At 46.5% G+C, this 72089-nt stretch overlaps 1 protein-coding gene across 1 annotated transcript; it reads left to right on the top strand.

Moving 5' to 3' along the window:
- Positions 1-32413: 32413 nt before the first annotated feature.
- Positions 32414-50291, top strand: LOC134935701 (zona pellucida sperm-binding protein 4-like). The gene is made up of 12 exons (XM_063930581.1): positions 32414-32703; positions 44644-44765; positions 45072-45165; positions 46044-46193; positions 46331-46521; positions 47134-47231; positions 47300-47427; positions 48232-48421; positions 48508-48658; positions 49022-49100; positions 49178-49279; positions 50127-50291. The coding sequence occupies exons 1-12, from the start codon at positions 32421-32423 to the stop codon at positions 50270-50272; spliced, it is 1734 nt and encodes a 577-aa protein (XP_063786651.1). The 5' UTR covers positions 32414-32420; the 3' UTR covers positions 50273-50291.
- Positions 50292-72089: the final 21798 nt, after the last annotated feature.

The following is a 72089-nucleotide window of genomic DNA, read 5'->3' as shown; positions in this document are numbered from 1 at the left end:
AACGTGATTTGTGTAATTTTTTTTATTTTAAGGGAAGTTCGCTGCTCACTCAGGAACTATCCAGCAACCAATAGTTACTGGAAAGAGTAAGTGTTCTTCGGAGCACCCTCACAGGTTCCAGTAAATAGAGGTTCAGGTCGCAGGGGCCCTAGGTCGAGTACGCCAGCACCATATCGGTGTGATCAGGTCGTATTGGTCGGCGTGGGCGAGTGAGTGGGGTACTCGGTAAACCGCCACCGTCAGCCTATTTTGGACATTTGGTTTGCGTAAGGGTTGGCTGGATAAAGCAACACTTTCGAACTATGGGGGCCACTTGTTCAGGTAGGGGGCGATCAACCTCGGTTCGGGTTGATTCAGTGAACCGACCAATTGGGTCGGCAAGGTATGTAATGTGTGAGAAATACGGAAGTCACACAGAAAGTTTATGTGATGAATGGGAGAGAATGACTAGACATGACGGGGAGAAATTCCCAAGAGTAGGTAGCTTCAGCCTAGAAGTGTTAACGAATTTAAGGAGAAGGATAGGTCTCATTAAATCAGCAAAGAGACGAATCAAGCATTATGATCATTTGCAGTTATGGCAACAGGAAGGTGAATTGCAAAGAGATTTAATTGACTTATCTGACTCTTATCTTGAGAGGAGAGACATGGCAATGGAGAGGATTATGGTTGCGGAGAAAAGCACAGGGGTGAATAAAAAAAAAAACGCTCTTAGCAACTGTAGTATAGATGATAAGAATAAGTGTAATAAATGTAACAATGATCATTGTAATACTGTTAAATGTACAACTATTAACCTATGCAAGTTGCACCCCGTGTCAAACTTCCCTCAGGAATACAAACAAGAAAGTGAGCCCAGAACAATGTCGGCACCTCTTCCAGAAGCCATCCTACAAGACATCCAGGTGGACACGACCAAATCGGTAAAGGCAATAATCAAACCCCCTAACGGAGGGTCAGGTGAGGTCGTGTCCACAGGTACGTACAATGTTTTATATCACGCACAAACAAATGTACCCCATATTGTAAGACCAAAACAAGATGATGTAGTTGAGTTTGATCCGGTCAGGGTGATCACAGTCCCCAATGGGAAGACTGACGATCAGGGAATCATTCCCGTCAAGGACAGGGCAATGCGCTGTCTCTGGTCCCGGACAGAATTGAGATCAATCATGTCTGATTACCCAGATCCTAGGAAAGATCTAAGTGTATGATCAAAGATTCACAGAAGGTATATGAACCCCCTAGACAACGACATAATCATGGTATCCAAAGAATCAGGTAGGTACAGGGAAAGCGGTTAATGGCACTGAACATCCAAGCACTAGAGGAGGCATCAAGTCGACCGGAACCCCAGGCCCCTAGCACATGGAGAAAGCCAAGGATTTGTTATCTTTGTAAAGGAGAAGGGCATTATGCCAGCAGCTGTAATAACCCACATAAAGTCAGACCCCCTAGACCCAGAAATGAGCAAAATTAAAACACACACAATTATAAACAGGGACCATATAGGAAGAATTTTGGGCCACACCCATGATATGTGGTCAGGAAAGGTGATTATTAGAACTGATGGTAAGCCTGAGGTAACGGTTAACAAATAGAGAGGTCATTCACTGAAGACACAGGAATGACCAGGTGAAACGTTGTAAATGTATTTGTGAAAATGTTTTTTTGCTTTCTCTCTCTCTCTCCCCATCTCTGACGATTATTGGTAAGAACTCAAACATTGCATATCCGCTTGGTCTTTGCAGAAGTCTACCAAACCCCAGCATGACCTATCCGCATCAATGTATCCTGGCCAGATACAGAAAGTGGAGTATGGTGCTGGGGGGAGGGACGGCGCAAAGAAACCATTGGACATGTAGATATGACAGCCTGACGATCTGACAATGTTTAAAAAAAAATTTTTTGAAAAATGTTTTTTTTTCTCTTTTCCTATTGTATTGTTGGTTATTGGAGATTTATGTAATATATATATGCATATGAAGTGTTCTCTCTCTCTTTTTTTTTTTTTTTTTTTCTCTCTCTTCTCACTCATGTTTTCATGTTTTAAAGATGGTATGTCACACATCAGTTAGACAAATGGTAATGCAAGATTTTTGCTCCTTACAGAGAGATCGCTGATTTGAAAGAATATTGCATCACCGGAATGTTCGTTTAGAAGACTGAGAGACAGCACCTTTTGAGATGACGACAGAACAAGAAGAACAACAAGACTAGAGAACTAATCATCGTAACAAGTTTCTCTCCCCCTCAAACTGATTTTCTGTACCCCATTACAAATTTCTTCTTTTCTCCTCCTGTAAGACGGACTTGCCCCAAGAGACTGTGATATGGATTTTCCTGTTGACCATGATGTTGACCAGAGCAGTCTGTTTCGGTGAGAGTATCAGTGAGGTCGTGAAAGGATCCAGAAAGGTCCTGATGATAAAGATGGAGGTGTAAATTTCCAATAGCAACCCAATCACCAAGCAAAGGCGAGTACCGGAAACGATCTAGCAGCCATGTTATTTGTAAACATTTTTCTTTTAAGGATTATTAGCTGAAGAAAACTGTATCTGTAGGCTCTGTAACAACGTAGTTGAGGATGGGTGCATTAAGAAATGCCAATCCAGTTTTAATATCCATACGGACCGGCATCCATTGAGTGACTATCACTCCTTAGTGGGTAATGTGTTAAATAAAACAGATTGTTGGGTATGCTCTCAAGCACCTCAAGGTCATAGCAAATCAGGGCTAGTACCATTTCCTTTAACGGTAGGGGAGGTACTTGAGCTAAAGGGTGGGAGGCCGGTGGACAGGAGGTTTAATATCTCTAGTCCTCCTAGTTTGAAGCTCCACCAATATCATGTGGATAGGTCCCTATTATGTTTTAACATCTCCAATCCCCGAAAGCCGGGAAATTGGGAAGTGTCATGGAGTAACCAAACCATGACCTTTTCATATAGAGCAGATAGAATGCCGACAGATACAGAGCTTATACGCCACATAGCCAGTAGAGGAAAATCTTTCCGATATAGGTATACCTTAGGAAATAGGATTACGAGAGTTGGAGAGGTATCACTAGGATACTGTGCACATATCGTACAAACTGATACGTGTACTAAGCAGATGGGAGAATTAGGATTAGGAGATTTCACATGGAAGATGTGTAACATGGTTATGTCCTACTCCGTCCCATATGTTCTCCCCGATGATGCATATTTCATATGCGGGAGGAAGGCGTATAAGTGGCTTGCCCCAAACTCTGAAGGATTGTGTTATATTGGAAAAGTACTACCTGAGGTAATGAGTCTAAGGAGTGAGGAAACTGTAATCCCAATGGACTTGATTTATGACCCAACGGTAGAAACAATGATGTAATGAAAATGCGATTATACGGTCCGTTTCTTTCACCTGTTTTTCCGTTTTCTCCAAGGTAAAAAGACCCACTTGGACGAGGAGTTTGATGAGCCGATATACAGACAACAGATGGATTAAAGAAGAAGTTTTGACAACCTTATACACAGATTTTTGGTGAACTATGCCATGGATCCCCAGTTTCCCTAGAAATTTTAAAATTACGCTAGCCCAACACTTTTGTAAATCTATGGACATTGACAGCTTTTGCTCGCACCTTATGGGCAAAAGCACAAAGAAGACTGCAACCAACAGACACCGAACAAGACTTCAACCGACAAATGTACATTAACCTGACATAGAATACCACTGCATTTACCATAAGTGTTCTTTATCTTCATTTCTACAACCCTCAGGTAGTGACACACATAGTCGATAGGGAATACAGGCACAGATATCAGCAATCACATATTCCCCCATTCATGTATCATCAACTAAAATGTGCTCCCCCATTTTGTTGCAACCAAAAGCCGAAACGAGCTCGGTAGAGTTTGACAGCCCATCCACAGACCCGTACCACGGGATAAGAAGGAATTCAAATGTATACTTCGCAATACCTCGAAGCTTGATTTAAAACACGTACGGCACGATGATACATGACCCCCCAAACATGGATTCATACATACATACTTCTGCTATCTCACTAGGTCATACCTTTTTCCCACCTTCTTCTCTCCTCCCTTACCCAATCATAGAAATGTATTTACATATGACATATATTTTTCTCTTTTTGAAATGTTTTAGGAAGTGGCAGTTATTGGTGACTGCCAAAGGGTGGACTGTCAAAGTCAAAAATATTACATAGAGAGAACATACAAACCACACACACATTTAAGTCGCTATACTTGCAAATATGCGCAGCGAGCACAGCAATATATGGAAACACACGCATTTGCTCGGACATGGCACGGAGATGGATTCGGCGCTTGTTTCATACAGTACATGGTTATAATAATGTCAAGCACCAGACATCATGGAGATTTAGAATTGGCTGATGAATTGATGTCATGAATATGTATTATCTGAACAGAACCAGATGCGCCCATCATGTTTGGTATTGAAGCAAGCAGAATGATGTGTGGGTTAGTTTGATGCTGGTTGTGAAGTTGTGGGACATTGCAGCGGATAGATATGATTATATGTATAAAAGCTGAGATCACTTTTTTGAGAACAATGGATGATCAAGCCAACCTTTTACTAAGATTTTCAGGGCTGAACCTGATTAACATATACAAAGGAGAGAGAGAGACCCCTCCCCTAGGAACAGACACAGGAGAATAGTTCCTGTCTGGGGGGGTTGGGGTCAGTGTTGTTGGTTGCCTCAGAGAGCAGATGTGATGTGGCTGCACTCAGAACAGAGGTCTCAGAAGCATGGCTGGATCATCGCCAGGCATCAAAGGCTAAGTACCATAATCTCAATATCTCATGGCTGATTGGCATAGAGTAGTTTTAAATGTGTGTTTTGTGGTGGGGTAGTTGTGGAATGATGGGTAAGCATAGAGTGGTTGGTTTGGAGAAACAAATGGCTTGGGGATGGTGAGGCTTGCGCAGCTGTGTGATTGTAACTTGTTTGTGCTGAATACTCTGTGAAGTCTGTGATGAAGTGGAACATTAGACAACCTGTAGCATAGCATTTGTGGTATTTGTTTGCCTATGGAGATTTAATAAGATGGTTCTAGGAAGTTGGATTGAAATTGTGAAAGGTGATTTAGATTGTTTGGAATTGTAAAATCAGAACATATGCATTGTTTTGAGGCTTGGACATTTTGGAATAAAATGGAGTCTTGTGTTTTCTGCTATGTGATTGTGGTGTAGTAGAGAGTGCCATGTGTTTGGACCTGCAAATCTAAAATGGCTGCTGCCGGGTATTTTCCCCTCCCCCTTTCAGCCATGTGGTGTAGTCTTTGGAATCAAGTGGAGTTTTCCCAAAATGGAGTCTAGCTTCTGCCCCATGCGGCATTGTAGGGACAATTGTGTTGCTGGGTGTTGTGTGTATATAGGGACAGGCAGCATGGGTAAGCTCAAGTACTTTCTAAACAAAGATTCTCAGCATTGACTGACTGCGCAGCGATTGTTCCTCACATGTGTAAGCTTTCTCTGCAATCATATTTGTCTTCTTGTTATTGTGAGCCATTTCTTTCTCTCTCTCTCTTCTCCTCTTCCCCTCTTATTTTCCCTTAAACGTAATTGTATTGTATTGTATTTCCCGTGTAGTTATCTGGTTAGGTAGTCTATGTTATATTGTAGTGTATGACTTGTATTGTGTTAAATTCTTTTGCAAGTATATCATTCATAATATATATTTAGGCGTTGGACCCTGAGCACGGTATCTGTGTATTTCTTATAGTATTAAGTAATCTCAGAGCGTCAGTGACGCTCGAACAGCTTTAAAGGTAATAAGGTTATACTGTGTTGCATCTACACTCTCCCACTACACAGAGGTTTACAGTATAAGTACATTCCTTAAGGTATAGTTAAGGGAGTACCCTTGCGGTACTTTTTACGCCAATTGCGTACTGTGTTCTTTAACCTTTAACGTGTTTTTAATAGGACAAATATTATAGACATTGTCAGCATCCACCTCTAAGATGAAAGGAGAGTCGATGTCAGGCTGTTTCAGAACAGGCGCAGAGATGAACCTTTGTTTTAACAGATGAAATGCTTGCATGGCTTCTTCAGACCACTTGGACGGGTTAGCACCCTTCTTAGTGAAAGCAGTAATAGGCGCCACAATGGTGGAAAAGTCTCGTATAAACTTTCGGTAATAGTTGGCGAACCCTAAGAACCTCTGGACCCCTTTGAGGGTTAAGGGTACCGGCCAATTTTGGATTGCTTGTAGTTTCTCAGGATCCATCTCTAGTCCGGAACCGGACACAATGTACCCTAGAAACGGAATGGACTTGACTTCAAAGACGCATTTCTCTAATTTGCAATAGAGATGATTGACACGGAGACGGGACAGAACCTCTTTAACCCAAAAACGATGTTCCTCTAAATCGTTGGCAAAAATGAGGATATCGTCTAGATAGACCACGACATGACGGTATAGAATGTCTCTGAAGATCTCATTGACAAAATGCTGGAAGACAGCTGGAGCATTGCTCAATCCGAAGGGCATGACGAGGTACTCATAATGTCCGTCACGGGTGTTAAAGGCGGTCTTCCACTCGTCACCCTCACGGATCCGGATGAGATTGTATGCACCTCTCAAGTCCAGCTTTGTAAAGATGGTAGCTCCGCTAACTCTGTCAAAGAGCTCAGTAATCAGGGGTAAAGGATAACGGTTCTTGATGGTAATGTCCTTCAAACCTCTGTAGTCGATGCACGGCCGCAGACCACCATCTTTCTTTTTTACAAAAAAGAAGCCTGCGCCGGCTGGAGAAGAAGAAGGTCGAATGAACCCCTTTGCTAGGTTCTCTTTAATGTATTCCTCCATAGAATGCGTCTCAGGCAGAGACAACGGATAAGTTCGGCCTCGAGGTGGAACCTTCCCTGGAACGAGATCAATCGGGCAGTCCCATTCTCTATGAGGAGGAAGGATATCAGCAGAAGCTTTACTGAACACATCCGTGAAATCTTGATATGGAGGAGGTGGAACATCAGACGACCTGGGGGAGGAAGAACAGACAGGCAATACTTTAAACAAACATGTCTCAGCACAGGAGGAACCCCATGCCAGGATTTGCGTAGTCGTCCAATCAATTGTAGGATTGTGAAGACGAAGCCATGGAAGGCCCAGGACCACAGGATGTGTGGCTCTTGGAATCACTAAAAAAGAAATAAGTTCGGAATGAAGAACTCCCACTCTCAGACGAACTGGTAGAGTCCTTAAAGAAATAACTGCATCAAAAATTTTGCTGCCATCCACGGCAGTTAAAGAAATGGACGAAGGAAGTCTCTCGGTGGGTAGGGACCACCGTTTAACATAGGCTTCGGTAATAAAGTTCCCAGCTGCTCCGGAATCAAGGAGGGCAATGACGTTCCGATAACGTTGAGCAACTTGAAGCGAGACTGGGAGATTACAATCTTGAGGAGATGGAGAGGAGATCATTACTCCTAGCCGGCACTCCCCTTGGCGAGCTAGGATTTGGAGTTTCCCGGACGTTTGGGACAGGCATTAATGGTGTGAGACGGAGCTGCACAATAAAGACAGAGAGACTCGGAGAGACGTCTTCGGCGCTCAGCAGGAGATAAACGGGAACGGCCAATTTGCATGGGCTCATCTTTAGTTGGTGACAGTTGGCGAGGAGGAGGAGCAGAAGATTTTGGAGCAGATGATCTTCCACGCTCAGTTGCTCTCTCTCTGAAACGTAAATCAACTTTCGTGCAGAGTGAGATTAGCTCATCTAACTTAGAGGGTAAGTCTCTGGTAGCTAACTCATCTTTAATACGCTCAGATAAGCCATGCCAGAATGCAGCATACAGGGCCTCGTCGTTCCATGCCAGTTCGGATGCCAGGATCTGGAACTGTATCAGATATTGACCTACAGTACATGACCCCTGGCGTAAACGGAGAATCTCGGATGAAGCTGAGGTTACCCGGCCTGGCTCGTCGAAGATGCGCCTGAATGTTGAGACGAATGCAGTGTAAGAAGATAGCAGGGTGTCGGACCTCTCCCATAACGGTGATGCCCAATCAAGGGCTGAGCCACTGAGAAGAGAAATAATGTAGGCAATTTTTGTACGATCACTAGGAAAATTGCCAGGTTGTAGCTCAAACTGAATCTCACACTGGTTGAGAAATCCCCTGCAGAATCTTGGAGATCCGTCAAATTTTGCTGGCGTTGGAAGATGAAGACGTGGAGCAGAAATGGGTAAGGTGGGTGGGGTTATAACTGGAGTCACTTTGGTTGACGCACCAGAAGCGCCTGATCCACAGAGAGTTGTCTGAATCCCATCCAGCCGAGTAGAGAGATCCTGGAGACAGCGGATGATGTGGCCGTGTGCAGCCTCCTGATGTTCTAGTTGGGCTCCAGTTCTTGCATCGGCCTGGCCGCTTGATCCTGGTCTCCGGCTGGATTCATTAGGTCAGTGCTTACTGTCACAACTGAGGGCCTGAGCTGACGGGAGGCAGCCTCAGTTGTAGGGGCTGAGATGTACCGGAACCTGGGAGGTTGTATCAGACCCCTGGACATGTAAGTAACATGAAGAAGAACCGCCCAAAGGCGTGACCACGACAACTTGAATAAAAGTCAATGATGTTTATTTATGACAAACTCCATGCATCACAGTAGCAGTAAAAGAAACATAAAAGTCAGCAAAGAATAAATACAGTTCCTGGGAACTACAGGGTGGCAGGAGCCACAGGGCACTGGTAGTGTGAGATAGTTCTTATAATCTTCTAGATGGAAAGTCCTTACCAGGCCCGACTGTAGCAATGGAGATAACCCAGGATTGTACCAGCTGGTGTTCCAGGAAAAGCTGGGCTGCTGAAGATAAAACGGCTGCTGTGGATACTGGCTGGAACCAGACTGTTGTTGGCACGGAGTGGATACTGGCTGGAACCAGTTAAATAATAAATGAACTTGGGAGCGATGAAATATGAGCTGAAGTTAGGAGTTTGAGAGCGGTGAAATTATAATACCGGTGGAGAGTGGTAAACTGTAGAAAGGACACCGGCCCTTTAAGAGAAGCTGTACTCTGCTGGAAGCTGGGCTGGAAGCAGGTAAAGTTGTAGCTGGAAACAGATTAATCCAAAATGGATCGGAGAGTCAGGCTACACCGCAGGTGGAATGCTGGTGCGGGTCTCTATGGTGGAAGTCTTGAGACAGGAGCTGGAACCTGGAAGACAATCACAGGAGAGAGACAAACAGGAACTAGGTTTGACAACCAAAGCACTGACGCCTTCCTTGCTCAGGCACAGTGCATTTATACCTGCAGCAAGGAAGGGATTGGCTAGGCAATTATGCAGATTAACAATACTGACAACAGATTGGAGTAAATGATCAGCTGACAGAATCCAAGATGGCTGCGCCCATGCAGACACTTGGAGGGAAGTTTGGTTTGTAATCCATGTGGTAATGAAAACAGTAATGGCGGCGCCGGCCACTGCAGACAGGAGGCGCCAGGCTGACAGATGCACATCCAACCACGCTGACACAGCGGAGGCCGCGGCTGACGCAATCGCCACTCAGACACTCTGCATGCAGAAGTTCAGGGACGGCGGCGGAGGCCGCGGGAGACGCCATGCCAGGTGTAATATGGCGTTTACTGTGACAGCGTCCCAGAGTGACAGGAGAGGATACAGGAATGTACACATCAGGATAACAGATGGGATCCGGTCCTGGAGCGCTGAGCCAGCCTTAGGAGGCATCTGATGGGTAAGAAATGGCGTCCAGATACCCGGATCGTGACACTAAGACAGATACAGGTGTATTGCTTAGCTAAGGTGCATTGCTTGTTGCAGCTACAGTATAAAGCTAAGGCATAAGGCGTAAGGCATATTGCAGTTGTTGTTATATGTTTGTATGTTCTATGTGTATGAAAGCTTGGGTCAGCAATTTACGGGACCTGATTGCTAGCTGGAATTTGTGGTATGCCGATCCACGGTTGACGCCACAATGCACAGCTTACTGTCTTGTCTGTGTCATGTAAACTGTCTGATTTAAGATAACAAGAAACGGTGTAAAGTGTATAAAGGTGGTTAGTCCATAAGGTCATCAAAGACGACCCTTGGCACGTGCTATTATAGGCTTGTCCTGTCACCTGTCAATGGAAGCCCCTGGGAGACCATATGAGACACAAAACTAACCTCGCCTACACCATTGATAACAATCATTGTTACATGTTGTACAAGTCTAAAGTGGTTGAATGACTGAATCTTTGTCTATGTCTTATTAGCGCATGCGCCCACAGAAGAATTGGAATTGAGTACAAAGGCGTACCTAGTTTAAAATTGTGTAGGGTACAAAGGCGTACCAAGGTTAATTATTATGCAAGTTTTACCCAGTGTTTTTTGCAACATAGTTAACCATCTCAGAATAGGAAAGGCGTTTTAACAGAATTTGCTAGTATTGTGGGATATCATTTAAATGCTCAATTGTTGTCAGTGCATAGAAATGAATCTTATTCTTTATAGTTGAATGATTGACCTATTGATCATTGTAGCATACTGGCAGTGTGCACAGCAAGTTCTCAGACATTAGTAAAGGTTCAATATGGTGTTTTAGATTACATGCATTGTAGATGTGGTAAGTTAAAGCCAGACAAATTAAGTTCATTTTCAGTAGAAACAAAAATAGGCTGAGAAAGGTTTGTGTCCAAACAAAACTTATAGCCAGTGATATACAGATACTTCTCGTTCAAAGACATATCCCTCTTCACCGCAGGTGGATTCGGCCACACCCAGAGGGCTTAATTACCCCAATGGGAGGGAAAGGGACTAAGATGAAAAAGTGCTTACCTATAGACATTGTAGCAGAACATGAAGGAAGGAGAGGAATTAAGCGTATTAATGCTATTCTTAAAAGAGCTAATTTTCCTAAGGAAGGAATCTTAGATACTCAGGCTTGGAAAAGGTTCCAGGCCACAGATGGTCACTGGTTACAAAAGAAAGGTTATTTGGACACTGTAAATATATGGCTTATTGTTTCACAAGAACTGGAAGATGAGAAAAGGATTAGACAGGAAGATTGTAGATCTAATATAACACCACCACCCTATGTTCCTATAACACGTAATGCTATTTATAACGATGGGAATGTGGAAGGGGGGTCAGCCCCCTCAGCAGTATCAATGCACGAAGAACTAAAATCACCAGCTGTTACAGGGAGCTTATATCCCTCACTGATATCAATGCATGCAGAATCAAGGACACATGATAAAGCAGGAGTTTTAACTCCTTCAGCAACATATGCAGAACAAATGACACCTGAAAAACGTTATGTAAATACTTTAAGTTATGAAAAAAATCCAGAAGGTACACTGGTTCTTAGGGATGTTATCCACTACCCTGAAATAAAGTGTCTTTATTGTGGGAGATGTGTCCCGGAGGGCAGTGAAAAATGTTTCTTTTGTGGTAACTGGGTAGAGCCAAATTCAGGACCATGTGAATCACAATATGTTAATGAAGGGGGAAATGTTAAACCAAAAACTCCAGGGATATTTAGGAGGTTGTGGAACTTTGCTAGTAGTCCTAACAGAGATCCAAGAGGAATATCTCGTAAAAATTACAATGTAATGCCTGTTAGAGTTAGTAGTCATGCTAATCCCAGACATACAACTAATTTGTTACCTGGTGCTGATGGTTACATTGCAGAATATGTGGAACAGGAACAGTACATACCGTGGTTCCCCTCAGACATTATGCAAATTGTAAATGAGTTACCAAATATCAGAAAAAGCCCAGCAGAATTTGAAAAAAAGATTAAACAAGTGTATCTTGTGTATAGACCATGTTGGGTTGATTTAGAACAGATTCTTAGAGCTTCCATAGGAATAGGTGAATATAATATGCTTCTTGCCATAGCTTCCCAGAAGGCAGATGGTGACAGGGGGAAAATTGAGGATGCTCCCCTTGAAGCCAACCGCTATACTATGGCTTCAGGCTCACAACTGTTGTATAGAGTACAAGTCAGATGTAAGCAAATCAGAGACACTGCACCAGCTGAGCCTGATCTGATACAGAAAAACCTCAGCATAAGGGAATATTATGACAAACTGTCTGTCAAGCAAGAAAATTAACGTTTTCCCATTGCAGAGCCTAATAATGCCAGACTGTTCAAGACTAGATTCCTTAATGGACTTAGACCTGAATACAGGCAGCAGTTGTATGCTGTCAGACCAGAAGCAAATTTGATGAACATTACCTCACTAGTAGAAGTCCTAGAAGGAATTGAGGATCATGAACAGGGAAAACAGAATAAAAAAAACATCCAAAACACCAGCTGTTACTATACATGTGGTACAGGCTGCCCAGTCTAACACCAAGACACATAAGGTCCAAAACCAAGGTAGAGGTGTTAATAACTCCAGGCCCTACACTATAAGGGATGCACAAGGTGAAGACATGACTGGTAAATGTTTTTGGTGCAAGGTTTCAGGTCATCAGAAGAAGGAATGCAGAAAATACCTGGCGTGGCTGAAATCTAAGGATGCTGTTCCAGCTTTCACGGTACAACGGGAATGACAGATTCCTGCTCCGGGGTCCACCTGCTCAAGCAACACCTACACTGACCCCATTAAAGGTACTGTTATGCTTACTCTACCTACAGGAAACACCCTGGAATGCCTTTTGGACACTGGAGCAGCAGTCACTGTACTTAAGAAAACTGATGTCCCAAAAGAACTTTTAACCAATCACTATGTTGATGGGACAGGACTGGGAGGACAGCCCCTCCCTCTTCAAAGAAGTAAGCCAACTTCTCTCCTTATAAATGATGAACTTACACCTGTACCCATTGAATTTCTGACTTCACCTACATGCCCAGTGAATTTGTTGGGAGCTGATATCCTTAACATCATGCAAGCTACTATTCAGTATACCCCACAAGGAATCAAGTATACCAGCAATATTCCAGCTATCATGAAGCCTAACATTGAAGCAGCAATTGAAGTTTACCTACTGCAAGAAACTGCCAAGTCCAGCTCAGAACCAACCCTCCCAGAATGGGTTACTTCTCAAGTTCCAGACAGACTATGGTCAAAAGGAAAGATGGATACTGGACTACTACGAGTTCAACCTGTCCACCTACAGCTCAAGCCTGGAACCATACCTGTCTCAATCAGGCAGTATCCTCTCACCCCAGCATTAACTGAAGCTATTACAAAGCAAATCCAAGCCTTTCAAGAAATTGGGATCATTGTCCAGTGTAGATCCCCATGGAACACTCCATTGTTTCCTGTGAAAAAGAGAGGTGGTCAAGGTCAAGGTCAAGATGGAGTACAAGAAGTACAATATAGACTTGTTCATGATCTAAGAGAAGTCAACAAGAGACTGGTGATCAATTCTCCTATTGTGCCAAATCCTCATACCTTGCTGAACCAGATCCCACCTTCAGGGGCCTGGTTAACAGTAATCGATCTGGCCAATGCATATTTTTCCGTTCCGATCACTAAAGAATCACAGGCAATGCTAGCCTTCACCCATGATGGAAGACAGTACTGTTGGACCAGACTTCCACAAGGAGGAGCAACTAGTCCGTCAGACTACACTGAAGCAATGTCACTCATCTTACAAGCTTGGAGACCAGTGTTTCCAGAAAACACCCAGCTCATACAGTATGTAGATGATCTACTGCTATCCACAAGCACAGAAGACCAATGTAAACAAGAGACTGTATCACTGTTAAAATTTTTGGAAGAACAAAACTGCAGAGCTTCCAAAGCAAAGCTTCAACTATGCCAGAAGAAGGTCATCTTCCTTGGTTACTGTATCTCACAAGGAGCCAGACACCTTACTGAAGAAAGGAAACGGCTTATTCTACAAACCAAAGTACCAAAGACTATTAAACAGACCAGATCATTCCTAGGTCTTGTTGGGTACTGCAGAGAATGGATACCACATGCTTCTATCTACATGCAAGTTTTGTATGACAGCACAAAGAAAGATGCTCCAATCTACACCACAGAACAAGTTGAAGAAGCAGTTCAGAACCTCAAGGCTGCCATAGCATCTCCACCAGCATTGGGTCTGCCAGACTACACCAAGCCATTTACTCTTTATTGCCATGAGGAAAGAGGCCATGCACTTGGAGTCATTACACAGACGCATGGAAGCAAGCAACGCCCAGTGGCTTATCTTTCAAGCAAACTGGACAACATTATCCAAGGAGCACCCACCTGTATCAGAGCAGTTGCAGCAACAGCAGTCCTCAAACAGAAATGCATAGACATTGTGCTTAATCATGAACTGATCATTCAGGTACCACATGCGGTGACTGAAATACTACAGCAAGCCAGAACCAAGCACTTATCAGCTGCAAGACTCACCAAGTATGAAGTAGCTCTACTAAGTGCCACAAATGTCACCATCAAAAGATGCACCACCCTCAACCCAGCAACTCTACTACCAGCCCTATTGCAGGAAGAAGGAGCAGAGTATGAATCTCTAGATTCAAAAGGAGGGAGAAGAGAGACATATAATATCTCTAGCAATGGTACCCAGAATAACCAGGATGATGAGGACCACGTGAACTATGGGAATGCAGAAAGTGATGAAAATATTCACAATAAAATTTTTTCCCATGACTGCATGGCTCTGATGGAACAAGAGACTCAATCACTACCTCATGTCACAGACACAGCCCTTCCTGATGCCCAGCACAACCTCTATGTGGATGGATCAAGGTACTATGATAATGGAACCCCATATACAGGGTATGCTGTTACAACAGAGACTGATATAATTGAATCAGGAAGCTTACCAGCACAGCTATCAGCACAAGCTGCAGAGCTTATAGCTCTCACTAAAGCTCTGGAGTATGCAGAAAACACAACAGCTAATATATACACAGACTCCAGATATGCTTGGGGAATTACGCAAGATTATGGCCAGATTTGGAAAAGCAGAGACTTCAAGACAGTTACAGGAAAACAGATACAACATGCACATCTGATAAAGAAACTATTTGAAGCTCTGGACAAGCCAACCAAAGTAGCCATCATAAAAATCCAAGCACACACCAAGAACCAAACTAAAGAAACAAGAGGAAATAACTTGGGGGATGCCGAAGCAAAGAGAGCAGCCAAAAGCTCTGACAAATCAGAAGTACAAATAATGCTAGCTGAAAATGAAACTCAGAACCCAGCACACATGGCTGATCTACAACAACTCATCATTTTCCAGAATCAAGCAGGTCCCTTAGAAAAAGCCACATGGCAAAAGAAGGGAGCCATACAAGACCAAGATATAGGACTCTGGAAAACAGAAGATAAGACATGTTTGCCAAGAGTACTATATTCAGCTATGTGCCAAGTAAGCCATGGAATTACCCATGGAGGAAAAGATCAAATGACAAGACAAGTCAATCAAAAATGGATAGCCCCAGGATTCCAAGGGGCAGCAGAGAAGCATACACAAGCATGTTGGATATGTGGAATTTCAAATCCAGGAAGTAGAACCAAGACTCCAGCAGGAGCCATTCCAAAAGCCAATATGCCATTTCAGAGACTACAGATAGACTATATTCAGATGCCAACTCAAGGCCTGTTCCAGTTTGTACTGGTTTGTGTCGATACCTTCTCCAAATGGGTAGAGGCCTTCCCAGTAGCCAGAGCCACAGCAAAGAATACAGCTAAGAAAATATTGACTGAAATAGTATGCAGGTACGGAGTACCAGAAGTGATTGAATCAGATAGAGGAAGTCACTTCACAGGAGCAGTCATGACTCATATCATGGAGGACATGGGCATACAACAGGCCTTCCACATGGCCTACCGTCCACAGGCAAGTGGACTAGTGGAGAAAACGAACTATAGCATCAAAGCAAAGATCATGAAGGCAATGCAAGACACAGGGAAGGGATGGGTTGACTGTTTGCCTTTGGCACTATTTAGTCTTAGAACTGCACCAAACAAAAAGTCAGGTTATTGACCATATGAAATCTTGTTTGGTAGTATACCTAAGATAGGATGTTATTATCCACTAGAATTGCAGCATAAACATGGCGATTTAACTGCTTATGTGAAAAGTCTAACTGAGAAACTAACCCATCTTCATGTTGTAGCACATGATTCCCTTCCAGATTCTACAGCAGATCAGAATCCACATCATCTCCAGCCAGGAGATTGGGTGTACCTGAAGAGACACGTGAGGAAATCTCTGGAGCCCAGATATGATGGCCCATTCCAGGTGTTACTAACTACCCCGACATCTGTGAAGCTGAAAGACAGAGAGGCTTGGGTGCATGTATCACATTGCAAACTTTTGAAAGTTAAGTTTGGATAAGAAACAAAAATGTACAAATTACTACTTAACAGCTCAGACAGGAGGTTATTGCATGACATTGTACACACAGACAGGAAAGTTGTGTTGTACATTTATTACCAATGAAACAGATAATGCTCAAGAAGTAGTGGAAAAACATATACAAGAGATAGAAGATGCAAAACTGACTTATGCCAACAAACATAACATCCCTGATACACTAGAGGGTGAATGGGGTTGGCTGTCATAGCTGAATCCAGTTTCATGGTTCAGTGGAATTAAAGGATGGATTGTAGGAATCCTAATGTTTTTGTTGAAAGCAGTAGGAATTGCAATTATATTATATTTGTGTTTTAAGATACTGCTTTGTTGTTTTTCAGTTTGCCAGAAACAAGTAAAGGATGCTTTGGACACCTCCAAATATAAGTCAATACAGAAGCGTCTAGCGAAGCAGGTCCAACAACAGTCTGCCCTAATGGATATGAATCAAAGGTCTACCAACCAAAGCCAAGACAAAGACACCAATTCTGTGACAAATAGGGTGTAGCTTCCTACCTGTAGGGAGATAGGTAGCCATCAGTATCATTAGAGTAGACTGTTGTTGCATAGACTTGTTAGGAATGTGCTAGATAAACCTGTAATCTTTGATTTATTATAAAAAGGAGGGAAATGTTAGATTAATGTTTTATTGCTATATTGTGTTATAATAATCAAATGAATGAATACACATATAGGAGATTTTGTGTTGAATAAAGAAGTGAGTTCCAAGTAAGGGCTGAATATGTTACAAGCCTCACTATATGAAACAGATTAAGGAACTGTATTGAGCTTCAGAGACAGACAGCAAACTTGTCTGTACTATATTTGTCTATATGAACTAAGGGACAGCTGCATGCAGTTTATAGTAATAGTTAAGAATATAGACTGTTGATAGGGAGAAACAGCTAAAGAAAGTGTATGCTGTAACCATGCTGTAAAAATTAACTGTACACTGCACATTTGCTGATTACCAAAGATGGAAAGAACATATGTTATTTTGAGTGTGCCCCCACCTTTGGGGACAGTAATGTGAGCTGACCACCATGACCAATATGTACAATGTGCCTTATATATGCTCTAAAGAAAATACAGTAAACAGATTACTTATGAGACATGCGGCTGTGTGTGTCTTATTGAGTTCTCTCAGCAATACATTACGACCTGGTATCCAGAGGTGACATGATAATTGAAGGGACCGAACCAGGGCTACCTAGACAGCAGCGATATCAATACTCGACTCCGGAGCCGCCGAAAGCTTCATTACATCAGCTCTGGTCAAACTATCTGGAAAACAAACGGTTCCTTTGGATCGTACCATTTCTGTTACTGCGGTGGATGGAAATTATATCCCTGAAGGTATTATATCCTTTCATACTATCCCTCTCAAGATGAAGGTCGGAGTTCTTCATTCAGAAAAAATCTCTTTCATTGTAATTCCTAAAGCCTCTCATGAACTGATCGTAAGGTTTCCATGGTTAATCAGGCACAATCCCCACATAGACTGGCAAACTATGGATGTTCTCTCTTGGGGATAAGACTGGTTTCAGAACTGTTTACCTTCAGTAAGACCTCTCTGTTCTTCCAGTCCTTCCAGCCTTCCTGTGGAATACCAAGCCTTTCAAGATGTTTTCAGTAAGCATGGGGCAGACACCTTGCCCTCGCATCGTACTTGGGATTGTCCCATTAAGCTAGTACCTGGTAAGACTCCTCCCCGAGGTCGAATCTACCCTCTCTCACTTCCCGAGACACAGGCCATGTCGGAGTATATCCGGGAGAACTTGGATAAAGGGTTCATCAGGTCTTCCACATCTCCGGCCGTGGCGGGGTTTTTCTTCGTCAAAAAGAAGGATGGGGGTTTGCGGCCCTGTATTGACTATAGAGGTCTCAATGACATAACAATTAAGAACAGATATCCGTTACCTCTGATTCCAGAACTGTTCGACCGTGTTAAAGGAGCTACTGTATTTACTAAGCTAGACTTACGGGGGGGGGGGCCTAAAATCTTATACGTATTCGCCCAGGTGACAAATGGAAGTCGGCATTTAATACCTGCGACGGCCATTACGAATACCTGGTAATGCCTTTTGGCCTATGTAAGGCCCCAGCCGTCTTTCAAGAGTTCGTTAACGAAATCTTCAGAGACCTCCTCTATGACTGCTTGGTAGTGTATCTGGATGGCACCCTCATTTTTTCTAGGGATCTGAAGACCCATTGGGAACAAGTCAGAGAAGTGCTAACTCATTTACGAAGGAATCAATTATTCTGTAAATTAGAGAAGTGCACCTTCGAAGTACCCACGATTCCATTCCTCGGTTACATTATTTCAGGGCAGAGGTTACAGATGGATCCCGCTAAAGTCCAGGCGATTCAGGATTGGGCACTTCAAGCTACCCTTAAAGGAGTTCAACGTTTCCTGGGTTTCGCTAACTTCTACCGAAGATTCATTCAAAATGATTCTTCTGTCATAGCTCCCATAACCGCATTAACTAGGAAAGGAGCCGATCCTGCCAAGTGGTCTCCGGAGGCTTTGGAAGCCTTTTCGTCTTTAAAGGAGGCCTTCATGACCGCTCCAGTTCTTTGACAACCTGATTTCAGCCGTCTGTTCTTGATGGAGGTTGATGCCTCTACTGTAGGAATAGGAGCAGTATTATTCCAGCTCTTCGAGGACAAGAAGGTCCATCCTTGTGCGTTCTTCTCGCGAAGATTTTCCCACGCTGAACAGAATTACGATACTGGGGAACAGGAATTACTGACGATTAAGTTGGCCTTTGAGGAGTGGAGGTATTTGTTGGAGGGAGCTCAGCATCCAATCTCGGTAACCACGGATCACAAGAACCTCCTGTATCTACAGTCAGCCCGATGTCTGAACACACGCCAAGCAAGATGGGCACTCTTTTTTACCCGTTTTAACTTTAAACTTAGCTACCGACTAGGTTCCCTCAACAAAAAGGCAGATGCATTATCTTGTTCCCTAAGTTCGGAAGAACCCTCTGACCGTTCAAAAGAGCAATTCATCCTGGAATCCACCTCTTTTTCAGCAACTAATACCTCTCCACTTCCTCCTCCAGGAAAGATCTTCGTTTCACCAAATCTTTGCAAAAAAACTTCTTACATGGATTCACTCCTCCTCCTTCATGGGCCATGCAGGCGGTCATAAAACACTCAAATTCATTCAGCGCTCCTACTGGTGGCCTCATCTCAGGACTGACGTTCAGGATTTCGTGGCTGCCTGTCCAAAATGTGCCCAGCATAAGAGTCCCAAAGGTCCTCCAGCCGGGTTACTCCATCCGTTACCTGTGCCACTAAGACCATGGGTGCATATTTCTATGGACTTTATTACTGATTTACCTACGTCTGGTGGACAGAACACCGTATGGGTCATAGTTGACCGATTCTCTAAAATGGCACACTATGTTCCTCTGGCTAATCTTCCATCAGCATCCCAGTTGGCAAAATTATAGCAGAGATCTTTCGACTTCATGGTCTACCGCAGGAAATCGTGTCTGATAGAGGTCCTCAGTTTGTGGCCAAGTTTTGGAGATCCCTATGTTCTGCTCTTGGTGTGACATTGAACTTCTCCTCAGGATATCATCCCCAAACGGATGGTCAAACAGAGAGAGTGAACCAGGATCTGGAGAATTTTCTGCGTTTATTTATGTCCTCCTCACAGGACGACTGGTTGGACTTCCTCCCGTTCGCAGAGTTTGCCCATAACAATCTCTATCACTCTGCCACAAAATCTTCTCCATTCTTCATTAATTATGGTTACCATCCGAGAGATCCTGACTTCCAACTTCTGCCTACGCTCGAGGTTCCTGCCGCAGAGTCAACACTTCGACAATTTACTGAAACCTGGAAACAAATTCACAAGGCCTTGCTCAAGACATCCAAAAGGTATAAGACTTATGCAGATCTGAAGCGAAAAGCTGTACCAAGCCTTAAGGTAGGAGATCGGGTTTGGGTTTTTACACGTAACCTAAGCTTAAAGGTTCCTACGAAAAAGTTTGCTCCCAGATTTATTGGGCCCTACCCAATCGAAAAAGTTTTGAATCCTGTGGCTTATAAAGTGAAATTACCTCCGCAGTTAAGAATCCCTAATGCATTTCATATTTCTCTCTTAAAACCTTTGGTACTTAATCGATTCAGAGCTGCTTTGCCTAATTCACCCAAGATCCAATCAGCACAAGGAGACGAATTTGGATTCACAAGATCCTTGATTCTCGCAGAAGTTATGGTCGCCTTCAGTGCCTTGTTGATTGGAAGGGATATGGACCAGAGGAGAGCTCTTGGGTAGAAGCAGAAGATGTCCATGCTCTAAGACTTCTTCGGACATTTCATGCCAAGTTCCCAACTAAACCATATAGGTGTCCGGAGTCCACCCGCAAAGGGGGGAGTACTGTCAGCGTCCGGAGTCTTACCGGTACGCTGGGGCCACGGGGCTTGCTTCTCTGGCGGTGTGCGGGCAGCAGCAGAGGTGGGCTGCTGTGCCAGGTCCGTGGGCAGCAGTGGCGGCGGTGAGGGGGTCCGCTCGTGGTGGTGGGACGCCGCTACAGCGGGTCGCTCTTGCTGAGCCATTGCTAGGAGACCAGAGGCAGTGAGCAATGTAGCTTTGCAGAAAGGTCTGCATTACTGGGCGCCGCCATGTTGGAGACCAAGTTTTAAGCATAGTTCCTGTTTCCTGTTTCTTCCAGCCAATCCAGGGGAAGTTCTCCCAATAAAAGGGGGCTGGTTTAGGACAGGGACGCCAGTGCTTCAAGTTACAACCCTGTTGTAGGTGCTTTAGCCTGTACTCCCAGGATCCTTGTCATATTCTGGTTACTCCTGCTCCTGCTTGGTCGGTTCCCTATTGCTGCTGCAGTCCTGCCGTTCCTAACTTGCTACTATCTGTGGAAGCACTCCTAGAAAACCCGGTCCAGTAAGAGTCTTTGGGCACAGTCGACCCCGGGTCTTCTGCCTCGTCTTTCAAGCTACACTCCACAGATCTACTTCACCAGCCACGTCTTTGTACCACTGACCCCAACCTGTAGATTGTTATCTTCAGCCTCATCCTCCAAACCACAGTCCACAGTCCTTGTCTCCAGCCACGTCTTCAATTACCATCCACAGTTCCACAGTTCATCATCTACAGTCTTGTCTTTCATATCACAGTCCACAGTTCTTTACCTCCAGCCACGTCTTTTAACCACCATCCACAGTTCCGCAGTTCATTATTCACAACCTCGTCTTGCAAGCTACAACCTGCAGTTCTTTATCCGCAACTACGTTCTTTAACCATCGTGCTCCAGCCACAGTTCTCTACCTCAGCCCTGTACATAATAAATACTATTTATTGACTTTCAACCCCGCCTACGTTCTTCATTGCTCCGTGTCCCATGCAAAGGAACTATATCCAACCTCCTCATCTTGTTCACCCACAGCCATCTACCTCCTCGGGCAAGTCTCAGCTGCCGGATTCTCAAACTTTGCTAGACGTGACAGTAAGCACTGGCCCAATGGATTCGACGGGTGATCAGGCCTCAGGAGGGGATTCAACTGCAGATATCTGGTCTTGCTTAAGTAAGCAGGAGGCCCCACAATCTCAAATTGTGCAGTTCATGCAGAATATGTCCGACCGTCTCGACTCTCTCTGTGCTGCCATGACGGCCCCTCAATTATCTACAGCTGCTCCCACATTAGCACCTCTGGTCCCGCTTCCTCCTGTACCAGTACCACTTTCACGGTTGCATTTGCCATCTCCCAGTAAGTTCGATGGGAATCAAAACAATGCCGCAGGTTTCTTAACCAATGCGAAATCCAGTTCGAACTACAGCCGGCCAACTTCCCATCAGCACGAACCAAAGTAGCTTATATAATTTCTTTACTTACCGGGCAAGCATTGGAATGGGCTTCACCCTTGTGGGAGAGGATGGATCCCATCCTGTCTAACTATTCAGAATTCATGGTCACCTTTTGAAGAATCTTCGATGAACCGGACAGGACTTCTGCTGCCTCATTGGAGATCCTGCGCCTGCGTCAGGGCACACGTACGGTCAGTCAGTACGTGATCCAGTTTCGTACTCTCTCCTCAGAACTGAACTGGAATGAGGAGGCTCTCATTGCAGCTTTCTGGAGCGGTTTCTCCGAAAAGATCAAAGATGACCTCGCAAATCAGGACGTACCTGATAAGTTGGATAAATTAATTTCTTTATGCAATAAATTAGACCTGAGGTACAGAGAACGCTGTATGGAGAGTTTGCGGTCAGATCGCCCTAAGCCTAGAGTTGTTCTTCCACCAACACCATCATCACCAACTGCAGAAGAACCCATGCAGATCAATCGCTCCCGCCTCTCCAACGAAGAACGTCAGAGACGGCGACAAGGGAACCTCTGCTTGTATTGTGGTGCATCTGATCACTTTGTCAAAACTTGCAATCTACGTCCGGGAAACGCACGCTCCTAGCTTGTGCTGGAGAGGTCAAGCTAGGAGAATTCTCAGAATTACATACCAAGAAAGAGTCTGTCTTGTTAACCCAATTGGAGCTCCCTTCTTCTTCTCTTCTCATCCCTGCACTACTCGACTCCGGAGCCGCCGAAAGCTTCATTACATCAGCTCTGGTCAAACAATCTGGAAAACAAACGGTTCCTTTGGATCGTACCATTTCTGTTACTGCGGTGGATGGAAATTATATCCCTGAAGGTATTATATCCTTTCGTACTATCCCTCTCAAGATGAAGGTTGGAGTTCTTCATTCAGAAAAAATCTTTTTCCTTGTAATTCCTAAAGCCTCTCATGAACTGATCGTAGGGTTTCCATGGTTAATCAGGCACAATCCCCACATAGACTGGCAAACTATGGATGTTCTCTCTTGGGGATAAGACTGGTTTCAGAACTGTTTACCTTCAGTAAGACCTCTCTGTTCTTCCAGTCCTTCCAGCCTTCCTGTGGAATACCAAGCCTTTCAAGATGTTTTCAGTAAGCATGGGGCGGACACCTTGCCCTCGCATCGTACTTGGGATTGTCCCATTAAGCTAGTACCTGGTAAGACTCCTCCCCGAGGTCGAATCAACCCTCTCTCACTTCCCGAGACACAGGCCATGTCGGAGTATATCCAGGAGAACTTGGATAAAGGGTTCATCAGGTCTTCCACATCTCCGGCCGTGGCGGGGTTTTTCTTTGTCAAAAAGAAGGGTGGGGGTTTGCGGCCCTGTATTGACTATAGAGGTCTCAATGACATAACAATTAAGAACAGATATCCGTTACCTCTGATTCCAGAACTGTTCGACCGTGTTAAAGAAGCTACTGTATTTACTAAGCTAGACTTACGGGGGGGGGGCCTAAAATCTTATACGTATTCGCCGAGGTGACAAATGGAAGACGGCATTTAATATCCGCGACGGCCATTACGAATACCTGGTAATGCCTTTTGGCCTATGTAACGCCCCAGCCGTCTTTCAAGAGTTCGTTAACGAAATCTTCAGAGACCTCCTCTATGACTGCTTGGTAGTGTATCTGGATGGCACCCTCATTTTTTCTAGGGATCTGAAGACCCATTGGGAACAAGTCAGAGAAGTGCTAACTCATTTACGAAGGAATCAATTATTCTGTAAATTAGAGAAGTGCACCTTCGAAGTACCCACGATTCCATTCCTCGGTTACATTATTTCAGGGCAGAGGTTACAGATGGATCCCGCTAAAGTCCAGGCGATTCAGGATTGGGCACTTCCAGCTACCCTTAAAGGAGTTCAACGTTTCCTGGGTTTCGCTAACTTCTACCGAAGATTCATTCAAAATAAATTATTCTTCTGTCATAGCTCCCATAACCGCATTAACTAGGAAAGGAGCCGATCCTGCCAAGTGGTCTCCGGAGGCTTTGGAAGCCTTTTCGTCTTTAAAGGAGGCCTTCATGACCGCTCCAGTTCTTTGACAACCTGATCTCAGCCGTCCGTTCTTGGTGGAGGTTGCTCCCAGTCTTCCAACCCCCGGCGCCTCTTTGCCACTCTCAACTCACTCCTCTGCCCACCTCAACCTCGTCTCCCTTCCTCACTCTCTGCTCTTGACTTTGCCACTTACTTAACATCAAAAATTGACTACATATGTAAGGACATCACATCACACCAGACCATCAGTGACCAGCTTTCTCCCATCCCTTACCACCCCTCCCCATCCCTCCCACCAACTCTGACACCTTTCTCCCATGCATCTGGAGAGGAAGTCATAGCCCTCATTCGTTCCTGTCCCCTCCCCACCTCCCCACTTGACCCTATCCCCTCCCGCCTCCTCCGCTACCTCTCTCCTTCTGCTTGTTCCCATCTCTCCCACCTTCTCAATCTCTCCCTCTCATCAGGCACTGTCCCCTCTGCCTTCAAGCATGTACTCATCTCTCCTATTCTTAAAAAACCTACCCTTGATCCAAACACTCTCTCCAACTACCGACCCATCTCTCTCCTCCCTTTTGCCACCAAACTCCTTGAGCGTATTGTCTACAACCACCTTACTTCCTTTCTTTCCTCACACTCACTACTTGACCCATTCCAGTCTGGCTTCCGTCCTCTCCACTCCACTGAAACTGCCCTTACAAAAGTATGCAATGACCTCCATGCTGCTAAATCTAAGGGACACTACTCTCTACTTATTCTACTTGATCTCTCTGCTGCTTTTGACACTGTGGACAATCCTCTCCTACTGCAAATCCTTCACTCCATTGGTCTGCGTGACACTGCCCTCTCTTGGCTGTCTTCCTACCTCTCTGACCGGTTATTCTCTGTCTCCTCTCATGACTCCACCTCCCCCTCACTTCCACTAACTGTAGGTGTACTACAAGGGTCTGTCCTTGGTCCTCTTCTCTTCTCTCTCTATACATCCTCACTAGGTAAGCTCATTAGTTCTTTTGGTTTCCAATATCATCTCTATGCTGATGACACCCAAATCTATCTTTCCTCTCCAGTCCTCTCCCCTGCTCTCCTCACTCGTATCTCCAACTGTCTCTCTGCTACCTCTTCCTGGATGTCCCAGCGCTTTCTTAAACTTAACATGTCTAAGACCGAGCTGATCATCTTCCCTTCCTCCCGCATAACCTCACCTCCTACAATCTCATTATCTATTGATGGCACTAATATCTCCTCTAGCCCCCAAGTGCGCTGTCTTGGAGTAATCCTTGACTCCTCCCTCGCCTTCAAACCACACATTCAGCACCTCTCACAAACCTGCCGTTTTCATCTAAAAAATATTTCCAGGATCAGACTCTTTCTGACCCAGGATGCTACTAAGACTCTTATCCACTCACTGGTCATCTCCAGACTGGACTACTGTAATCTCTTCCTGACTGGCATTCCTGACAAACACCTCTCTCCACTCCAATCTATCCTCATTGCTGCTGCCCGGCTCATTTTCCTCACCAAACGCACTACGTCTACCTTTCCTTTCCTACTAGACCTTCACTGGCTCCCATTCCCTTTCAGTATCCATTTTTAGCTTCTCACACTCGCTTACAAAGCCCTCACCCAATCCTCTCCCATCTACATCTCTTATCTTATCTCCCTTTACACTCCCACCCGTCCTTTTCGCTCTGCTAATGCACGACGACTCTCCTGCCTACGGATTACTTCCTCCCACTCCTTCCTCCAAGATTTTTCACGTGCTGCACCACTTCTCTGGAATTCCTTACCTCTCCCCCTCAGACTCTCCACCTCTCTACAAAACTTCAAACGGACTCACAAGACCCACTTCTTCACCAAACCCAGCCAAATCTCATCCTAGCTCTCGGTTCCACGTTCTGTATGTACCCCATCTGTGTCACCCCTGTCTGTCTACCCCTCCACTTTAGATTGTAAGCTCTCACGAGCAGGGCCCTCTTCCCTCATGTGCTTATCCTTTGTCTTACTTTAATAATCTTCAACTGTACCCCATCCAGCAGTCTTCTGCTACCTGATACTTATTCCAGTGTCATCTGCTGATGTAACTATGTTTATTTACCCTGTACTTGTCCTATACTGTCATCAACTGTAAGTTGCTGTTTTCCTGTTTGATTATTTATGGACTCTGTAATTGGGCGCTGCGGAACCCTTGTGGCACCATACAAATAAAGGATAATAATAATAATAAGCAGTGATCCCTTTCCATTGGTTTTGCTAATGCTGTATTGGCTACTGGACTTGGACGCTCACATAATCCTAACACCAATGGACCATTGCTTCAACATGTAAGTTTGCGTTTTATAAACTATATTTATTTATTGATTGATTTGTATTTGTCTACGGGACTTGGGCACTCACATAACCCAAACACCAATGGTCCATTAAATTTAACATGTAAGTTTGCGTATGTATACACTATTTTTATTGATTGATTTATTGGTTTATTTTTTGGGTCCCGACAGAGAATGAATATTTTCTACAGCGTACCTGAAGCACAGCGTTCATACAGTACTGTAAGCAGGCTGCCCACTCCGCTGGCCGTTGGTCTGTGTGTACAGTATAACATTACAGTTGTCACTGGCCATTTGCCAGAGCTTGCTAAGAGTACACTATTACAGTAGGATTACTGTATATCCATCCGATGCTATTCGCTCTACAGTACTGGATTAGTGGAGCATTAGCCACCCAGTGGTGAAAATGTGTATTGCATGCTGTGTATGTTGTCGTGCCTCAACATGCCTTTTCCGTGCAACAACTCAACAACCTGAGCTATAGCTAAGGCGCAATAAATACTCAGTTTAGGCGGAGAAACTGCAACAGTGAGCGAAGCTCCATCTGTATATTTTTACCACCATCAATTACAGTTTCTCATTTACATTGTGCACTACCTTTTCCCTCTTATTGGATACAATTGTCAGCTTCGTGGAGTGTATCTTATTAATGACCAAAACACATTTTAATTAAGAAGTTTTGATATGTCCAGACAGAGATGGGGGGCAACCCCTGGCTCCTACTGCGAGCAGTGCAAGTATGGTGGTACACAGAGGGTATGCATACCTCACAACATGTCCCTCTCCAGGAGGGACAAATGGCTCCTTCCCTGGACTTCCCTCTTAATTTAGGAGTGTGGTCACCAGTTTTGAGTAGGTTAAGTGATAACAAATGTGTTTTAACACAGGTGAGGGCAATCTTAAATTAAGAGGGAAGTCCAGGAACAGAGCATTTTGTCCCTCCTGGAAAGGGTCATGTTGGGAGGTATGGGGTATGCAGTGCCGGGAGGCACCAGGCTGAGGAGGCACTCTCCCTGCTCTGCTACCCTGCTATTGCTGCTGGCTGCTGCTGTGCCTGCCACACTGTTTGACAGGCAGTGGTGTCGGCAGCGGGAAGCATGACTCTCAGTCTCAGCGCGGCTCTCTAGCTCCCTCCTCCTCTCTCCTCTCCACTGCACCTGTCAAGCTGTATGACAGGCAGCGGCGTCGGCAGCTTCAAGCTGATCTCTGTTTAAGTACCGCACACTCCCACCTCTCTGCCCTCCAGTGGACATATGTGTAAGGGGCACTACTTCTGTGGGCATTTTATGTGGCACTACTACTGTGAGTGTTATGTGTGGTACTAATACTGTGGGTATTATATGTGGCATTACTACTGTGGGTGTTAAGTGTAAGGCCCTCTAATATTGTGGGCATTATGTGTGGCACTACTTTTGTGGGTGTTAAATGTAAGGACACTACTACTACTGTGGGCATTATGTGTATTATGTGTGGCACTACTACTGTGGGTGTTAAATGTAAGGGCACTACTACTACTGTGGGTGTTATGTGTGGCACTACTGTGGGTGTTATGTGTGGCACTACTACTGTGGGTGTTAAGTGTAAGGGGCGCTAGTACTACTCGATTACTGCAATCTGTAGATGAAGGACTATTAGCAGTACCTAGAATCTTCTGGGTGTCGAGCTTTTAGTCATGTGGCTCCAACTCTATGGAACTCACTTTCCTGTACAGTTCGAGAGGCCCCCACTCTAGAAATGAAATCAAGACTTTCCCGTTTACTCACGCATTTCCATAATTGTCCCTTTAATATCTCCATGCTCTATGTATTTTATGAAAAGCTTTTCTGTTCTTCATTATTTCTGTACTGTATTATGTTAATTCTGTTAAGTGCCTTGAGTCCTACTGGAGAAAGAGCACTAAATAAATAAAATTATTATTATGATTACTGTGGGCATTACGTGTAACAATATGCGAGGCAGTTACAGTCCCGACAGTTGGCATGCTGACTAAGAGGGACTATTCCCACTCGTGGGTGTCCACGACACCCATAGAGTGGGAATATAACCTGTGGTGAGCCCGCAATGTGGCGAGTGAAGCGAGCCTGCAAGGGTCTTCATTCTGCTTATAGTTTGCAGGGGGCGCCGACCACCCTAGCACCGGCCCTGGTGAAACAGGTACACTAATATGTAGCACAATATAAATCAGGGGCACTATGTGCTGTGTATAAGATTGTGCTACTGTGTGGCATAATTTGAATTGGGGGTACTATTATGTGGCCATGCCTCTTCTTTGTGAGACCACACACCTTTTTGCTGTCCCTTTATTACATACTTGAGGAATGGCACAAATTTATAGTTTGCAGGGGGCGCTGAACACCCTAGCACCGGCCCTGGTGAAACAGGCCATTAGGAAATTGCCAGCCGATACACTGTACTGTCGGACCACCATATAAACTGCACTGTTGAGCATTTCCACAGTTCTCAGTAGCATGACAGCTCCTCCTATTTAGCCAAGGCTGGCTGGGAGCACGACGCTGATGTCATAACATCATGCCATGCTCCCTATCCTGACTGGAAGAGGAGCATGCTGTGCACTTCCTGTAGTGTCCCTGCCTGCCCTCATTCACCTCAAAGAGAGAGACTGAGTAAGACGTTAGAAGCTGTCTGTATGGTGGTGATGGCATGGGTAGGCAGACACAGGGTGAGGGGAGATGCTGAGAGACACAGGGTGAGGGGGAATGGTATGGCTGAGAAATACAGAATGAGGGAGAGCCTGAGTGACACAGAGTAAGGAGAAGGCTAAGAGACACAGAGTGAGAGAGAAGTAAATGGCATAAAGTGAGGGGGAGGCTGAGAGACACAGAGTGAGGGAGAGGCTAAGAGACACAGAGTAAGGGGAGGCTGAGAGACACAGAGTGAAGGGGAGGATAAAAGACATAAAATGAGGGGGAGGCTGAGAGAGACACAGAGTGAGGAGGAGGCTAAGAAAAAATGAGGGGGAGGCTAAGAAACAGGATGAGGGGGAGGCTGAAAGACACAAAGTGAGGGAGAGGCTGAGAGACTCAGTGAGGGGGAGCTTAAGAGACACTGAGTTGCAGAGGCTGAGAGACATAAAGTGAGGGGGAGTTTGAGAGACACAGTGTGAGGGGGAGGCTGAGATACTGTACACAAAGTGAGGGTGGCTCAGACACTGTGAGACAGAGGGGAAGGGTACTAACTACCCAGGCCCGGGCTTGTTGGACGGTCTCTGAAGGGGACCAGGTCCACCGCGACCATATAGTTAAGGTGTATTTGGAATGGAATGGAGTAATCCTGCCAGAGTGACAACAAATAGGTGTGGGTCATGCTGACAAATCCCTGTTTTGAGTTGCCATGCTCCTTGTGATGTGTGGCCACAACCAGTGGGGGGATGCCTATTTTGTCAGTCCCAAGACCCACAATTTCTGATGGCAGCCCCAAAGGGGTGTTCCTAAAGACACTTATCCCAACCCCCGAGTTATAGATTGCACTCCTAACCACCACCCCTTTCTCACTGGGATAAAAACTAACTCCCACTTCCTAGAACTTAGCTAATTTAAAACCAACTTTCAAAACATTATATTTGGATACAGCAGTTATACATCGGCCATTTTGGATTAAAAAAGCCAGATGAAATACTTTACAGCAGCCATGTCAAACTCGTGGCCCTCCAGCTGTTGTGAAACTACAAGTCCCAGCATGCTTTGCCAGCATACCTTCCACTGATCAGCTGGTAAAGCATGCTGGGACTTGTAGTTTCAGAACAGCTGGATGACCATGAGTTTGACACGTCTGCTTTACAGCAGTGACAGCAGCCCAGGTTAGTAGTCTATGCCCTGGAGGTGGGAGTACGGCAGTTTGTGTGCATTCCTGTGAACTCACTGCTTACTTGCCTAATCTAACAAAATATCTGGGAGACTCCCGAATCTCAGGCAACTTTCCAGGGGCACAGGGGCATTTGTACAGAGGAGGGGGCCTGTGTGCATCTCCATGTGGGCCCCCTCCTCTGCATGGCGCAGTAGTCTCCAGCATCTGTCGCAGTCTATAACGCATGTTCCAGAAACCAATTTCACTACTGCACATGTGTGGCAGCCATTTTGGCAGCCATTTTTGCCGTGATTGCAGTGCCCATAGCTGGACTCCAGAAAGGTAAATATTCAAATATGGGTGCAGTGTGGGCCCCCCTGGACCCAGTGGCCTGTGTGCACCGCACACATTGCACCTATCATAGAAACGCCAATGAAGGGAACGGTTCGGCCCGCTTGATAATGCAATTCACCCTGAATCTCGTCATCGAAGCCCTGCCTCCCGCTTTACAATGCCAGTAATTGCGGCAATCTATAGCATGGGGTGTGGCTATGATGATGTGATTGTAACGCCGTGGTCCCCTTACCGTCCACTTGGCTACAGTCAAAGCATCTGACTGTGTATTTACACATAATTGTATTATTTTTTTACAGAGATCTGTTTGCGTGAGAGTTATAGCACAGCGCTGCTGACACATAAAGCAGACTGTCATTATAAGATAATTACATCGCCAGCATCATCTTAAAGTGTCATAATAAATCCCATTATGATGTAAGGGCTACTGAGCGGATAACTCAGCCACATGTGAGTGTCTCAGAGGCAGCCGTGACCTTCCCAGTGACCTGTGGTGGGATGGTAACGCTCTCTATACATGGTGCAATAAATGAGTCTGACTGCATACTTCCCAACTTCTGTTTATCCTATGGAGGGACATGTGCGCGCACCTGCCTGAAAAGGGTGTGTAGCTTCATGGGAGGGCCCGTTTTCATCACAGGGGGCTTGCCCAGCGCTCCGTGAGTTGCTGGCATGCCCCCTCTCCTCCTGTCTCCACTGAATAGATGATGTACGCTAAGCAGGGCAGTGATGACAGGAGCCTCCCAACTGCCCCCTCCCACCGTGGGACACTGAGGTCCACGGGCGGGACAGCGGGACAGTCCCAAAAAAGCGGGAATGTCCCACGAAAATTGGGACAGTTGGGAGGTTTGTGATTGTAGGCTTATCCCTTTAAAATGGGACTCTTATGAATTACACAGGTTCTGTGGCTGCACAGAACCTGTGTAATTCATGAGTGTCCCAGTAGCACTGTAAAAGTTTAGGGTGACCATAATATCCCTTTAATCTGGGACACCTATGATTTACACATGTTCTGTGGCTGGCTAAACTCTAGCCTGAATTTCACCTGGTTTTAGCCAGCCACAGAACCTGTGTAAATCATAGGTGTCCCAGATTAAAGGGATATTATGGTCACCCTAGTAAAAGCCTATCTGATTGTGAGATGTCAAACTTCACCACATCTGGCCATATCTCATATAGCAGAGGTTCCCAAATGCAGTCCTCAAGGCACCCCAACAGTCCAGGATTTCGGTATATCCATAGCTCAGCACAGATGGTTAAATCAAATTGACTGAGGTGCTGATTAAGTCACCTGTGGCCAAGCATGGATACATTTAAAACCTGGACTGTTGGGGTGCCTTGAGGACCGCGTTTGGGAACCTCTGTCATATAGTGATACAACAGCTATAAATGGATCTGTGTACGGCACTGCCATGTAACTACTGAGTGCACTATATAAATGAATAGATAAAATAATTCTGCTTTGGGACTCCCATGTGTATAAAGCAAAAATACAATTATTTGTGGGACAGTGTGTAATTATAATTATACACACAAGTAAAATACAAAATACAGGTTTATAGTCCGTTTAATTGTTGGAAAGAAAATGGATGGTAAGTTGTGGTGATAGTGAATAATGGGGCAATGTGCTTAAGTTATTACCCACCTGAGTGGCCTTATGACGCACACCTGGGATCACATTAGCACCTGACTGATCACACTGCAGCCTCCGCCTCCTCATCATGGTATAAATGACCGGCCTGTGGTCACCTATAGTATTGGGAGCTGCAGGCAGGATGGGGATCTCCAGGGGCTGGTTGGGGTGTGCAGTATTGGGAGCTGCAGGCAGGATGGGGATCTCCAGGGGCTGGTTGGGGTGTGCAGTATTGGGAGCTGCAGGCAGGATGGGGTTCTCCAGGGGCTGGTTGGGGTGTGTAGTATTGCTGTGGAGCTGTAGCTTAGTGTCTGGTACTGAGGAGTTTTTAGAAGATGTGTCTGATCTGCATTGTGGTTCCAGTAAGATGCGTCTCTCTCTGCCCTCTGTGCGCCTGGATTTTGCTTCTGCCTTCACAGTACTGGGTGAGTAGCGATGACCTCTACTTCCTAACTGGAAAGACCTGGCCTCTATAAAGGGAACTCTGCATCTTCTATTAAAATCTATCAGTTGATGAGGACTGTTAGTTACTAGGCTACTTTCTGGTGGGAATGTAACTATAGCTTCAATTGTTGAAAAGAAAGTGAACTGGGTAGTGACGGAACTAGTGAGCGGTGGTCCCAGGTGCAATAAAATGCTTTGGGCCTCTCATCCCGTTCAAGTCCACCCCCCAACTGCAAATTAGGGATTCTTTGCATGTTCCCATAATATATAGATATAGTAAAACATTCACCGGTACTCAGGGATGCAAAGTACAGTATGACGCAACAGGGTAGAGATACACATACAGATGGGATCCGTTTAGGATGTGTCCTAGATTTTGGATGTGGAGAGAGGGGTGATTATTTGGATGCAATGGGGGGCACCGTGCTGGAGAGGATCTGGTAAGGGGGACCTGCTCAGGGACAGGGAAACGGATACCTACCAACATTACTGTAATGAGACATTCTAACACTGTGTGCATGAAATGGCATTGCTGCTCCCCCCCCCCCCCCCCCCCCTTATGTAAAATAGGGGCAGTATGCACCATAGGTGTGCAGAAAAATTATAGGGGTGTGGCTTCATGGGGAAGGGGTGTGGCCACAATACCAATTCATACTACGGTGCACGGTAGTCTCCATTATTTAAATTATGCTGCACAATAGCGCCACTACAACAGGTAGAGCCCCTTTTACATATTACTGTGGACAGTCCCCTTTTTTTTTTTTTTTACACATTACGACAGACAGAATGATACTTACTGTCTCTCTGCTTGCTCTGGCAGTCGGGCTCCTTGGTGCAGGCAGTTGGGCAGATCCCGAGGAGGAGGGAGCTGCAGCAGCGCAATGTAATTGGCGGTGCTGCTGCAGCTGTCCCCCCTCCTTCCACATAGGCTGGCTGCCGCTTCCCTCATCACAGCGGTGGCCAGCCAATGTGGAAGGAGAGGGACAGCTGATGTGGCGCCACCACCAATTACATTGTGCTGCTGAGGCTCCCTAGTCCCCCTCCCTCCTCTTTTCCCCTGTGGCTGTGTCCCTATGCTCTGCTCCTCTCCGGCGGCCCGCAGCACACAGCGGCAGGCGGCATGAGTCAGTTGGACTCGTTACATGCTGCTGGCTTTGGGCCCCAATGCAAGGCACTGGTGGTAGTTCTGGAACTGGGTTCTTGTAATCTCTTCACTAACCATCTTACCCATAAGGCAACAGAGCTTGTAAGTTATGTATACATAAGGAATATGCTATATGATCAGGAACTGGGTCCCTGAACCTGTCTTGGGCTAAAATGTATTTTCCATAAGATGTTTTATTTTTAAGTTCATTTTTGAGTGTCTTCTTCTCTAAAAACTATTTATAATAGCTCTACCCCCAGACTTGTGCTTCCCAAACCTAATTTTTTATTTATTTTTAAATCTGAAAATATAACGTTTCCTTCTAAACACAAGACCTCACTGTAGCCTAGAAGAAATGTGCTACAACATCTTGGGGAGCTAATAAGCTGTAGGGGCAAATTCAAAGTAGGTTACACCAGATGTACACAACTTCCAACAACTATCACCCTATATACGTTGGTATAGGGATTTTTGGAAGTACTGAGGCAATCTTCATATAGCAAATATCCAGTAATGGAGTATAACTGGTGATGTTGCCCATAGCAACTAACTTAGTAGTATCACTTACCCGGGGCTGGGTATAGGAGACCGATGCTTAGAATGCTAGCTGTCACATGACTGACAGCAGCATTCCAATGTTTAGAATCCCAACACTGCATACACAATTACACTACACTACCATACCCTCCAACATGACCCGCCCCACTAGGTACAAAATGCTCTGTTTCTGGACTTCCCTCTTAATTTATTATTGCCATCACCTGTGAAGAAACAGCTTTCTTATCATTTAACTAGTTCAACACAGGTGATGGAAATCATAAATTAAGAGGGAAGTCCAGAAACAGAGCATTTTGTACCTAGTGGGGCGGGTCATGTTGGAGGGTCTGCACTACCTGACCCTCTCCATGAGGGAGAAAATGCTCTGTTCCTGGACTTTCCTGGTAATGTATGATTGCCATCACCTGTGGTGAGCTAGTTAATTGATAAGAAAGGTGTTTCACCACAGGTGATGGCAATCATACATTACCAGGAAAGTCCAGGAACAGAGCATTTTCTCCCTCATGGAGAGGGTCAGGTAGGCAAGTATGTACTAACTAGAGATGAGCGGGTTCGGTTCCTCTGAATCCGAACCCGCCCGAACTTCAGGTTTTTTACACGGGTCCGAGCAGGCTCGGATCTTCCCGCCTTGCTCGGCTAACCCGAGCGCGCCCGAACGTCATCATCACGCTGTCGGATTCTCGGGAGACTCGGATTCTATATAAGGAGCCGCGCGTCGCCGCCATTTTCACACGTGCATTGAGAGTCATAGGGAGAGGACGTGGCTGGCGTCCTCTCCGTTTAGAGAAGAGAGAGACACAGTATTTTGGGGAGCATTATTAGGAGGAGTACTACTATACTGTATACTACTATACTACTTGCTGAAGTGATATTTATAGATTAGATAATAGATAGTGTGACTGTAAGTGTATTATCTGACTTGTGGGGGAGACACTGACAGTGGGGAGCAGTTAGAGTCTGAGAGCAGGACTCAGGAGTACATATAACGTACAGTGCACACTTTTGCTGCCAGAGTCAGTGCCACACTGCCATTGTTGTGACCACACTGACCACCAGTATAATAATATATTTTGTGATTGTCTGCTTAGGCCTCGGAGTACTAGTTGCAAGTTGCAACGTGACCTGAAGTGACCACCAGTTTAATAATCAATCACCACCAGTTTTATATATATATATATATATATATATATATATATATATATATATATATATATATATATATATATATATATATATATATATATATTTTTTTTTTTATTTATTAGAGATGAGCGGGTTCGGTTTCTCTGAATCCGAACCCGCCAGAACTTCATGGTTTTTTTTCACGGATCCGAGCAGACTCTGATCCTCCCGCCTTGCTCGGTTAACCCGAGCGCGCCCGAACGTCATCATGACGCTGTCGGATTCTCGCGAGACTCGGATTCTATATAAGGAGCCGCGCGTCGCCGCCATTTTCACACGTGCATTGAGATTGATAGGGAGAGGACGTGGCTGGCGTCCTCTCCATTTAGATTAGGGTTGAGAGAGAGAGAGATTGACCTGAGGCTGTGATACTGTAGAAGAGAGTGCAGAGTTTAGTGACTGACGACCACAGTGACCACCAGACAGTGCAGTTGTTTGTTTTATTTAATATATCCGTTCTCTGCCTGAAAAAAACGATACACACAGTGACTCAGTCACATACCATATCTGTGTGCACTGCTCAGCCCAGTGTGCTGCATCAATGTATATATATCTGACTGTGCTCAGCTCACACAGCTTATAATTGTGGGGGAGACTGGGGAGCACTGCAGTGCCAGTTATAGGTTATAGCAGGAGCCAGGAGTACATAATATTATATTAAAATTAAACAGTGCACACTTTTGCTGCAGGAGTGCCACTGCCAGTGTGACTAGTGACCAGTGACCTGACCACCAGTATATATAATATTAGTAGTATACTATCTCTTTATCAACCAGTCTATATTAGCAGCAGACACAGTACAGTGCGGTAGTTCACGGCTGTGGCTACCTCTGTGTCGGCACTCGGCAGCCCGTCCATAATTGTATACTAGTATCCAATCCATCCATCTCCATTGTTTACCTGAGGTGCCTTTTAGTTGTGCCTATTAAAATATGGAGAACAAAAATGTTGAGGTTCCAAAATTAGGGAAAGATCAAGATCCACTTCCACCTCGTGCTGAAGCTGCTGCCACTAGTCATGGCCGAGACGATGAAATGCCAGCAACGTCGTCTGCCAAGGCCGATGCCCAATGTCATAGTACAGAGCATGTCAAATCCAAAACACCAAATATCAGTAAAAAAAGTAGAGATGAGCGGGTTCGGTTTCTCTGAAACCGAACCCACACGAACTTCATGTTTTTTTCACGGGTCCGAGCAGACTCGGATCCTCCCGCCTTGCTCGGTTAACCCGAGCGCGCCCGAACGTCATCATGACGCTGTCGGATTCTCGCGAGACTCGGATTCTATATAAGGAGCCGCGCGTCGCCGCCATTATCACACGTGCATTGAGATTGATAGGGAGAGGACGTGGCTGGCGTCCTCTCCATTAGAAATTAGATTAGAAGAGAGAGAGAGATTGTGCAGAGTCAGACAGAGTTTACCACAGTGACCAGTGCAGTTGTTGTTAGTTAACTTTTATTTATTTTAATATATATCCGTTCTCTGCTATATCCGTTCTCTGCCTGAAAAAAAACGATACACAGCAGCAGCCAGTCACACAGTGTGACTCAGTCTGTGTGCACTCAGCTCAGCCCAGTGTGCTGCACATCAATGTATAAAAGGCAAAGCTTATAATAATTGTGGGGGAGACTGGGGAGCACTGCAGGTTGTTATAGCAGGAGCCCCCAGGAGTACATAATATTATATTAATTTAAAATTAAACAGTGCACACTTTTGCTGCAGGAGTGCCACTGCCAGTGTGACTAGTGGTGACCAGTGCCTGACCACCAGTATAGTAGTATATTGTTGTATGTATTGTATACTATCTCTTTATCAACCAGTCTATATTAGCAGCAGACACAGTACAGTGCGGTAGTTCACGGCTGTGGCTACCTCTGTGTCGGCAGTCGGAACTCGGCAGGCAGTCCGTCCATCCATAATTGTATTACAATATATACCACCTAACCGTGGTATTTTTTTTTCTTTCTTTATACTGTCATAGTGTCATACTAGTTGTTACGAGTATACTACTATCTCTTTATCAACCAGTGTACAGTGCGGTAGTTCACGGCTGTGGCTACCTCTGTGTCGGCAGTCGGCAGGCAGTCCGTCCATCCATAATTGTATTATTATTATAATATATACCACCTAACCGTGGTTTTTTTTTCATTCTTTATACCGTCGTCATAGTGTCATACTAGTTGTTACGAGTATACTACTATCTCTTTATCAACCAGTGTACAGTGCGGTAGTTCACGGCTGTGGCTACCTCTGTGTCGGCAGTCGGCAGGCAGTCCGTCCATCCATAATTGTATTATTATTATAATATATACCACCTAACCGTGGTTTTTTTATACCACCTAACCGTGGCAGTCCGTCCATAATTGTATACTAGTATCCAATCCATCCATCTCCATTGTTTACCTGAGGTGCCTTTTAGTTCTGCCTATAAAATATGGAGAACAAAAAAGTTGAGGTTCCAAAATTAGGGAAAGATCAAGATCCACTTCCACCTCGTGCTGAAGCTGCTGCCACTAGTCATGGCCGAGACGATGAAATGCCAGCAACGTCGTCTGCCAAGGCCGATGCCCAATGTCATAGTACAGAGCATGTCAAATCCAAAACACCAAATATCAGAAAAAAAGACTCCAAAACCTAAAATAAAATTGTCGGAGGAGAAGCGTAAACTTGCCAATATGCCATTTACCACACGGAGTGGCAAGGAACGGCTGAGGCCCTGGCCTATGTTCATGGCTAGTGGTTCAGCTTCACATGAGGATGGAAGCACTCAGCCTCTCGCTAGAAAACTGAAAAGACTCAAGCTGGCAAAAGCACCGCAAAGAACTGTGCGTTCTTTGAAATCCCAAATCCACAAGGAGAGTCCAATTGTGTCGTTTGCGATGCCTGACCTTCCCAACACTGGACGTGAAGAGCATGCGCCTTCCACTATTTGCATGCCCCCTGCAAGTGCTGGAAGGAGCACCCGCAGTCCAGTTCCTGATAGTCAGATTGAAGATGTCAGTGTTGAAGTACACCAGGATGAGGAGGATATGGGTGTTGCTGGCGCTGGGGAGGAAATTGACCAGGAGGATTCTGATGGTGAGGTGGTTTGTTTAAGTCAGGCACCCGGGGAGACACCTGTTGTCCGTGGGAGGAATATGGCCGTTGACATGCCAGGTGAAAATACCAAAAAAATCAGCTCTTCGGTGTGGAGGTATTTCACCAGAAATGCGGACAACAGGTGTCAAGCCGTGTGTTCCCTTTGTCAAGCTGTAATAAGTAGGGGTAAGGACGTTAACCACCTCGGAACATCCTCCCTTATACGTCACCTGCCGCGCATTCATAATAAGTCAGTGACAAGTTCAAAAACTTTGGGTGACAGCGGAAGCAGTCCACTGACCAGTAAATCCCTTCCTCTTGTAACCAAGCTCACGCAAACCACCCCACCAACTCCCTCAGTGTCAATTTCCTCCTTCCCCAGGAATGCCAATAGTCCTGCAGGCCATGTCACTGGCAAGTCTGACGAGTCCTTTCCTGCCTGGGATTCCTCCGATGCATCCTTGCGTGTAACGCCTACTGCTGCTGGCGCTGCTGTTGTTGCCGCTGGGAGTCGATGGTCATCCCAGAGGGGAAGTCGTAAGCCCACTTGTACTACTTCCAGTAAGCAATTGACTGTTCAACAGTCCTTTGCGAGGAAGATGAAATATCACAGCAGTCATCCTACTGCAAAGCGGATAACTGAGTCCTTGACAACTATGTTGGTGTTAGACGTGCGTCCGGTATCCGCCGTTAGTTCACAGGGAACTAGACAATTTATTGAGGCAGTGTGCCCCCGTTACCAAATACCATCTAGGTTCCACTTCTCTAGGCAGGCGATACCGAGAATGTACACGGACGTCAGAAAAAGACTCACCAGTGTCCTAAAAAATGCAGTTGTACCCAATGTCCACTTAACCACGGACATGTGGACAAGTGGAGCAGGGCAGGGTCAGGACTATATGACTGTGACAGCCCACTGGGTAGATGTATGGACTCCCGCCGCAAGAACAGCAGCGGCGGCACCAGTAGCAGCATCTCGCAAACGCCAACTCTTTCCTAGGCAGGCTACGCTTTGTATCACCGCTTTCCAGAATACGCACACAGCTGAAAACCTCTTACGGCAACTGAGGAAGATCATCGCGGAATGGCTTACCCCAATTGGACTCTCCTGTGGATTTGTGGCATCGGACAACGCCAGCAATATTGTGTGTGCATTAAATATGGGCAAATTCCAGCACGTCCCATGTTTTGCACATACCTTGAATTTGGTGGTGCAGAATTTTTTAAAAAACGACAGGGGCGTGCAAGAGATGCTGTCGGTGGCCAGAAAAATTGCGGGACACTTTCGGCGTACAGGCACCACGTACAGAAGACTGGAGCACCACCAAAAACTACTAAACCTGCCCTGCCATCATCTGAAGCAAGAAGTGGTAACGAGGTGGAATTCAACCCTCTATATGCTTCAGAGGTTGGAGGAGCAGCAAAAGGCCATTCAAGCCTATACAATTGAGCACGATATAGGAGATGGAATGCACCTGTCTCAAGTGCAGTGGAGAATGATTTCAACGTTGTGCAAGGTTCTGATGCCCTTTGAACTTGCCACACGTGAAGTCAGTTCAGACACTGCCAGCCTGAGTCAGGTCATTCCCCTCATCAGGCTTTTGCAGAAGAAGCTGGAGGCATTGAAGAAGGAGCTAACACGGAGCGATTCCGCTAGGCATGTGGGACTTGTGGATGCAGCCCTTAATTCGCTTAACAAGGATTCACGGGTGGTCAATCTGTTGAAATCAGAGCACTACATTTTGGCCACCGTGCTCGATCCTAGATTTAAAGCCTACCTTGGATCTCTCTTTCCGGCAGACACAAGTCTGCTGGTGAGAAAATTGTCAAGTCAAGCGGAACGCGACCTGTCAACATCTCCTCCTTCACATTCTCCCGCAACTGGGGGTGCGAGGAAAAGGCTCAGAATTCCGAGCCCACCCGCTGGCGGTGATGCAGGGCAGTCTGGAGCGACTGCTGATGCTGACATCTGGTCCGGACTGAAGGACCTGACAACGATTACGGACATGTCGTCTACTGTCACTGCATATGATTCTCTCACCATTGAAAGAATGGTGGAGGATTATATGAGTGACCGCATCCAAGTAGGCACGTCACACAGTCCGTACTTATACTGGCAGGAAAAAGAGGCAATTTGGAGGCCCTTGCACAAACTGGCTTTATTCTACCTAAGTTGCCCTCCCACAAGTGTGTACTCCGAAAGAGTGTTTAGTGCCGCCGCTCACCTTGTCAGCAATCGGCGTACGAGGTTACATCCAGAAAATGTGGAGAAGATGATGTTCATTAAAATGAATTATAATCAATTCCTCCGTGGAGACATTGACCAGCAGCAATTGCCTCCACAAAGTACACAGGGAGCTGAGATGGTGGATTCCAGTGGGGACGAATTGATAATCTGTGAGGAGGGGGATGTACACGGTGATATATCGGAGGATGATGATGAGGTGGACATCTTGCCTCTGTAGAGCCAGTTTGTGCAAGGAGAGATTAATTGCTTCTTTTTTGGTGGGGGTCCAAACCAACCCGTCATTTCAGTCACAGTCGTGTGGCAGACCCTGTCACTGAAATGATGGGTTGGTTAAAGTGTGCATGTCCTGTTTATACAACATAAGGGTGGGTGGGAGGGCCCAAGGACAATTCCATCTTGCACCTCCTTTTTTTTTTTTTTTTTCTTTGCATCATGTGCTGTTTGGGGAGTGTTTTTTGGAAGGGCCATCCTGCGTGACACTGCAGTGCCACTCCTAGATGGGCCCGGTGTTTGTGTCTGCCACTAGGGTCGCTTATCTTAGTCATCCAGCGACCTAGGTGCAAATTTTAGGACTAAAAATAATATTGTGAGGTATTCAGAATAGACTGAAAATGAGTGGAAATTATGGTTTTTGAGGTTAATAATACTTTGGGATCAAAATGACCCCCAAATTCTATGATTTAAGCTGTTTTTTAAAAAATAACACCCGAATCCAAAACGCACCCGAATCCGACAAAAAAAATTCGGTGAGGTTTTGCCAAAACACGGCCGCGGAACCAAAACCAAAACACAACCCGAAAAATGTCAAGTGCACATCTCTAGTACTAACCTCACCCCTAATGCCTAACCCTCCCTGGCACACTGAGTTCAGGTTGTTAAAATTCTGGGGCCAAACTTGCAAAATGGTAGCTACAGTCTGCTTGCTATAGGCAATACCTCCACTTCTCTTTAGAAAGCCTTCTCCCTTGACTCTTACCTAGAATAAGGCAAACAATACACTCCAGCATTGCATGTTAGAGTATTGGGTGTGGGCTGGTGTGCCTGTCATAGGAATGTGATCAGTGCTTCTGATGCTCTGTAACAATGGCTGTTGTGTGGCACCTGGGTCACTGCTGCCCTGCAGTGTATTGGCAGGCTTACTGTACTGTCCTAACTGGGACACGCAGGGATTCATGGAATATATACGATTTACCGGCTGCCTGGATGCCGGCTGTCAAGATACAGTCAACCGCATCCTGGCTGGCTGCAGGGCGAGTATGAGAAACCCCCTTGCAGGCTCGCGATGCTGTGGGCACGGTTACATACTGCACTCACGACAGGTTATTCTCCTTCTATGGGTATCGTGGACACCCACAGAGGAAGAAAAGCCTGTGGCATCTCACTACCTGTCAGGGTTCCAGTGTCAGCATTGTGACTGCCGGGATCCTGACAGGAGGTCTGGTGATCGCCTCCCAGAGTCACAGGTTTTGTGGCTGATTACCAGGTGACGGTCAGGCTTGAATTAAGCCAGCCACAGAATGTAATTCATGTGTTCTGATTTACAGGGATAGGGGTCTATGTACTAAGCTATGGCCAGAGATACAGTACCAGCCAGTAATATCCTAACGGCCATGTTACAGGCTGTTTTTGGAAACTGACTGTTAGGAGATGGCTGGTACTTTGGGCCAGATGTATTAAGCCTTAAAGTGATAAAGTACTAACAAATCAGCTCCTATTTTTTTTTTTTAAATGCATCCTGTTACAAGGCAGTTAGGAAGCTGATTGGCTGGTACATTTATCACTCTTTATTACACTCCACTTTATCACTTTTTAAGGCTTAATACAGCTGTCCCTTTATCTCCAACTACTGTATCTCTCCAAGGTTTAGTACATACTTGCCTACATATTCCACCTGGTATATAAGAGCCTCAGGTTTAGCATAAGGTGCAGCCCTGCATTATGGTAGAGTTGCAGATCAGCACATGAGGGACATGGTTAAATGTGACCTCTCTTGCCTGCTGACCTGTTGCTCTCTACAAGCTGTCTCTCCTGACTGGTGGCTGTAATGTCAATGCAGTTACTGTACATTATAGCAAGTGCAAGAATAAACTAACCCTGATCAGTAGCTGTTTGAGCTAAACACTGTACATCTGCATACCTCCCAACTTTGCTTCTTTGTGGAGCGGGACACTCGCGCGGCGAAGCCGCGCGCGCTCCCGAAAAGTGGGCATGGCCTATGAAAAGGGGCGTGGCTTCGCGGGAGGACCCCGCGATCGCGAGCCACGCCTCCGTTTTCGTCACTGAGGGGGCATGCCCAGCGCTCTGTGAGCCGCTGGCATGCTACCCTCTCCTTCTGACTCCACTGAATAGACGCTGTGCGCATGCTCACAGCGTCTATTCACCGCTGCTCTGCTAAGCAGAGCAGCGATTGACAGAGCCTCCCAACTGACCCCCCCCCCCCCCCCCCCCCCACCGCGGGACACTGTGGCCCGCGGGTGGGACAGCGGGACAGTTCCCAAAAAACGGGACTGTCCCGCGAAAATCGGGACAGTTGGGAGGTATGCATCTGCATAAATATTTGTGTAACTCCTGTGTATAACTGCTCTAAGACGCTGCAAGGGGTGGTCTTCAGTATGCCGACTGACAGGATCCTGGCACCGGAATACCGACAGCCGGCATACCGACACTTATTCTCCCTCGTGGGGGTCCACGACCCCCCTGGAGGGAGAATAAAATAGCGTGGCGTGCCACCGTGCCCATAGCGTGGTGAGCCTGCAAGGGGCTCATTTGCGCTCGTCACACTGTCGGTAAGCCGGCGGTCGGGATCCCGCAGCCGGTATGCTGGTCGCCGGGAGTCCGACCGCCGGCATACCATACTGAATCCCGCTGCAAGACCCCATGTATCAGTGATGAGATGCTGCTGCAATACCACTAGGGACCAGAGGTATCTATAGTCAGTGGCGCACGCAGAGTACCTGGAACCGCCCCCCCCCCCCCCCCCTTGATGAGCTGAATGCATCAGAGCTACAGTAGCTCTCTGCTTGTAGAATGTCCGGGAGGGGGGAGCTGCTGTCTGTGCATGCTCAGCCACAGCAGCTCCCTCCGTCCTCACACTGCTGACCCTCTGCTCCCAACCCCTGATGGAACCCTATGTATGTACTTATTTGTAGGTAGGTATGTGCGTGTAGCGGTCTTTGAGAGTAGATTAATGTATTAAAGTGCAAAAGGCATAGTGTACTAACGTGTCAATGCTGCGCAGGGTATTTTTTTTTTTTTTTTTTTTTCAAGGTGCTATGCTGTAGGTTTGACAAATGCCCTGCTCGGTGTTGACACGGTACAATATGCTTTTTGTACTACATTAATTTACTCACAGACGCGGAGTGTCTCCTGGTTTCTACTGCATGGAGGGGGTGTGTATATGTATGCACCCACCCTCCCACAGAAAACCCACTTACTAAATCCTGCATTTGCCCCTGATAGTCCTCAGAATACCATCTGTGATGTACAGTACCCAGGCAAAATCATGTTGCACTGCCAGTGGGGCAGAAATAAAATGTGTTGAAGGGTACAGTACATGTATGTCCTAGCTTAATCCTAGGATATGCACATATCTTTCCTGGATGTAAGAGAGGCTCTTTCAGTGTGACTTATTCCAGGAGATAAAGAGATAAATATATACTATTTATTTTTTTATTTGTTTTGTCTAACATATACTGTGCTCCATCTATTCCAGATTATGCAGGAAAGCCTCACAGGCTCCAGAATGACTCTACTTGTAGGCTCTGGGTAGGACAGAAACCAGATGGCTCAATGATCATTGGTGCTGCCTATGACGGATGCTATGTAAGACAGGAGGTAATGCAAACTAGCCTCAAATACATATAATATGCTGGCATAGCCTATAGGTGAACTTGGAGCGGCAAATGTACTAAGGTTGGTACTTTATTTCTCCAAGTCTATCTGCTCCTGTCACTTTTAACTACTGTAGTTAGGAGCTGGTTGGCCATATCTATACACATCCCTCATTTCCTCTGTTACCTACAACTCCAACCCTGTCTAGCTAAATACAAATACCCTTACAGGAGTATATATGTAACGCTATACAGGATCCTGTAACTTACACCTGTATTGAGCATGTCCAATATTGCTCTTGTTCCACAGCATGGAGGCTATGTGATGACTCTGATTGCAGAACAAATTTCTAATGGTGCAGTGGAATACCGTAAAAAAGATATCCGGTGCCCGTTCCTGCCAGGTAACTGTCTGCATGTAACCAGGGCCAGATTAGGAGCTGAAAATGATCAAAGGCCTATTGTGAGACAGAGGAGTATGGCCAGTGCTATTCAGGCCTGTACACCCCATACACTACCTGCCCCAATGTTTCACTAATTATATAAAATTACTTCACTTTGAGGATGCCAGAAATACATCTGATACTCATGATCTATGGCTGGGTGGGGTGGCCATTAAGATCATAACAGGTCTATCGTTATGTTGAGGCTTGTAGCTGTAATCCCATCCCATGTAGCCATGCTCATCTTGCTACGATGCAGCATGGCATTTTGGACTGAAACTATTTGCAGCCAGCGATCACTCCATTAATTCCTAATATTCTCAGCCATGCTGCATCTGTAACTGGGGGAGCTCACTGGAAACTAAAGTGCAAGAAAAATGTCTAATCACCAGAATTAGTTACTGTGTGCCTTCAGTAACTGAGATTAAAGGAAATGTCTGCTCCACATCTATCCACAAGAGAAGGCTCGTTATACCTGTTGTACTGCAGAGCAGATTTCAAATTAACATTTGACAGTAGAAAAATCATTAACCATTCCCTGTACTCATGTATGCGTGTGGTCTACTACCTGGCTGATGCTGCTGGATGCATCTTGAGATGCCTACAACTTGGCACAACCACCATTTACTTCTAACTTGAGTGCTAAATTGTTAGATCAATTGGTCAAATTCCATAAATGTCTTCCCTGGACAGGCCATTAGTAATGCTCTATAAGATACCTTCCCTATTAACTGGCTAAAGACCAAAACTTGACCAGTAAATAAATGGAAATGAATCTGAGCCTCTAGACTGCTGACCATCACTAGTTGGGGCTTCACAAAGGACTGTCTCTCCCTCAGCTATGGATGCTCCCAGTGACTGTGCTGCTGTCCAGAGTGGTGACCGCTTGCCATGTGCCAATGCCTCTGTGACCAGGGCGGTCTGTGAAGGATTAGACTGCTGCTTCTCAACTAGTGACCCCTCCCTTCCCTGTTACTATGGGAACAAAGGTAAGCTTGATCCAGGAGGTCAGGTGATATGTAAAGACTGTACCATATGTACATAGTCCTGGAGAAATCTGTTTACAAAGCATGTGATGAAGGAATCTATTCAACCAACTGCTTCTGTTGTGGTGTCTTCCCTCCAGTGACTGCACAGTGTACTGATGCTGGCCAGGTTCTGATTGCTATCTCTAAGGATGTGACTACACCATCCCTGTTCTTGGCTTCAGTTGGTGTCCTCAATGTGGACTCCACTTCTTGCCCCATACTGAGCATTTCAAAGACTTCCACTTTCATACTGCTCCAGTTCCCCCTCTCTTGTGGAGGAGCCAGCCAGGTAAGTGTGCTGTGGATGTGAGTAGTAGAACTGGTGCTTGCCCTATATTCCATCTGTCACACTTCCTAACTACTAGAATGACTCTTGTCTGAGCCTTTACCCAGTAAGAGCACTTGGTTATGTGTCTCCTGGTGGCTACAATGTATTTGCGCTTAACCCAGTGTATAGGGCCACTGAAGTAATGGAGCTTCCATGGATGGTTGGCACTACAGGAGGACAAGAGGGTCCCTAGTCTTGTTTCAATCAAATTACTAAGGGGCAGATGTACTAAGCTGTTGAGAGAGTACCAGCCACTCTGCTCCTGACTACCATGTTACAGGCTGTGTTTGAATAATGAGTTGGGAGCCGATTGGTTGGTTCTCTCTCTCTCTCTACGACCTCTCTTCAATGCTTAGTAAATCTGTCAAATGATCTGTAACTGCTGCATAATTGTAATGCAGGCTTCAATCCCAAACATTGATTTGACATAGGGTGTCTTTGTCATTGTTTAATATCAAAGTAGCTTGACTAAGAATAGGCTGCTGGTCCTAAGGGACCTCTTGGTATATGGTCACTTGACTATCATGAGTAATGCATTATATAGGTTTCCTACAACTGGTCATCTTTTGCCAGGTATCGGATAACACAGTAGTGTATGAGAATACAGTTTATGCCACCAAAGACACAAGGATATGGCAAGGATCCTCCATCACAAGAGACAGTACATTTAGGTAAGACCTAAACTTAGCGTGTCTGTGGGTGCTGTATACAAAGCAAAGCTAACATTGTATTGTACTAGGTTGACTGTCCGCTGCATCTACTCTCATACTGGGGTTGTCCCACTGCAAGTTGAGGTGCTCACCCTGCCCCCACCCCTTCCTGTGTCCACCTCAGGACCTCTCCTCCTGGAGCTGCAGATAGCAAAAGGTAATGACTGGTGTATTTGTCCTCCATACAGCTGAAGACACTGACTTAACTGTATAATTCAGTTGATAAAGACAAACTGGTCTACAAGATACTAATCTTTCTAGACTAAGACATTGCTAACTAAAGTGGATAGCTCTAATCTACACTCCAGATCTGTGCAGTTAATGCTGTGTGCATTGGACTCCAGTGGGAGCTAGTAGTGCAGTGGCAAAGGCTTGCAGAACCAATGTAATGGAGCAAAAAGTGAAAACCAACATGTTTCTCTGAAGCATAGCAACAGTGTTCTAGAACTGGGCAGTGGCTGTCCAAATGTCTTCTAAAGGAATGCAATACCTGGCAGACTGAATTCATTATGACGGTTTCCTGAAATCTGCCATTACAGTCCAGGTTCTAAATATATCCATACCCAAGTCTAAATTGGGCCTGGCCAACCAGTTGCTTTCCAGCTGTTGTGAAACTACATGTCCCAGCATATCCTACCTCAAATGCTGGATTGCTACAAGCTGGCCAGCTCCAGATGGTTAAACCAAACTGACTGAGGAACTAATGAAGTCACCTGTGAGCAATAATGGATATTAACCTGGACTGCAATGGAATCTGAGGAAACTGCCCAATGATTAACAATATGCCAGTGGGTGACTGGGTAGGGCAGGCTATAGTAGCACACTAGTAAGTGTAGGTAGCCATGCAGAGTCTGAGAGGCTCTGGGGAGCAGAAAATGATGGCAGCATGCATCTATAGATCAGGAGAGGGAACTGACTAAGGTATGAATGCTGACATGGTAACTGGCTTCTCCTTTGGCAGACATACAGTATACTTCATACTACGTGCAGACAGACTACCCTCTTGTCAAAGTTCTCAGAGATCCTGTCTACTTCGAGGTCAAAATACTACAAAGAACGGACCCAAACTTGTTCCTGATCTTAAATGACTGCTGGGCCACTCCTTCTGCAGACCCTACCCAACAAGTCCAATGGCCCATCTTTATGGATGGGTAAGGCTGGCATTCCATTCAGCTCCATGTCTGTTTGATAAAAAGGTAGAATTCCTCTATGCTCTTGAGTAATCTTTCCATTCCAGATGCCCTTTTACTGGGGACAACTACCTGACTCAGCTGGTTCCACTTGGCTCACCCACACAGAGGATTCAGTTTCCAACACACTACCAGCGCTTCATCGTCAGCACCTTCACCTTTGTGGATCAGAGTTCCCAGCTTGCTCTTGAAGGATTGGTAAAGCAACTTCTAAATGTATATTCTAATAACGGCATGAGGTGTGCCATGGGTCTTGGTATACTGTATCATGGTTACATCAAACAAGTCATTGGTGTTTAGTGGCCATTGAGCTGTGACATAGTGAAACTCGCCTATTTTCTGACTTTCTGTATGTCTAAGCCTGTCTTGTATCCTTTAATAAGCACAGGCTTTGATCTGCCATGTCAACATCTTTGACTTCAGATACATGTAATATTGGGGGTGGCTTTTAACTGACCCTAAATTGATGAGCTCCATATGTGACTCTGAAGAGAGCTAGTATAATGGAATAGCATCTATATTAAACTGCTACTGGTCTTTATTGACCTCTGTTCCACACAGGTATACTTCCACTGCAGTGCTTCTGTTTGTGTCCCTTCTGCTACTGAGTCCTGCACAACATCGTGTGGCAACAGGAAAAGTAAGGTCCCTGTGTGCAAGCATTTTCCATTTAATAGAAGCACATCTAATGTTTGGTACTGTAACTTGTATTTGCAGAGCGAGCAATTGAGGAGCCAGAGCAGAAGGTCACAGTAAGCAAAGGTCCAGTTGACTTCATTGATGGTGACATTCCCTCAGATAGGAGGATTTCTGTTCAAGGTAACGGCTATCTCTCTTGTTGGCTTACTACCACAATTGACTGCAATGTTAAACTGTCAAAATTATAATGCGGGCAAATGACTCAAGCCAGAGTAGAGTACAGTCTGTTCATCCAGCCCTTGGTTAACTTGTGACTGAACATTGGATTCATAGTAGTAACCGTTCTGGCTTTATAGGAACATTTAAAACTAATGCCCAGATTTATCAAGCTTTGGAGAGTGATAAATACCTACCACTCTAACTCATTTTTCAAACAGACTGTAACATGGCAGTTAAGAGTTGATTGGGACTTTATCACTGTGCTTTTAATACTCCAAGATTTGATAGGTCTGAGCTTAAGTGTTCTATAGTATAAACCATTTAAGATGGATTTCATTGTGCTGGGAATTAAAGGAACACTATTCAGAGGGCTGTTGTGTTGCTAATCTACCATAACTTGTATACTCTTATACAGACATGTTTGACTTCTGCCTGGTAATTTATCCACTCCTAGTAAGCTAGAGCAGGGTGTTGGTAGAACCTTGGTCTACTGTGGCAGCAGAATATTGTAAAGCATAAAGTGTAGAAGGTATTTCTCATTCTAAAGAGTGGATAAGTTGCCCATAGCAACTAGGTGCTGTCTGCTATGGGCAACTCTCTATCTCAGCCATTCTGATGAGGATGAGACTAGAAGGCTCAGTGTATATCTAGTGACAAACCTCCTATTTGCCAAGCCTGGAGATCTGCACTCCATCCAATCTCATTATCATGTTCATGTGTGATAAAATCCTGTCCTGTGGCTAAGAAACTACTCTAGGCTACATGACTGCTTAGTTGTTGGGTTTTGACTTTATTTTCCTGTTCTCAGGTACCTCTGATACTAACTCATCTCCTTTGATGTGGTTGAGGGGAGCTGCAGCTGGAGGAGGCATCTTGGTGGTGACTGTTGCAGTACTAGGTTTCTGGTGGCATTGCAGGAGTCTGAGACCTACCATGCTCACTGTAAAAATGTGAATAAAGTGCCAATCCCTGACTTGCTGTTTTGTCTTTTGTTGGATATTAGTTCTTTACTGATCAGGCTAAATGCATGGGTTCTAAATACACAGCATCTCTAATGGGTACACTGCTTTCTTGAATATTTGGAAATTACACTAATCTTCAGTCCCCCCCCCCCCCCCCCCCCCCCCTAATGGGTTGGGAAAACCATGTTTGAGCATCTAGAGTAGCCATGATATCATGTAAAACCACTGTACATGCTAGTATACTTGAGAGGTGTCACACTGGGTTTCAGGGATTAGGGATCATATGTACACAAAGTCAGTACCACTTCTACAATTTGTCTAGGAGAGTTTGGAGAGAGAATTGACTACATAGGAGAGGAATGAGTTAAACATCCTGTGAGGGGTGGACCTAGCTGTGAGGAAGTACAGCCCTTAGGAAAAGGGGAGGGTTAGGATATATATAGGCCAGGAGTGGCCATTTTGGGTCTCTTTGCTAGTGATTTGCCTGGGGTAAGTGCTGCTGTGCAGAACTTCACTCCTTTTCATTCATTTCTTTGCACTTTATTATTGAATTGCTTACATGGCCTCCAGCCGCCCGCGCCGTACCGCTGGTGCCCCAGCTCGTTACCAGTCTGATGAGGCTGGTCCCGGGGCAGGGGTGTTGGGCTCTAGTGTCCCTTCCCCTGGGGCCTCTCAGATGGCAGGGGGCGCCAGCCGTAGAGGGCGCTCGGCTGGCGAGCCGGTGGATGGGCCTGCCGCAGCGGGTAGGCACGGCCGGTGTTCCGAGGCGGTTCGGCGGTCTGGCCTCCCGGAGAGGGGCGGGCGACAGCCCTCGCCTCCGGGTCCGGATACGGCTGCAGGGTATTTGGGCGGGCGCGCGCCCCGCCGGGCACTCGTCTGTGGCCACTGTCTTTGCTCCCGCTCCCTCACGCTCGCTGGGGCCGGATAGAGGCCCCAGGCGGAGGGGGAGTACCAGGCGGGAGCTCTCGCGGGCGGACGCGTACCTGGCTGGGCCACTCGCGGGGTCATCGGAGGAGACCTCAGCTGAGGGCGCCCAGGCCGGAAGCGATGGCGTGCACGCCATGCGCGCGGGCCCATGCGCAGCTCCGGCGGCGTCTCTCACGCACGAGTGCGCGCAGCGGCCCTCTGTGTCCCCCCAGCCCTCTTCGTTACTGCCGGATTCCGGCGTGGCGAGGGGGGGGGAGGAGGCCTGGCAGAGATCAACCAGGTTGTGAGGGGAATGTAAGGTTAACACCGCAGCCACGGGATAGGGTGCAGCCTGCTCTCTATAGCAGTGTTGAGGGCACGGTTTTCAGGTCATCTGTTTACTCCCTGCGCGTGGCCAACCCTGCTGTCGGAGCTAGCTCCGTCCGGCAGGGGAGGGGCCTCCGCGAGGGGGTAGGGGAGGATACAGGCGCAACTCCCAGGGGCCGGGAGCGGGACGGTTCCGGTCGGACAGCCGGTTCTGTGTCTCCGGATCTGGCCGATTTTGAGGACTCCCCCCCCCCCCCCCCACCCCTTCGGGGCCGACCGGGCCGCAGCGCGGAGGGGTCTCAGTTGCCAATGCCCAGTGGTGGGACTAATCGGCGCGTGGCGTCCCGCAGGAGACGGCGCAGCATCCCGGAGTCGTGCTGACCCGCCCGGTGCATTTGCGTCGGCCCTGGCCACGGTGGTGGCGGCGCTGGGCCCGCTCGCCGCTGCCCCGGAGCCCGAGGGCGGCTCCTGGCGGGTGGCGGGCGGATCGGGCGCTAATACCATTTCAGCCGCACAGAGTAGCGCGCGTCGAGAGCTGGGAGCGGCCGCGGCACAGCTGCATCTGCAGCCAAGGCAGGACGAGACTGTGCGGTCACCTGGTACGTCTGCCCTCGGCCGGGCTAGGCGCGTTCCACTTTTGTTGTCCGGGTCCTCTCCCCCTCTTCTACCCACAGATCATCAGGAGGATACAGGGCTATCGGAATCGGAAGATGAGGATGCTACGTTCATCTCGCCTGAGGAATCCGGATCCGACCAGTCTACGGCTTCAGGTGAGGTGGAGCAGTCAGGGTCGGTTTCTGGTACGCGCTCGTGTTCGCGCAGCTCTTCCTCTTCCTCCTCTTCTTCCTCTTCCCTGTCGTCGGCAGCGTCCGAAGTCAGTAGCACGACTAAGGCAAAGAAGAGGGCTTCCAAATACGCCAAGAAGGCGGCTGGGCAGCAGGAGAGGCGTAAGAGGCGACGGCGGCTTAGCAGGGACTCTCGCAGGGCCAAGAAGCACCGCGACCTGCCCGGCGTGGTCCGCTGCGAATATACTGCAGTCATGCGGGGGCTCAGGGACAGCTGCCGCAAGAAGATTCGTAGGGGGGACTATGTAGACGTATTCGTCTTAACCAAAGACGCTAAAAAAGATTTTAAGGCGGCAGCTGCTAAGGGTATCGGGGCCGAGGCGTTCCGTACCTTCGATAACTGGCTGGCGGGTTTTTGGGTTTTCGCGGCTTGTTACCTCGAGGACAGGCCAGATGAACACATGAACGTCATTCGGTACCTGCATCTCGTGCATGATATGCACCGCACGTCAGCGGGTACCGAATGGCGGAGATATGATGAAGAATTCCGGGAGAAGCAGGACGGGTTGCACGTCATGGACTTCGGGTTCAAGGACGTGGAGGTTTGGCTCAAGGTCACTAGGGCCTCGCAACAGGGCAAGGAGCCCCGGAGCGCAGGGGTGGATGGACACCGCGCTGGGTCGTCCGCCCATGTGCCCGGCGCGGACGGCGGGTCGGCCAAGCCGGGTAGGTCGGCCGTCCGGGCAGGGAGGCAGCCCGTCCGCAACGAAAGGAATATGTTTCGCGTTCAACAACGCGACGTGTTCATACAGCAAGCAGTGTCTATTCCGGCATGCTTGCCTCCATTGCGGCGGTTCCCACCCGGCATCATCCTGCTTCAAGAGTAGTCGACAAGGCCCCCGGGCTAAGCAATCATACCCGAGAACGGCATCCGGCGGGAGCGCTCCACAGAGCGCCAACGCCAATTAAGTTAGACGCGATGGGCAGATGGTTGGATTGGTATCCAAATAGGGCTGATGCCATGTTTCTTTATTCAAGTTTTCGTTTTGGTTTCCGCTTGCCTGTTGCGAGCGAAGTTACGGTTCAGGCCCATAGGAACCTCCAGTCTGCTCGAGCCTTACCTTTGGTGCTACGTGAAAAAGTCGATAAGGAGGTCAGGCTGGGCAGGATGGAGGGGCCGTTTACGGCACCCCCAGTGGAGGGCTTAGTCATCTCCCCGGTGGGGGTGGTCCCCAAGAAAACGCCCGGTTCTTTTCGACTGATTCAACATCTTTCCTACCCAGCGGGGGCGTCGGTCAACGACGCCATACCCCCGGCTCATTGCTCGGTAGTGTATCAGTCGTTTGAGGAGCTAGATTTGGTCCGCAGCTACGGCGCTGGGGCCCTCATGGCGAAGATTGATGTGGAATCCGCTTTTAGGTTGCTGCCCCTCCATCCGGACTCATTCCGCTTTATGGGTTTCAGGATCGGATCGGAATATTTCATTGACAAATGTTTGCCGATGGGATGCTCCGTTTCATGCTCGTATTTCGAACGTTTTAGCACCTTCCTGCATTGGTTCGTGGAATCTTCGTTGGGTGGGCACGGGGTTGCCCACTACCTCGATTTCCTTTGTACGGGACCGGCGAATTTGCCGCGATGCGGCAACTTGCTTTTCAGTATACGAGCATTGTTTTGTCACTTCGGAGTACCGGTGGCCGAGGACAAAACGGAGGGGCCGGTGTCTTGCCTGTCATTTTTGGGGATTGAGATTGATACGGTGGCAGGGGCGTGTCGCCTGCCTTTGGACAAAGTGGCTAAGCTTCGCGACGCCATTGGCCGTTTCATGGGTTCGCGCAAGGTTAAGCTGCGGCAGGCGCAATCCTTGCTGGGCATGTTTAACTTTGCTTGTCGGGTCATCCCGATGGGCAGGGTTTTCTGCCGGAAGCTTGAAAGAGCGACCGCGGGGTGTGCCAGGCCGCACCACTTTGTACGCTTGTCCGCTGAGATAAAAAGGGATCTGGCCGTATGGGCCTCGTTCCTGGAGGATTTCAACGGAGTGAGCATATGGCAGGCCCCAACGGTCGACAGCGCTAGATTGCAGCTGTTCACCGGCGCGGCAGGAGCCTCCGGTTTTGGTTGCTATCTAGAGGGATCTTGGTGCGCGGCATCATGGCCTGCGGACTGGCATCAAGCGGGTTTGACTAAGGACCTTCTGCTCCTGGAACTTTTCCCCATCATGGTTGCGCTGGAAATCTGGGGCGAGCGGTTAGCGCATCGCAGCATCTTGTTCAGATGCGACAATCTGGGCATGGTGCATGCGATTAACAACCAGAGGGCAAAATCGCTGGTGGTGCGAAGGGTGCTAGGACAGTTGCCGTTGACTTGCCTGCGCAAGAACGTGTGGTTTCGCGCGCAACACGTGCCAGGTCTGGAGAATGGGGTCGCTGACGCACTTTCACGAGGGTAATGGGATAGGTTTTGCTTGTTGGCTCCCGAGGCCGACGAAAGGAGTTTTCATTGTCCCGGTTATGTCTGGCAGGTCATCGGGCCGGACTGGAAGGTCTAGCACTGCGATCGGTCGCGCCATCCACGCTTAAAGCTTACGACCAAGCCTGGAGCGAATGGGAAGAATTTGCTAGAGGACGGAATATGCTTTCTTTTATTTGGCAGCTTTATGTGTCGGGCAGGTCTAGAGCGGTGGTTTCCCGGTACTTGGTTGGCATTGCGTTTTTCTGCAGAATTAAGGGCGTTCCCGATGTGACGAAAAGTGGGATTCTGCTTAGGGCGATGAAAAGATGGGCGCGCGTTGCGCCTACGCCGCCTGACAGGAGGCGGCCCATTGATGCGGCTTTGCTGCCGGGCATCATTGGGTCGGTCGGAGCCATTGCATCGTCTATGTTTGAATCGCTGCTTTTTAGATTGGCGTTCTCCATGGCTTACCACGGTGCCTTTAGGATATCGGAGTTGGTAGCGCCTTCTAAGCAAACGGATTCGCGCTTGCTAGTAGGGGACGTGGTGGTGAGTGGGAGGTCCTTGCTGTGCAGATTGCGACGCTCTAAGACGGACCAAGTGGGGAGAGGCCGATGGGTCACCTTGGTTTCGGCACTTGAGGAGAGCATATGCCCAGTGCGGTTGGCAGTGCAATATGAGGCAGTAAGGCCTGATTGTCGGGGGTCGTGGTTGCTGCACTATGACGGGCTGCCATTAACGAAGTTTCAATTTCGGTGGATGATGGGTCGCTGTCTGACGAGCTTGGGCCTTTCCCCCTCCCTCTTCGGTACACACTCCTTCCGCATAGGGGCTGCGGCGGCGGGTCTTTCAGGGTCGCAAATCCAGGCGGTGGGACGATGGAAGTCGTCCTGTTATAAGCGATACATTCGCCCCGTCGCCTGAGATATTTTGCTAATGCGTAGTTTGTCTTATAAAAATTAGAGTAAGATCATGTTGGTCTTGTGTTTATGCATATGTTATATTTGCTGTACGTTGGTTTGTTTACCCGTGTGTGATCCTACTCAGGGATTAGCCACTCGCCGCTGCTGGCGTGAGCCGGCAGCGGGGGTCTGGAGTTCTTTTGCGATTTTTGCCTGACTTGACGGACTGAATTCTAATCATTAATTCGGCTGATCTGTTCTAATCTAAGTCCCTCAGCAGGTTTTATGCTTTCACCTCCAGCTGAGTTACTTCATGTTTTACCCCTTTTTATACCCCCCTCCCCCCCCCCCCCTGATTTTTTTTTTTTTTTTGGCCTTTCCCTTCGTGTGTTAATGTTTTGCTTCAAATCAGCTAGAAGCTCGTGAGATTGGCTAGGCCGTGACTGCTGCGACATTTTGGAAGCAATAAAAAAAAAATTTCTTTTTGGCAGATCCTTCAGGTTAACGCAATTACAAGTTATGGCGTAGAATTCTAGTAACAAATTTTACCCCTTTTTCCTTCCTTCAGGTTGTTTTGCTGATGGCTTGCCCGTTTGGGTGGTCGGCCACTCGTATGTCTTTTGGGCAGCAAGGTTTTTGGCCTCTGATAGGGCTCAGAGGTTTCCTGGCGGTCAAGGAATCAGATGGCTTGGTTGGCGAGGAATGATGTGGAAAGATCTGATGAGTAGACTAGTCAGTCAGGCCAGCAAGCATGGGGTTCCCAAGGTTCTGGTTGTCCATTTAGGTGGCAACGACCTAGGGAAGAGGACTTCCTTGGAGTTACGGTGGGCCATGATACAAGATCTGGCAAGGGTGGCCGCAGCATGGACCAATTGTGTATTGGTATTTTCCCTGATGGTGCCAAGGTTGACTTGGCGAGGTGTGGAGGACGGACGCGTAATAGATGAGGCCAGGAAAAAGGCGAATGGGGCAGTGGCGAAGTGGGTCTTGGCCCACGGAGGTAAAGTGGTTCGCCACCCTAGGATTCGGTTCCGAGACAGTCACCTTTTTCGGCCTGATGGTGTACATCTATCCAATGAGGGGATGATGTTTTTCCTGGAGGATCTGTTCCTAGTGTTGCAGGAGTTAGGGTAGGTTATGGTGGCGGTGCGAGGACTCTGGGATGGAGTCCTTCGCTTTTGGTGGAAAAGAATGGCAGTTTTTTTTTTTCCCAAATATGTTTATTAAATACCTCCAAAACATGGTACAGAAGTAAGGAAAAAACCGCATACATATCAAACATATCTACATCAAAGTAGGCAAATAAGAAAGGTAAAAGTACACAGCATATATGAGTAGGTGGAGGAAATTTTCCAATTTTCCAAAACAATCAACAAGAACAAACTGTAAACCACCAGAAGAGCGGCGGTCAGGCTATAATATATTGAGAATGGGACTGAATATGACTGACTAAAAACTGACACTCAATTCCGGCAGTTCAAATAACAAAAGAAAAAAAAAAAGGGGAGGTAAAAAAGAACATCACAAAAACGTTAGAACAAAAATAGGCAAAAACACCTACCAAGAGCCACAGGCCACCGATCCGTCCATAGAAGTGTCCAACCAATCCGCCAGGGAAGAAACAGGAGAAATAAGAAGAAAGGGGAAAGAAAAGAAGAAGTGTGTGGAGAGGGAAGTACGGATGAAGAAGAAGAGGGGGAGGGGAAGATAGGAGGCTCAGTCAGTTAGAGAAAGTTGGCTATCAAGTTGTCGGAGAGAGTACCAAAAGTTAGATTGGAAACATTTATGTATTGCTAGTTTAGTGTGGGCAGGGAGGGTACAAATGTATTTATCCCAGCACTTAAAGAGTGCAGGAGTCAGGGTTTCCTTGTGGATAGAGGCCTCCAGCCAGTCCATATTAAATAAGAAGAGTAACCTAGAAGTAGCCATAGGGAGAGTAGGAGAGGTAGGATGGATCCACTGTTGCAATATAGCTTTTTTCCCCACTGCTGAAAGTAGCACTATCAATTTTTTATCAGTGCGTGGAATTCCAGGTTGGTCCGACAGATGACCAAAGAGGGCCCAGGGAGCAGTGAAGAACGGCAGTTTGTTAGTTGTATGGTTTTTATAGGTAGTAAGTTTCAGTGCTATATGGTTTAGGTGCACTCACCTCCATCGACTTAATGGCCGCTCGACCACCCATCCGGGAGGCAGCGGCAGGGCACCCAGGAGCGGTGGGAAGTCACTGAGGGGGTTGTGTTGACACCTATTACCGATTTTGATAGGGTGCTGGACGGTTCGGTCAGTTTACCATTTTAAGTTTACCAATAGTTTAATAGAGCCGTTCTTTTTTTCTGCCACCATTATGCCGGCTGATTCGGCATCTTAACAAACTTTTTTTCCAATTACAGGTTTTGCTATGGTTAGGGTCAAATAAATAGCTAGCAATTTTTCTGCCAAAATCAAGACTCCGTGTCTTTATTTACTGGTATAAGAGGTAATTAAGGTTTACTTGAATAGAGGGGGTCCACCAAATATCACTAGGATGTTTAAAATCTGTGTGGGCAAGTTTACACGTAATATACAATAATTCAATTGGACAGTGTCTAATGTACCTGTTGGGTTGCACAGTATCTTGTAGAACACAAGTTCTGAAACTTGGTTCACAGGAACCCCAATGGCTGACATTTTCCAGGTATCCTCACAGACTTTACCTGTAGTGCTCTTAAAATCAGTGAGTAATGGGTACACCTGTGTACATGCTAGGGGACCTATAATGTGGTGTAACTACTGACTAGATAGGAACACTTGATCTGAGTCAGTGGCGGATCTAGACTTAACTTTTAGGGGGGGCGGTTTAAGAATGATGACTTCTCCCCCTAATCATAGCCCCTCCCACTTAGTAATGCCCTTCCCGTTCGCTTCTAAAATTTCCTATTGTTGCCATTACTAATAAAATGTTGCCAGTTAGTGGAGAGAACCCTGCGCACTGGTGATACAGACTGGCGAATCGCCATTCCTTCCATCAGGGGTGGTAGAGGATAAGACAGTAGGGCAATTTAAACATGCATGGGATAGACATAAGGATATTCTTACAAAGAAATAAGGATCAGATAAGGTTAGAGATAAAAATAATGTAACATAAAAAAAAAAAAAGGGGCAGACTAGATGGGCCAAGTGGTTCTTATCTGCCGACAAATTCTGTTTCTACAGCACACAGAATGAGCCGAAATTCACATTATAGGACACTGTATGAGCTGAAATTCACATCATAACACACTGAATGAGCCAAAATTCACATTGTAGCACACTGTATGAGCCGAAATTCACATTATAGCACACAGAATGAGCTAAAATTCACATTATAGCACACAGTATGATCCGAAATTCACATTATAGCACACTGAATGAGCCAAAATTCACATTGTAGCACACTGAATGAGCCGAAATTCACATTGTAGCACACTGAATGAGCCGAAATTCACATTATAGCACACTGAATGAGCCGAAATTCACATTGTAGCACACTGAATGAGCCGAAATTCACATTATAGCACACTGAATGAGCCGAAATTCACATTGTAGCACACTGAATGAGCCGAAATTCACATTGTAGCACACTGAATGAGCCGAAATTCACATTATAGCACACTGAATGAGCCGAAATTCACATGATAGCACGCAGAATGAGGGAAAAATCCCATTATAGCACGCAGAATGAGGGAAAAATCCCATTATAGCACGCAGAATGAGGGAAAAATCCCATTATAGCACGCAGAATGAGGGAAAAATCCCATTATAGCACGCAGAATGAGGGAAAAATCCCATTATAGCACGCAGAATGAGGGAAAAATCCCATTATAGCACGCAGAATGAGGGAAAAATCCCATTATAGCACGCAGAATGAGGGAAAAATCCCATTATAGCACGCAGAATGAGGGAAAAATCCCATTATAGCACGCAGAATGAGGGAAAAATCCCATTATAGCACGCAGAATGAGGGAAAAATCCCATTATAGCACGCAGAATGAGGGAAAAATCCCATTATAGCACGCAGAATGAGGGAAAAATCCCATTATAGCACGCAGAATGAGGGAAAAATCCCATTATAGCACGCAGAATGAGGGAAAAATCCCATTATAGCACGCAGAATGAGGGAAAAATCCCATTATAGCACGCAGAATGAGGGAAAAATCCCATTATAGCACGCAGAATGAGGGAAAAATCCCATTATAGCACGCAGAATGAGGGAAAAATCCCATTATAGCACGCAGAATGAGGGAAAAATCCCATTATAGCACGCAGAATGAGGGAAAAATCCCATTATAGCACGCAGAATGAGGGAAAAATCCCATTATAGCACGCAGAATGAGGGAAAACTCCCATTATAGCACGCAGAATGAGGGAAAACTCAGCCAAATAATGCAGGGAGAAGAGAGGGGGGGGGGGGGGGGAGAGAAATGGGACACACACACTCACACCTCATAGATGGAGGCCGGGTCCCGCCGCGGTATTGGGAACGGGGTGCAGAGCGGTGCAGCGCGGCGGGGGACGAAGACAGAGAGAGAGCGTCTTGACGCGCGTACAGGAAGGAGGGGGCGTGGTCAAAACAGAGGTCGCTGTACGCGCGTCACGACGCTCCTCTCTCTCCTCGTACCCCGCCGCGCTGCACCGCTCTCCACCCCATTCCCAATACCGCGCCGGGACCCGGCCTCCATCCCGAGGCCGGTATATGTAGGGGGGGCGTTCGCCCTAATTGCCCCCCGCTAAATCCGCCACTGATCTGAGTCTTGCTATAATGGAGATTGCCACCTAATAACAGACTATGCCACAACAGCTGACTGTTAAACAGCTGCATCCACCATTATACCAGTGTGTATGCTGCTCCATCTCTGCACACTGCCTGCATTAACCTCCGAGATCTTGGCTGTATCGGCCACTTACTACTATATGTGCAATAACAGAATACTTGATGTCATCCAGTTAATTAACCTGCAGGATGTGCTGACCTCAAATGCCCACTGCCAGTACACATCTCCCTAGTGTGTACTGGCCTTTAGAGAAGTCAATGGCCTGTAGGCTTTAATATTGGCAACAAAACTGTATAGAGGGGGTACTCACAGAGCGATCGCTGCTTAAAATCTAAGCAATCTGACTAGATTGCTTAGATTTTAAGCATGATTGCTTCGTGTGTACCCCCCATAGCGATGCAGAGCCATGCACATAGCTATCTAGCAGGTAGCTCATTTCACCTGCTGGGTCAAATGAGTGCCTGCACACCTCTCCCACATCGGCCCGTGAATACGGGCCTTTAGACTATACAATTAGCCCTAATGTTGCCATTTGACAAATCTGTGATAAGTAACCTCTTTCCGTGATTGCAGCAGTGAAAATACATACTGTATCTCTGCGGCTTTTCCCAGATTTTAAGAATTTCTAATGGAGAATTTTCAAGCTCAAAAAATGAGGGCCTCATTGGATAGCCTGGAAAAAAAACACCTGAACCCCCCCCCCCCCTCCTCTCCCATGCTACTACCACAGATAGTTGAGCTCCTCTTCCCCACCAGCAAAATAGATCTTGAAGTTTGCCCCCTTTCACATGGCAGCCCTATCTCTTGGGCTCTGGTCAGTAAACAGCAGAGAATCAGAAAGATACTAGTTAGTGAGGCATGGCTGTTATGTGCATACTCTGCTGTGTTCCCTGAGAAACTACTCCTCCTCTACCACATTATGAGTGCGATGCGGTGGGAGCAGCTGCTGTGCTCATGCAGAGAGGATTGCTGTGTGGTGATCAGCGCCGTCATTTAGAATCCGCCAGGGGTATGGAAAGGGTCCGTCCGGGATTATGTGATTGGTGGGCCAGCTCTGATACTGAAGGCTGACCCCAGATTGGCACCCCCACCACGCTGGCACCCAGGACACATGCACCGCTTGCATATGCACTCATTTAAACAGCCCTGTCCAGGGGCAAATGCAGAATTTTCGGAAGGTGGGGAGGATTAGACATATATCTGTGTGAGTGTGACACAAACACAGCACACTTACTTACTGCTAGCGGTGGAAGTATGGTGGTACACAGAGGGTATGCAGTGCCGGGAGGCGCTAGGCTGAGGAAGCACTCTCCCCGCTCTGCTACCCTGCTGTTGCACCTGTCACACTGTATGACAGGCAGTGGTGTGGGAAGTGCGGCTCTCCAGCTCCCTCCTCCTCTCACTGCACCTGCCAAGCTCTGACAGGCAGCAGCTTCAAGCTGCTCTCCGTGTAAGTACCGCACACTCCCACCCCTCTCCCCTCCTGTGGACATATGTGTAAGGGCCACTACTACTACAGTGGGCCTTATGTGTGGCACTACAACTGTGGGTGTTACGTGTAAGGGGTACTACTATAATACCTCCCAACAGTCCCGATTATGGTGGGACAGTTACCTTTTGTAGGCACTGTCCCACTTGGGGGCTGCAGTGTCCCGCTGTGGAGGGGAAAGTTGGGAGATCCCTTGTCACTCGCTGATCTGCTTTACAGTGCAGTAGTAAATAGACACTGTGCAGCATCTATGCAATAAGGACTTGGGGCAGGTTCAGCAGCTCACAGAGCGCTGGGCATGCACACACGATGACAAAAACAGGGCCGTAATTTGCAATCTCTACTCTGACCATGAGGCTAAGCCCCCTAGTCATTAGGCCATACCATCTAATTTCAGGCGTGCACTGCAGGCGCTGTTGGTGTCTCCCCTGTCGTCAAAAGTTCGGAGGTATGACTATTACTACTGTGGGCAATGTGTGCGGCACCACTACTGTGGGCGTAAAGTGTAAGGAGCACTACTACTGTTGTCATTATGTGTGGCACTACTACTGTGGGCATTATGTGTAAGGGGCACTACTACTGTGGGCATTATGTGCAGCACTACTATTGTGGCCGTTATATGTAAGGGGCACTACTACTGTGGGCATTATGTGCAGAACTACTACTGTGGCCATTATATGTAAGGGGCACTACTACTGTGGCCATTATATGTAAGGGGCACTACTACTGTGGCCATTATATGTAAGGGGCACTACTAATGTGGGCATTATGTGCAGAACTACTACTGTGGCCATTATATGTAAGGGGCACTACTACTAGGGACATTATGTGTATATAGGACACTACTGTGGACATTGTGTAACAGAGGCACTACTATGTAGTGTAATGTGTATAAGAGACACTACTGTGTGTCATAATGTGAATAAAGTACACTAATATGTAACACAATATAAATCAGGGACACTATGTGCAGACTCAAAATAATAACGACAAAGAGGTGTATCTGGACAGACGGAAGGATGCTAAGAAAGTGATCAGACGTGCAAAGGCAGAAGCTGAGGAGAAAATGGCCCAGTCAGTAGATAAAGGGGGCAAAACTTTTTTTTAAGTATATAAGTGAAAGGAGAAAATCAAATGGAGGAATAATAAGACTTAAGACAGAGAGTGAGCATTTGGTGGAGGGAGACAAGGCAATAGCAGATCACCTAAATAATTATTTTTGCTCAGTATTTACTACAGAAGAAGGGATGTGGCCACAGTTAAGTTGCAAGGACATTAATAAAAATAAGGTAGAGGAAAATACATTTACAGAGGAGAAGGTCCTAACAGAACTTTCAAAACTAAAAGTGGATAAATCAATGGGACCAGATGGGATACACCCAAGGATACTCAAAGAGCTAAAAGATGTGCTGGTTACACCTTTAACAGAATTATTTAACCAGTCACTAAAATACAGGTGCTATTCCAGAGGACTGGAAAAGAGCAAATGTAGTTCCACTGCACAAAAGTGGAAGCAAGGAAGAAGCAAGTAACAACAGACCAGTAAGCCTTACATCAGTAGTAGGGAAAGTAATGGAAAAACTATTAAAAGAAAGAGTAGTGGAATATCTTAAATCAAACAACTTACAGGATCCAAAACAGCATGGATTTACTGGTGGGAGATCATGCCAAACAAATCTTATTGACTTTTTTGACTGTGATGAAAATAATAGATCAAGGGGGAGCTGTAGATGTAGCATATCTAGACTTTAGTAAGGCATTTGACACTGTCCCACATCGCAGACTGCTAAATAAACTTGAAAGCCTGGGGGTGGATTATAAATCAGTTAAATGGATAAGAACCTGGTTGCAGGATAGGAAACAGACAGTCGTAGTTAATGGAGTGCAATCTATGGAGGGAAATGTTACCAGTGGAGTACCCCAGGGATCCGTACTTGGTCCAGTTCTCTTTAATATCTTTGTTGGTGACATTGCAAATGGTATTGAAGGGAAGATATGCCTTTTTGCAGATGATACAAAGATATGCAACAGGGAAGACACACCGGGAGGGGTCAAACAAATGATTAATGACCTAGGTAGGCTTGAGAAATGGTCAAGAATGTGGCAACTACAGTTTAATGCTAAAAAATGCAAAATCATGCACTTGGGTCTCAAAAACCCAAAGGCTAAGTATAGTATCAAGGGTACTATAATGGAAACTACTGAGGAGGAAAGAGATTTAGGAGTCACTATTTCAAGTGACTTGAAGGCAGGAAAGCAATGCAACAAAGCAATGAGAAAGGCAAGTCAGATGCTTGGTTGCATAGGGAGAGGAATCAGTAGCAGGAAAAAAGAAGTGATAATGCCACTGTATATAGGTCATTGGTACGGCCCCATCCGGAATACTGTGTCCAGTTCTGGAGACCCTATTTCCAGAAGGATATAAATACATTAGAGAGTGTACAAAGAAGGGCAACTAAAATGGTGCATGGCCTACATCACAAAACTTACCCGGAAAGGCTAAAAGATCTTAACATGTATAGTTTGGAGGAGAGAAGGGAAAGGGGGGACATGATAGAAACTTTCAAATATATCAAGGGTCTTAACAAAGTTCAGGAGGGAAACATTCTTCAAAGGAAGAGAAATATTAGAACTCGAGGACAGTGCAGAATTTTGCTGACCACCAGTCAGTAAGTGATCCAGTTTCGTACTCTCTCCTCAGAACTGAACTGGAACGAGGAGGATCTCATTGCAGCTTTCTGGAGCGGTCTCTCCGAAAAGATCAAAGATGACCTCGCAACTCAGGACGTACCTGATAAGTTGGATAAATTAATTTCTTTATGCAATAAATTAGACCTGAGGTACAGAGAACGCTGTATGGAGAGGTTGCGGTCAGATCGCCCTAAGCCTAGAGTTGTTCTTCCACCAACACCATCATCACCAACTGCGGAAGAACCCATGCAGATCAATCGCTCCCGCCTCTCCAACGAAGAACGTCAGAGACGGCGACGAGGGAACCTCTGCTTGTATTGTGGTGCATCTGATCACTTTGTCAAAACTTGCAATCTACGTCCGGGAAACGCCCGCTCCTAGCTTGTGCTGGAGAGGTCAAGCTAGGAGAATTCTCAGAATTACATACCAAGAAAGAGTCTGTCTTGTTAACCCAATTGGAGCTCCCTTCTTCTTCTCTTCTCATCCCTGCACTACTCGACTCCGGAGCCGCCGAAAGCTTCATAACATCAGCTCTGGTCAAACGATCTGGAATACAAACGGTTCCTTTGGATCGTACCATTTCTGTTACTGCGGTGGATGGAAATTATATCCCTGAAGGCATTATATACTTTCGTACTATCCCTCTCAAGATGAAGGTCGGAGTTCTTCATTCAGAAAAAATCTCTTTCCTTGTAATTCCTAAAGCCTCTCATGAACTGATCGTAGGGTTTCCATGGTTAATCAGGCACAATCCCCACATAGACTGGCTAACTATGGTTGTTCTCTCTTGGGGATAAGACTGCTTTCAGAACTGTTTTCCTTCAGTAAGACCTCTCTGTACTTCCAGTCCTTCCAGCCTTCCTGTGAAATACCAAGCCTTTCAAGATGTTTTCAGTAAGCATGGGGCAGACACCTTGTCCTCGCATCGTACTTGGGATTGTCCCATTAAGCTAGTACCTGGTAAGACTCCTCCCCGAGGTCGAATCTACCCTCTCTCACTTCCCGAGACACAGGCCATGTCGGAGTATATCCGGGAGAACTTGGATAAAGGGTTCATCAGGTCTTCCACATCTCCGGCCGTGGCGGGGTTTTTCTTCGTCAAAAAGAAGGATGGGGGTTTGCGGCCCTGTATTGACTATAGAGGTCTCAATGACATAACAATTAAGAACAGATATCCGTTACCTCTGATTCCAGAACTGTTCGACCGTGTTAAAGGAGCTACTGTATTTACTAAGCTAGACTTACGGGGGGGCCTAAAATCTTATACGTATTTGCCCAGGTGACAAATGGAAGACGGCATTTAATACCCGCGACGGCCATTACGAATACCTGGTAATGCCTTTTGGCCTATGTAATGCCCCAGCCGTCTTTCAAGAGTTCGTTAACGAAATCTTCAGAGACCTCCTCTATGACTGCTTGGTAGTGTATCTGGATGGCACCCTCATTTTTTCTAGGGATCTGAAAACCCATTGGGAACAAGTCAGAGAAGTGCTAACTCGTTTACGAAGGAATCAATTATTCTGTAAATTAGAGAAGTGCACCTTCGAAGTACCCACGATTCCATTCCTCGGTTACATTATTTCAGGGCAGAGGTTACAGATGGATCCCGCTAAAGTCCAGGCGATTTAGGATTGGGCACTTCCAGCTACCCTTAAAGAAGCTCAACGTTTCCTGGGTTTCGCTAACTTCTACCGAAGATTCATTCAAAATTATTCTTCTGTCATAGCTCCCATAACCGCATTAACTAGGAAAGGAGCCGATCCTGCCAAGTGGTCTCCGGAGGCTTTGGAAGCATTTTCGTCTTTAAAGGAGGCCTTCATGCCCGCTCCAGTTCTTTGACAACCTGATCTCAGCCGTCCGTTCTTGGTGGAGGTTGATGCCTCTACTGTAGGAGTAGGAGCAGTATTATCCCAGCTCTTCGAGGACAAGAAAGTCCATCCTTGTGCGTTCTTCTCGCAAAGATTTCCCCCCGCTGAACAGAATTACGATATTGGGGAACAGGAATTACTGATGATTAAGTTGGCCTTTGAGGAGTGGAGGTATTTGTTGGAGGGAGCTCAGCATCCAATCTCGGTAACCACGGATCACAAGAACTTCCTGATGGCACTCTTCTTTACCCGTTTTAACTTTAAACTTAGCTACCGACCAGGTTCCCTCAACAAAAAGGCAGATGCATTATCTTGTTCCCTAAGTTCTGAAGAACCCTCTGACCGTTCAAAAGAGCAATTCATCTTGGAATCCACCTCTTTTTCAGCAACTAATACCTCTCCACTTCCTCCTCCAGGAGAGATCTTCGTTTCACCAAACCTTTGCAAAAAAACTTCTTACATGGGTTCACTCCTCCTCCTTCATGGGCCATGCAGGCGGTCATAAAACACTCAAATTCATTCAGCGCTCCTACTGGTGGCCTCATCTCAGGACTGACGTTCAGGAATTCGTGGCTGCCTGTCCAAAATGTGCCCAGCATAAGAGTCCCAAAGGTCCTCCAGCCGGGTTACTCCATCCGTTACCTGTGCCACTAAGACCATGGACGCATATTTCTATGTACTTTATTACTGATTTACCTACGTCTGGTGGACGGAACACCGTATGGGTCATAGTTGACCGATTCTCTAAAATGGCACACTATGTTCCTCTGGCTAATCTTCCATCAGCATCCCAGTTGATAAAATTATAGCAGAGATCTTTCGACTTCATGGTCTACTGCAGGAAATCGTGTCTGATAGAGGTCCTCAGTTTGTGGCCAAGTTTTGGAGATCCCTATGTTCTGCTCTTTGTGTGACATTGAACTTCTCCTCAGGATATCATCCCCAAACGGATGGTCAAACAGAGAGAGGGAACCAGGATCTGGAGACTTTTCTGCGTTTATTTATGTCCTCCTCACAGGACGACTGGCTGGACTTCCTCCAGAGTTTGCCCATAACAATCTCTATCACACTGCCACAAAATCTTCTCCATTCTTCATTAATTATGGTTACCATCCGAGAGTTCCTGACTTCCAACTTCTGCCTACGCTCGAGGTTCCTGCTGCAGAGTCAACACTTCGACAATTTACTGAAACCTGGAAACAAATTCACAAGGCCTTGCTCAAGACATCCAAAAGGTATAAGACTTATGCAGATCTGAAGCAAAAAGCTGTACCAAGCCTTAAGGTAGGAGTTCGGGTTTGGGTTTTTACACGTAACCTAAGCTTAAAGGTTCCTACGAAAAAGTTTGCTCCCAGATTTATTGGGCCCTACCCAATCGAAAAAGTTTTGAATCCTGTGGCTTATAAAGAGAAATTACTTCCGCAGTTAAGAATCCCTAATGCATTTTATATTTCTCTCTTAAAACCTTTGGTACTTAATCGATTCAGAGCTGCTTTGCCTAAATCACCCAAGATCCAATCAGCACAAGGAGACGAATTTGAGATTCACAAGATCCTTGATTCTCGCAGACGTTATGGTCGCCTCCAGTACCTTGTTGATTGGAAGGGATATGGACCAGAGGAGAGCTCTTGGGTAGAAGCAGAAGATGTCCATGCTCTAAGACTTCTTCGGACATTTCATGCCAAGTTCCCAACTAAACCATATAGGTGTCCAGAGTCCACCCGCAAAGGGGGAGGGGGGTACTGTCAGCGTCCGGAGTCTTACCGGCACGCTGGGGCCGCGGGGCTGGCTTCTCTGGCGGTGTGCGGGCAGAGGCAGAGGTGGGCTGCTGTGCCAGGTCCGTGGGCAGCAGTGGCGGCGGTGAGGGGGTCCGCTCGTGGTAGTGGGATGCCGCTACAGCGGGTCGCTCTTGCTGAGCCATTGCTAGGAGACCAGAGGCAGTGAGCAATGTGGCTTTGCAGAAAGGTCTGCATTACTGGGAGCCGCCATGTTGGAGACCAAGTTTTAAGCATAGTTCCTGTTTCCTGTTTCTTCCAGCTAATCCAGGGGAAGTTCTACCTATAAAAGGGGGCTGGTTTAGGACAGGGACGCCAGTGCTTCAAGTTACAACCCTGTTGTAGGTGCTTTAGCCTGTGCTCCCAGGATCCTTGTCATATTCTGGTTACTCCTGCTCCTGCTTGGTCGGTTCCCTATTGCTGCTGCAGTCCTGCCGTTCCTAACCTGCTACTGCCTGTGGAAGCGCTCCTGGAAAACCCGGTCCAGTAAGACTCTTTGGGCACAGTCGGCCCCGGGTCTTCTGCCTCGTCTTTCAAGCCACACTCCACAGATCTACTTCACCAGCCAAGTCTTTGTACCACCGACCACAACCTGCAGATTGTTATCTTCAGCTTCATCCTCCAAACCACAGTCCACAGTCCTTGTCTCCAGCCACGTCTTCAACTACCATCCACAGTTCCACAGTTCATCATCTACAGTCTCGTCTTTCATATCACAGTCCACAGTTCTTTACCTCCAGCCACGTCTTTTAACCACCATCCACAGTTCTGCAGTTCATTATTCACAACCTCGTCTTTCAAGCCACAACCTGCAGTTCTTTATCCGCAACTACGTTCTTTAACCATCGTGCTCCAGCCACAGTTCTCTACCTCAGCCCTGTACATAATAAATACTATTTATTGACTTTCAACCCCACCTACGTTCTTCATTGCTCCATGTCCCATGCGAAGAAACTATATCCAACCCCCTCACCTTGTTCACCCACAGCCATCTACCTCCTCGGGCAAGTCTCAGCTGCCGGATCCTCAAACTTTGCTAGACGTGACACCCTGAACAAGCCACTTCTATATACAATGCATTTCTCACTTCTGCTCTTGACTCTGTTGCTCCACAAACCACTATTCACCCTCGCAAATTAACACCTCTACCCTGGCATACCAAATGCACCAGATATCTACAAAAATGCTCATGTACTGCTGAGTGACACTGGAGGAAATCACGCTCTAAGGCAGAGTTCCTCCATTTCAAACTTATGCTCTCATCCTTCAGTGCTGCCCTTTCTCTTGCTAAACAGTCATACTTCAAGAACCTCATCTGCTCCCAGTCTTCCAACCCCCGGCGTCTTTTTGCCACTCTCAACTCACTCCTCTGCCCACCTCCACCTCGTCTCCCTTCCTCACTCTCTGCTCTTGACTTTGCCACTTACTTCACATCAAAAATTGACTACATATGTAAGGACATCACATCACACCAGACCATCAGTGACCAGCTTTCTCCCATCCCTTACCACCCCTCCCCATCCCTCCCACCAACTCTGACATCTTTCTCCCATGCTTCTGGAGAGGAAGTCATAGCCCTCATTCGTTCCTGTCCCCTCCCCACTTGACCCTATCCCCTCCCGCCTCCTCCGCTACCTCTCTCCTTCTGCTTGTTCCCATCTCTCCCACCTTCTCAATCTCTCCCTCTCATCAGGCACTGTCCCCTCTGCCTTCAAGCATGTACTCATCTCTCCTATTCTTAAAAAACCTACCCTTGATCCAAACACTCTTTCCAACTACCGACCCATCTCTCTCCTCCCTTTTGCCTCCAAACTCCTTGAGTGTATTGTCTACAACCACCTTACTTCCTTTCTTTCCTCACACTCACTACTTGACCCATTCCAGTCTGGCTTCCGTCCTCTCCACTCCACTGAAACTGCCCTTACAACAGTATGCAATGACCTCCATGCTGCTAAATCTAAGGGACACTACTCTCTACTTATTCTACTTGATCTCTGCTGCTTTTGACACTGTGGACAATCCTCTCCTACTGCAAATCCTTCACTCCATTGGTCTGTGTGACACTGCCCTCTCTTGGCTGTCTTCCTACCTCTCTGACCGTTCATTCTCTGTCTCCTCTCATGACTCCACCTCCCCCTCACTTCCACTAACTGTAGGTGTACCACAAGGGTCTGTCCTTGGTCCTCTTCTCTTCTCTCTCTATAAATCCTCACTAGGTAAGCTCATTAGTTCTTTTGGTTTCCAATATCATCTCTATGCTGATGACACCCAAATCTATCTTTCCTCTTCAGTCCTCTCCCCTGCTCTCCTCACTCGTATCTCCAACTGTCTCTCTGCTGCCTCTTCCTGGATGTCCCAGCGCTTTCTTAAACTTAACATGTCTAAGACCGAGCTGATCATCTTCCCTCCCTCCCGCATAACCTCACCTCCTACAATCTCATTATCTATTGATGACACTAGTAGCTCCTCTAGCTCCCAAGTGCGCTGTCTTGGAGTAATCCTTGACTCCTCCCTCGCCTTCAAACCACACATTCAGCACCTCTCACAAACCTGCCGTTTTCATCTAAAAAGTATTTCCAGGATCAGACTCTTTCTGACCCAGGATGCTACTAAGACTCTTATCCACTCACTGGTCATCTCCAGACTGGACTACTGTAATCTCCTCCTGACTGGCATTCCTGACAAACACCGCTCTCCACTCCAATCTATCCTCAATGCTGCTGCCCGGCTCATTTTCCTCACCAAACGCACTACGTCTACCTCTCCTTTCCTACTAGACCTTCACTGGCTCCCCTTCCCTTTCAGTATCCATTTTAAGCTTCTCACACTCGCTTACAAAGCCCTCACCCCATCCTCTCCCATCTACATCTCTGATCTTATCTCCCTTTACACTCCCACCCGTCCTCTTCACTCTGCTAATGCACGACGACTCTCCTGCCTACGGATTACTTCCTCCCACTCCTACCTCCATGATTTTCCACGTGCTGCACCACTTCTCTGGAATTCCCTACCTCTCCCCCTCAGACTCTCCACCTCTCTACAAAACTTCAAACGGGCTCTTAAAACCCACTTCTTCACCAAACCCAGCCAAATCTCATCCTAGCTCTCAGTTCCACGTTCTGTATGTACCCCATCTGTGTCACCCCTGTCTGTTTACCCCTCCACTTTAGATTGTAAGCTCTTCCCTCATGTGCTTATCCTTTGTCTTACTTTAATAATCTTCAACTGTACCCCATCCAGCAGTCTTCTGCTACCTGATACTTATTCCAGTGTCATCTGCTGATGTAACTATGTTTATTTACCCTGTACTTGTCCTATACTGTCATCAACTGTAAGTTGCTGTTTTCCTGTTTGATTATTTATGTACTCTGTAATTGGGTGCTGCGGAACCCTTGTGGCTCCATACAAATAAAGGATAATAATAATAATAATAATAATAATAATAATAATAATAAGCAGTAATCCCTTTCCATTGGTTTTGCTAATGCTGTATTGGCTACTGGACTTGGACGCTCACATAATCCTAACACCAATGGACCATTGCTTCAACATGTAAGTTTGCGTTTGTATAAACTATATTTATTTATTGATTGATTTGTATTTGTCTATGGGACTTGGACACTCACATAACCCAAACACCAATGGTCCATTAAATTTAACATGTAAGTTTGCGTCTGTATACACTATTTTTATTGATTGATTTATTGGTTTATTTTTTGGGTCCCGACAGAGAATGAATATTTTCTACAGCGTCCCTGAAGCACAGCATTCATACAGTACTGTAAGCAGGCTGCCCACTCCGCTGGCCGTTGGTCTGTGTGTACA

The sequence above is a fragment of the Pseudophryne corroboree genome, chromosome 6 (assembly GCF_028390025.1).
Source record: "Pseudophryne corroboree isolate aPseCor3 chromosome 6, aPseCor3.hap2, whole genome shotgun sequence".
Taxonomy (NCBI): domain Eukaryota; kingdom Metazoa; phylum Chordata; class Amphibia; order Anura; family Myobatrachidae; genus Pseudophryne; species Pseudophryne corroboree.
This window is presented reverse-complemented; position numbering and strand designations above follow the sequence as displayed.

What these genes read in the sequence shown, in the direction of transcription:
- LOC134935701 (XM_063930581.1), top strand. Translation starts at nt 32,421, where the DNA reads ATGGGGATCTCCAGGGGCTGGTTGGGGTGTGCAGTATTGGGAGCTGCA. An exon ending in TTCTGCCTTCACAGTACTGG is followed by an intron (nt 32,704 to 44,643) that starts GTGAGTAGCGAT and finishes CATCTATTCCAG; the next exon opens with ATTATGCAGGAAAGCCTCAC. An exon ending in GATGCTATGTAAGACAGGAG is followed by an intron (nt 44,766 to 45,071) that starts GTAATGCAAACT and finishes CTTGTTCCACAG; the next exon opens with CATGGAGGCTATGTGATGAC.